The sequence below is a fragment of the Nannospalax galili genome, unplaced genomic scaffold (assembly GCF_000622305.1).
Source record: "Nannospalax galili isolate Female #2095 unplaced genomic scaffold, S.galili_v1.0 scaffold660, whole genome shotgun sequence".
Classification (NCBI taxonomy): domain Eukaryota; kingdom Metazoa; phylum Chordata; class Mammalia; order Rodentia; family Spalacidae; genus Nannospalax; species Nannospalax galili.
In genome coordinates, this window is record NW_008349073.1 from 1335822 (window position 1) to 1395583 (window position 59762).

The window sequence follows — 59762 nt, forward strand, 5'->3', positions numbered from 1 at the left end:
ATATATTTTATTATTTTTATTTCTTTTTTATATGTATGAGTGTTATTCCTGCATGTAGGTAAGTGCATCTGTGTCCTCCAATCAGCAGAGGACAGAAGAGGCTGTCCGATCTCCTGGAACTAGAGTTACAGACAGTTGTTAGCTGCCATGTGGGTGCTGGGATTCGAACCTGGGTCTTCTGCAAGAACAGTCAGTATTCTTAACTGCTAAGCCATCTCTCAGCCCCTGAGAACAACTTTAAAAAAAAATATTTTTATGAGCTGGGCGTGGTGGTGCACGCCTTTAATCCCAGCACTTGGGAGGCAGAAGCAGGTGGATCTCTGTGAGTTCACGGCCAACCTGGTCTACATACGAGTTCCAGGCCAGCTGGGGCTACAGGGAGACCCTGTCTCAAAAAGACAAAAAAAAATATTTTTATTTTATGTGTATGTGTATTGCCTGCATGTTTGTAAGTGCACCCGTGTTGTGCAATGCCCATGGAGGTCAGAAGAGGGTGTCAGATATCCTGGAACTGAAGTTACAGATGGTTGTTAGTCGCCATGTAGGTGCTGGGAATTGAAGCCAGATTCTCTGAAAGAGCAGTCAGTGTTCTTAGCCACTGAGTCATCTCTCCAACCCCTTATTTATGTTTTGTTTTGTTTTTTTTCCACGAGACAGGGGGAAAAAACATAAATAAACCAGTAAAAAAAAAAACATAAATAAACCAGTAAACAAACAAATGTAAAAACAATTAAAAAAGGTTCTTAAAAAATGTGTGTGTGTGCCAAACATGGTGGCATACATCTCTAAACCCAGCACTTGGAAACTTGGGAGGCAAAGGCAGGCAGATTTCTGTGAGATTGAGGCCAGTCTGGTTTACATAGTGAATTCCAGGCCAACTGGGGCTACAGGGAGACGCTATCTCAAAAGAAAAAAAAAGAGTGTGTGTGCGTGTGTGTGTGTGTGTGTGTGTGTGTGTGTGTGTGTATCAGCCAAGTGTGCTGGCTCATGTCAGTAATCCCAAAATCCAGAAGGATGAAATAGGAGAACTGCCAAGAGTTCAAGGTCAGCTTGGGCTACATAGTAAGTTCCAAGACAGTCTGGACTAATGAAATCCTGTCACACACACACACACACACACACACACACACACAATTAAGAATAGTCCAAACTGTCCTCTTGGTGCAGGTGTACTATAAAGTAGAGCTTCTTAGCTTGTGGGTTCCTTGAAAAGAATTCTTAAATCTATGAACCTGAGTGAGAAAAAGTTGCACCTAACTAAAGCTTCTCCCCTATGTAAGCAACAGTAGGTTAGCAGTGCTCGTGGCTTCATCACAGTGGAATCAGTTCTTTACTGCAGACACCTCAAAATACTGTCCATGTTCATCATAGAGCATCACAGTGGCTATCACACTGCAATGTGTCTTATTTAGAGTCGTACTAAAGTATACATGTTAGATCACAAACTTGTTTCTTTATATTTAATAATTATATTTCTTTTAATTTTTGGTGCTGGCAAATGAACTCCCACATGGGTCACACACTTCAACTGTTACATCTCCAAGCTGTATTTTACTACAATGAATTCTCTTTATGATCCTATATGCTTTACTGAACTTGTAAATTTTTAAAATTTTTATTATTTATCTGGATATATGGGTGGCTGTGTGCAGAGGTGTGGGCATGCATGTGCCACAGCACACATGTGGAGGCCAGAGGACAACTTGCGGGAATCGGTTCTCTTTTTCCACCATGTGTGTCCTAGGGATTGAACTCAGGTCATCAGGCTTGGCAGCAAGCACCTTTATCCACTAAGCCATCCTGCCGGCCCCTATTTTGTAAATTTTTAACTGGCACACAAAAACCATATTAACTAGGTACCATGTAATGTATGAGACATATATATTGTACAATGTTTAAATCAGGTTACACATATTTATCTCCATAAGCATTTGCTATTTCTTTGTGGTAAAAACTTTTAAAATCATTTCTTCAGTTTTTTTTTTTTTGAAATATACAGACATTATTGTTCTCTAGCATCACCAGAGCATCTTGTTCCTAACTATGACCTACTTAGCTCCCAGTGATCCACCAGTCCCATCCCTTCTACTCCTCTGGGAATCACCATTCTACTCTCAACTTCTACTAGATGACTTTCCATATTCTGCATATGAGTGAGACCACACAGTATTTATCTTTCTCTGACCTTTAATTTTATCCCCATTGTCACTTGATTTCATTTTTCAGGACTGAATAGCAGTCCATTCTGTATCTGCATCATGTTTCTTTTTCCACTCATCTGCTGATGGATACTTTGGTTGTTTCCATTTCTTGGCTATTGTGAATAATGCTGCAATGTACAGGGGAGTGAGGTATCTCCACTGCCTACTGATTTCACTCCGTTTGGATATATATCTGGTAGTGGAACAGCTGGATCAAATAGTGCTTCTGTATTTCTTTTTCTTTCTTCCTTTCTTTTCTTTGAGGAGCATTCATAGTGATTTCCATAAAGGGTGTACTAATTTACCTACACACATCATGTGTGTCCCAGGGATTGAACTCAGGTCATCAGGTACAGGCACAGGTCACATACACACACACACACACACACACACACACACACACACACAGTGTGTAAGGGTTCCTTTTTTTTACATCCTCACCAGCAAGTTGTTGTCTTTAATCTTTTTTTTTTTATTAGCCATTCTTACAGGGGTAAAGTAAAATTTCACTGTGGTTTTGATTTGCATTTCCCTGGTGATGAGTGATTTAAGCATTCTGTTATGTACTTAAGGATACATGTCTTCTTTTACTTCTTTTTAAAAATGTCTATTTAGATCTACTGCCCAGTTTCTAACCAAGCTGTTTACTTTGGTTTGGACTTGCTACTGAGTTTTTGGAGTTCTTTTACATATTCTGAATATTTGATCCTATACACTGTTTTCAATCCCATGTGTTTTACTTTATGAATTTAGAAAAACTGTATTGAGAAATGCTTAGGCGTCACCAGCTGCCGAAAAAGGCAAACACCATGCTGTAAAGACATGGTAACTAAGACAATGTGGGGCTGGAGAGATGGCTCACTGGTTAAGAGCACTGGCTGCTCTTACAGAGGACCCAGGTTCAATTCCCAGCACCCACATGGTGGCTAAGAACTATCTGTATTTCCAGTTCCAGGGCTATCCAACACTTCTCTTCTGATCTCTGCAGGCAACTGCATAACACAGGCGCACTTATATACATGCAAGTAATACATTCATACACATAAAATATAAATAATAAATATTTTTAAAACTAAGACAATGTGATATTGCAAAGCAACAGACAAACAGACACATGGAAGAGAATTAAGGTCCCAGAAATACACATATATATTTGATTTATGGCAGAGTGGTAGAGAACAGAAATTCTTTTTAACAACACCAGGTGAATTATGCCTAAAGTGACTGGGAAATCTATAGTTTTCTCATAAAAGGGTGAATTCATAACTTTGAAGGAGGAAGAGATTTTTCTAAAGAAGACATAAACAAGCACTAATCATAAAACATTTGATAAATGACTATATTAAAGTTCAGATATTGTGTTCAACAGGAGACAGAAAGAGAGTGGGAAAGTAAAGCCACAAATATATTTTTAACACAACCAATAAAGGTTTTGCATCTGGCATATATGGATAATTCCTATAAATCTTACAAAAATGACAGGTAGCCCTACAGAAAAATGGGCCACGTTTTGAACAGATACTTCACAAAAGAAATCCAAATAGTTGGGGCTGGAGAGATGGCTCAGCGGTTAAGAGCACTAACTGCTCTTGCAGAGGACCCAGGTTCGATTCCCAGCACCCACATGGTGGCTGTGAACCATCCTTAACTCCCAATTCCAGGAGAATCCGAAGCCCTCTTCTGACCTTTGCGGCACTGCACGACACGGGTGCACTCACATACATGCAGGCAATACACTCATACACATAAAAATAATTTTAAAAATAAAAAAAGTCCAAATAGTCAATAAACATTTGCAAAGATCCTTAACCTTACTAGCAATCATAGAAATATGAAATAAAATAACAACGACTAGAGCTGTATCTTAGGTGAAGTGATTGTTTCACAAGTATGAGACGCTGGATTCAATCCCCAACATGGCCTCCCCCCAAAAAATTAAAAAGCAGATTTGAAAAAAAATTTAAAGACTGACAATGCCAAGTTTTAGGAATCATTATGACCAACAATGATTTTCTAGTGGGATTGTAAATTGGCACAATGGCTTTGAAAAACAGTTTGGTCTAAGATGAAGTTATAAATTCAAAGTACTATTATCTATCAACTCTGCTCTTTAAGTATATACTGAGAAAACCTGTACCAGATATATCAGGATATACACAAAGGGATATTCACAGCAATTTTATTCACAGTAGGCAAAAACCAGCAACCATTTAAGTATTTAACAATAGAATGGATATACCAAGTGTAGTATGCTCATACAATGAAATGCTATTTAGTAATGAGAAAGAGCTATCAAAAAACGAATGAATCTTATTCAGTAAAGAAGCAAGAGAGCTGGGCATGGTAGCTGACATCTATAATCCTAGCACTTGGGAGACTGAGGCAGCAGTTTGAGACCAGCCTAGGCTACATAGTAAGTTACAGGCCAGTCTGAGTTATAGAATGAGACTCCCCATCCCCAAAAGAAAACAACAAATAAGGAAGTAAGACATAGGAATTAGAGGCATCTCAGTGGTAGAGCACTTGTCTAGCACACATGAGGCCCTAAGTGTGATTCCTGGCATTGAAGTGTGGGGGTGGGGATGCAAAACAAAGGATATGGCTCAGTTATAGAGTGCTTGCTTAGCAGTTGTGAGGCCTTCAGTTCAATCCTGAGATGTTACTTTATAATTATTTGTTATCAGGCTGAAGAGATGGCTCAGAGAGTAAGAGCACTTACTGCTCTTCCAGAGGATCCCGGGTTCAGTTCCCAGCAGCCACATGATAGCTCATAGATGTCTAAAACTCCAGTTCTAAGATCTGACATCTCTGGCCTCCTCAGGCATCAGGCACACACGTGATGCACAAATATAAGCAGGGACATCACTCATCTACATAAAATGAATGTTTAAAAAATAATGATGTTATCTAGTATCTTTGTGTTTTATGTGCTTTTTTGTATATCTAGCATACTTCATAATTAAAAGATTAAACATGTGAAGCAGCCCAGTGGCGGCACACACCTTTAATCCCAGCACTCTAGAGCAGAGACAGACAGATCACTATGCATTTGGGGCCAGATTGGTTTGCATAAAGAATTCCAGGCCAGTCAGGGATACATAGCGAAACCTTGTTTTAAAAAAAAAAATGAAGCAAAAATGAAAACTTAGGTCTATGCGTGTTTTCTGCATTTTCATAAATTTCCATATTTGTTTTGTTGTTTATTTTGAGATAGAGTCTTGCTATGTAGCCCAGGCTGACTTTGAACTTACAGCAATCTTTCTGCCTTAGCCTCCTAAGTGCTGGGACTCAGGCATGTGGCACAACGCCTAGCCACATAGCTATATAGCTAAATAGGTTTTTTGGGGTTTTTTTTGTTGTTTTTTTTTAATTGAGTCTGATGATCAGCCTGTTTTGGAAACAGCCAGAAGGAAATTCTTCCTGACCTGTCCCTGCAAATCACCCACCATCATCAATAACAACCCACCTCTCACCTTGAGGTCTGAGAGACCAGTGAGAAATTTCTCCCAGCTTTTCTCTCTTCCCTGCTGGCTGGACCCTGGCTAGGCGACAGAGCCACACACCCATGTATATACACACAGCATAGCAGTGGTCGAGGAGGCTACGTGCTGGCTCTCAGGGACCTATTTTCTCACTAGCTGCAGGCTTCTCTTTCTTGCTTTTTTCCCTACTTATTAAACCAGATTTGGCATAAGGTGGATCATGGCCTGGACATTATGTTTGTCTGGTCAGTTTGGAATGCTTGGGAGGAAACATTTCCAGCTGTAATGGGGAAAGACGCTAAGTAAGTAAAGAAGCCCAAGTCCAAAGAGATGAAAAACACAGGATAGACCTGAGTTCTACACACCTAGAAATTGGACCTACCTAGTTATAAACTTCCTCACTTGGCCTCAGTGATCTGAGTGAAGGAAGCATCTAGTGGCCAGCTCGCTACAGCAACTCCTATTTCAAAATCTGCTGGGAATCTCCAGGTAGATATCCAATGAGCAGGCTAACTCACATAGCCAAGCCAAACCCACGCTGTCTTCCTCATCCTGCCCCTTCAGTACCACTCTCCATCCCAGTGGAAAGGAATGACACCACCTTCCATAGAAGCCCATGCTTCCTCCTGTTTAGTCAGCCCCTCATCCGACTCATCAGCAAGTCTATGATCTATCCATCCAGCACCTTTTCTTTCTTTGCCCAGACCAACCCAGAACTCACAGTGATCCTCCTGTCTCAGGCTCCCTAAACCAGAATTACAGGAATGCATTACCACCCAGCCCAAACACATCTTCCAAACATGCAGACATGATTACATCTCTCCCTTGCTTAAAAACCTTTATCAGAGGATGGCTCCTTGTCATCTTCTGAACATCCCAACTTCTGTGTGGTATGAACCCTTTACTTTCTAATTCTCTAGGTCTTCTCTCACAATTCTACTCCTCAGTGCCTTGGTCCAGTTCTACTTTCATGATTGTATTTCTTTCTAAGTACCAAGCCCTCTGCTACTAAAGCTTTGTACATGCTATTTCCTTTTCCTATTCCTCCCTGTCTCAACCCTTCCTTAGTCATTCCTGCCTCTTTCTATAGTCATAGGTTAGATATCAGTTTCCCTGGGAATCTTCCCTTGCTTCCCAAAGCTCTTTCTGTACCTTCAGGACCTACAAGGGTACACAATACTTATCACAGGTGCTGCTAAAGCCTCCTTGTCTATCCTCCTCTTGAAATCAGGGATCACTTCTGTAGTTTTCATCTTGATATGCCTCTGGATCTGTCCCAGTATGTGATGGACTGAATACAGAATCGAATGAATGTGTGGATGGCTGTATACTCAGCACTCAAAGGTTCTGGGGAAAATGAAGATCAAGTGGAAAAATGAAGATCAAGTCTCTATCCTCAAAAGTTTATAGATGAAGACAAGCTAGATTATCTTTATCCTTCATCCACAAAAACATGCACGAGTTAGACCATATCTAGCACCAAATCAAGACCTCTAATTCCAGAAAGGCCAGAAGTAGCTTCCAGCTGAAGACCTGGATGTGATTCTTACACGTGCCTCACTTTCACTCTCTCTACCTACTGATCCAGTTTGAGTCAACACTTCCTTCTGGCCCACACACAAGCAAAGAAGTCTCAGCTGGGGACAATAGGCAGCAGCATTGACCTGCTCAGAGTGTCCTAGCAACCCTGGGATCAAAGTTTGCATCTCTGAAGGACCCTGCTCAGGCATCTAGTGAGACAGGGACATGCACAACCAGCAGATGGTTCTAACTTATGCACACTTCTACCCAAACTTCTTCTGTCAGCTCAGCAGCTGCTCTCTGGCATACATACCACTTGGAAGAATTCAACTATGGGCCCCACAAAAATTAATATTATATATATTATATATACACATACATAGAGACACATATATATATAATATAGATTATTGTACACACAGAACAAGAGAGAGAGAGAGAGCACAAGAGAGAATCCTTTCAACAATACAAACATAGAACTGGGTGAAGGTCCAGTGTTTAGAGATCTTACTTCACGTAGTACTCAGAAGCACCTTGCTTTATCTTTATTTTATTTTTATTTATTATTATTATGGGGGTGCACATATGGAGGGCCGACAACTTTTGAGACTCAGTTCTTTCCTCTCACCATAGGTTCTGGTGATGGAACTCAGTAAGCATATCTACTTGCTGAGCCATCTCACTGGCCCTCAATCTTTCATTCATGTTCCTTTCACATTCTTTCAGTCTTTTACATGTATGTAACTTTAAAGACTACAATTAGATTTCCTCTGTATACCATTCTTACATCTTCTATATTACTATATGTTACACATTTATGCAAACATATTATCATAACTGTATATGCACAGAATCATGAAGACCTTATATTACAGTAATTTATGGACTTTTCAAAGCTACTGTTGGCTACATATACACAGCCTCTGACTTTAGAACCTGATCTCCAGATAGAATGCACCTCTACCTCATGGGTACCAACCATCCTCCAAGCTCCTCCTCCAGCATCTGCATCAAGCCAAGAACCTTATGGCCTCTTACAACATTCACCAAAGTCTGAGAATTCTAGTGGTCAATGACAGGCAACCTTCCTAACACTACCCCCACTAGGATCCTCACCAGCCTCAGGTGAAGAGCTAAGGTAAGGTCAGGACACCCTCTGGTTTGCTCCAAGTCAATTGCCTTTTCTTTTTCAATCAAAGACAGCTTTTAAATCACTGCGGGTGGGGGAAAGGGGGCAAAGGATGATAAGACCAGTTCCCTTCCCCAACACCCTTCAGGCTCCTGGCCCAAAAGGGTGACTGGTGAGGATACAAACCACTCTATATGACCTAGAAAGGAGTTGTTTGGGTGCAGTCTGCAGTTTTCAGGCTCTGCCCACAATCCTACTCTAAGTACCAGGCTCTAGGACTTTCAGCCACCCAGGATGGATAGCCATAGGCGCTCAACATCCCAGACAGTGTTCTTCCACAGCTCTCACTGGCCTGAGGAGCCACATTTCCAAAGAGTCACAAACAATTGCTAAAACTGTCTCCTTCCTTCGTGACCCGAGTGGGTCAGAGTTCCCATTTTTCAGGAAACTGAAATCTGTGAAAGCAAGACCAAAATAAATAAATAAATAAATAAATAAATAAATAAATAAATAAATAAATCACGGTTCTCTAGGCTTATCTCCCCAGATCAAGATTACCAGATAGTTCGGTTAGTTTTTAGCTATTCATTACCAGGGGGCTTCTTTTCCTTCACAAATTTCACAAGTTTGCGCTCACCTTGAAGTCCCTTTCACGTTCACCCTTTCCTTTTTTTCTCTCCAACTCAGATTTCTCCAAGGTCTGAACACTGCCCGGAATCCCCTCTGACCCAATTCCAGAAGAGAAGCATCTCCTCTCCCAGAGCTGTGGGTGAGGGCTCCCTCCTACACCCGCCCCGCATCTCCCGATCCCATTCTTTGCTCAGGCCCTTTGTGACCGACCGGCTTCCTCCGTGCTTCGCCCCCACCTCTCCAGTACCGAGGGTCCTTTCCTGCACCTAACCTGCACTTAAAGTTCCAGACCAGTTTCCCGGTGCAACTCTCCAGCTCTCCCCGCCTGCTCGGGAGCTCAGGCCTGAGCCTTTTCTTTCCAACAGTGTCCGGGTCCAATCCCCTCTGCATCTCAGTCCCGGCTCCCGCGCGCTTACCCGACCAGAGCACAAGCTTGCCGTGCGCTTCCTCCTGAGAGTTTGAGTCCCCAGCCAGCAGCGTGGAGGTGGCCCCGTAGGGCAGTGCGGAGCCCAGGCACACGTTGTAGCGCAGAGGCTCGCAGTGGGCGGCCCGGCCGCAGTGGCTCAGCAGCGGTGGCGGAGGGCTGGTCATCGCCGCGTTCCTCCTCGCGCTCCCGCCGGCGCTGCGAGGCCCAGACCCAGTCGCGTTCCCGCTCGAGGCCGCCCCCCGGCCCGGGCCCCCCAGCAGCACCAGCAGCAGCAATCGCAGCAGCCTCGGGAGCGCCAGCTCGGGCCCCCGCGCGGGGTGGGCAGCGGCCATGGCGAACCCGCCAACTCAGCAGAAGCCGGGGCGCCCCCGCGCGCTCCCGGGAGCCACCGGACCACGCACACGACCCTGGGGGGCAGCGGAGGAGACTCAGACGACGCGGGCGCTTGGCGAGTCTGGGGCCGGCTTTCCCCAGGCGCTGCGCGGGTCCCGGCCCCTCGGCGCCCAACTTCGCAAACTTTGGAACCAGGGGCCCATGTTGGGCGACGCAGGCCCGGGCCAGGATGCGCGGACTCCCGACTCCCTCGCTCGGCGGTCGGAGTTGTCTTCAGCCCTGGGAGCCCCGTGGGCCCCCGATCTCCAGCCCCATTCTGTCTCCCGCCATTAAAGCCCACTCCCGGCCCCGCGATGGAGGCCAGGCGAGGGCTGGGGGTGGTGCGGGAGTCAGTCCCCGGCTCCGCCCCCGCGCCTGGCCGAGGCCCAGCAGCCACCTCCGCGCGAGCCCTCTGCGCGAGCCCCCCGCGCTCTCCCCGCCGCCGACCGGGCTCCTTTGTTGCTCTAGCTGGCCCTGCTCTCAGGAATGCACGGGCCTCGCGGAGCCAAGCCCGGCCCCCCTCCGCCGAGGCTGGGGGAGGGCCTGTGCGAGGAAGAGATGGAGAGAAGCTGGAGAGGAGCGTGAGCTGCGGCGGCCTGGGAGCTGGAGTCGGGGCTGGGGGGCCCTGGGACCCCCAAATCCCTTTGCTGCTCCGCGCCATCGGGAAAGAGGTGCGTGAAGAAGCTGCGGCCCAGAGCTGCCACGAGAAACCCCGCGGGCTGTGTAGTTGATCCGAGGCTCGTTCAACGTGATCTCGTACAGGAGAGGACTTTACGGATTTAGGGTGGAAGAAACTAGAAGTGGGCCAGAGCTTTCACTCCATCCCAGCCCAGTTCCCCAGCCCCGCAGATCTTTCAGGCTTTGGATTAGACCTTTCAACTTAACCCTGGTGGGAAGAAAACGGGGGTTAGGGTTCCTGCTTCTCCAAATCTTTCCATCTCGGCTTCTAAGTAGGGAAAAGACCTCAGAGTCACCCACGGTAGCTGCTCCGGCTGCTGTTACCTATGGGAACAGGTGTCTGGCATCGGAACGTGGCAACATCAAGCCTTTATTACTCAAAAATGCAAAGTTTGCGCTGTGATTTCCACGACGGTCCCTGGCGTGTTTTTTAGTTTAGTCCGAAGGAAGCCAGTTCATCTTTGATGGCCCTCGCTGCTCATCCGCTCCCACTGGTCTCTCTCCCCCCACTCAGCTCCGTTTGTTTTCCCCACTATTTCATCCGCAGTTCCTTAAAATCATGGCTGGCATAAGAAAGGGTGAGCCCTGAAGAATGGACCTGCCTTAAATAACTCTGTTACTGACTGGACGGCTCACTAGGGCGGCTTTTCTTATCTCTAGTATAATAACTCATCGCCTAGCCAAAATGGACAGTTCTGTTACCCTTGCTGTTTAAGAGCAAATAGCTATTAAATCAGATATGATCCTTAATTGGTACCCGAGTCCCCAGGAGTGAGAGGTGTGAACAGGGGATAATTCAATTTAGAGGTTTGTTTTAGTTTCGTTCCTGTTGTTGAGATAAAATATCCTGACAAGAGCAGCTTTGAAAGTAGAAAGGGTTTATTTGGGGCTTACAACTCCAGGTTACAGCCCATCATTGTGGGGAAATTCAGTCAGGAACTTGAAGCAACTAGTCAGTCACATCTACAGTCAAGAGCAGAGAAATGAACGTTTGCTGGTGCTGGGCACCTTCTCTACACTTTACACAGTCCAGGATCTGTCTAGGGAATGGTGCTGCCCACAGCCTACAGTCTTCCAGTATCAGTTAATGTGATTGCAACAATTCCTCCACAGGCCAACCTAGTCCAGAGATCTGTCTCCAAAACTCAGGTGAGTCTATATTGTGTCAGGATGACAACTGAAACTAACCATCACAGGGGTCTTTCTGAAGTCTTAGGATGTACTCAAGTGGTGACGTCGTTTAAATTTTTGAGAATTCTTATTTTACTGTGCTGACAAGGCTTGTTCTTTTTAAAAATTTTTTTAATTTTTAAAAATAATTTTTATGCCAAGTGTGGTGGCGCACGCCTTTAATCCCAGCACTCAGGAGGCAGAGGCAGACTGATCTCTGTGAATTCGAGGCCAGCCTGGTCTACATAGTGAGTTCCAGGACAACTGGGGCTACAGGGAGACCCTGTCTCAAAAAGATCAAAAAAATAATAATAATAATTTTTACGTGTATGAGTAGTATTGCTTGTATGCGAGTGCACCCGTGTTGTGCAATGCAGCGGATTCCCTGGAACTGGAATTAAGGACAGTTCATAGCTGCCATGTATGTGCTGGGAATCAAACCCAGGTCCTCTGCAAGAGCAGTCAGTGCGCTTAACCGCTGAGCCATCTCTCCAGCCCCACAAGGCTTGTTCTTAAGAAACATACACACTGTTATGGCGAAGCGTTGAAGTTTTCTCCTCCAGGACAGGGACCTTCTGTTCTTATATTCTTTGTATCTACACAGTACCCAGCTCAACTGGATGTACATATTAATCACTTGATTTGTTACTAAAAATGTATATTTGAGTGTGCCGTGAGAACTTACAGCAAAGAGTGGAAAAATGTGGAAGAGGTGAGATTTAACTCAGTACTGATGTGTAACTAGAAGGGGCCAGAAAAGAACAGAAAATAGGGGCTGGAGAGATGGCTCAGCAATTAAGAACACTAGCTGCTTTGCAGAGGACCCGGGTTCAATTCCCAGCACCTACATGGCAGGTAAAAAAATGTCCGTAACTCCAGTTCCAGGAGTTCTTCTGACCTCTGGAGACACTGCCCAACATGGGTGCACCTACCTACATGCAGGCAATACACTCATACACATAAAATAAAAATAAAAATAAGCCCTTTAAGCCAGGCGTGGTGGCGCGCGCCTTTAATCCAGCATTCGGAAGGCAGAGGCAGGCGGATTTCTGTTAGTTCAAGGCCAGCCTGGTCTACATAGTGAGTTCAAGGACAGCTGGGGCTACAGGGAGACCTTGTCTCAAAAAGACAAAAAAAAACCCCTTTAAAATATTTTATTTATTGTTTTTATTTTATGTGTATGAGTGTATTGCCTGCATGTATCTGAGTGCGCCCGTGTCGTGCAATGCCGCGGAGGTCAGAAGACAGCTTTGGATTCCCCTGGAACTGGAGTTAAGGATAGTTCGTATCCGCCATGAGAGTGCTGGGAATCGAACCCGGATCCTCTGCAAGAGCAGTCAGTGCTCTTAACCGCTGAGCCATCTCTCCAGGCCCAAATAAAATATTTTAAAAAGAACAGAGAAATGGACAAAGGGCATTACATGGGGGAACCATGAGCATAGTTGGGCTGGTAATAAGATGTAGTTGGGGCTAAATAGAGAAAGTGAGAAGCCTCAAATGACAGAGATACTAACACTTACTCCTACTGGCCATAAAGAAATAGTGTAAATGATCCGGGGAGGGGGGTGATATTAATCATTCATAACTAACAAGGTGACATGAAGATAGCCTGAAGAGACTGGAGGCAACAGACCATATGGAGGGCAGTCATTGAGATTTATGGACAAAGTGGAATAGATTGTGTCTATTCCCACTGAAAAAAAGAATTTAAAACATAATGGTCTTCCTCAAGCTTTTTTTTTTTTTTTTTTCTGTGATAGAAATGAAATGGCTCTTAAAACCTGTCCCCATCTGAGCCATACAGAAAGTTACCTCTGAGCCTAAATCACACTGGTACTTTACTTTGTGAACTTCCCCCATTTATTTTCTGTCTGGTTGTTACCATGGCAGCTTTGAAGACCTGTGACATTTTCTCATCGAATATGCAATACTCTATGTATTAAGGAGGAACCTCCACGTGTGTGCTCTGACAGCCACTTGTCTCTGCTTAAGAATGTCAGCTGGTACAAGGGATCCAGTGCCCTCTTCTGGCCTCTGCAGGCACCTGTGTGTGTGCACACATACGTGAGACAGAGAGAGCGAGAGAGCGAGCGAGTGAGAGAGAGAGGGAGGGAGGGAGGGAGGGAGAGGATGTCATCAGGTAATCCTTCAAGTTATGAAAGAAAGCTCTAACATTTCTTACTTGGAATTATTATTATTATTATTATTTTATTTTGAGACAAGGTCTCCCTGTAGCCCTGGAACTCACTTTGTAGATCCATCCCATGCTGGCCTCAATCAAAGATCTGTCTGCCTCTGCCTTTTGAGTGCTGGAATTAAAGGTGTGTGCCATCACACCAGACTACCTTGCTTGGGATTCTTGGCAGGTTTAAGAAAGATTAATTGGAATATAGGTGAGGCATGGTAGCACATACCTCTAAGGCTAGAATTTTGGAGATGCAGATGGTATGACTGTAAGTTCAAAGTCATCCTCAGCTACATAATAAGTTAGAGGCCAGCCTGAGCTACATGAGACCCTGTCGAGAGGGGGCGGGGAGGGAGGAAGGGAGGGAGGAAGTAAAGAAAGAAGGAAGGAAGGGGAGGGGAAGAAAAGGAACGGAAAAGTGAGCAAGGAGCAGGCCCAAAGCATTAGAATATAATATAGTACTTTTTACACTGTAAGTAGAAGAGGGAAATTTTGTTGGCTTGTTTGTGACAGAATCTTACTATATGGCCCTGGCTGGCCTTGGACTCATGGTAATCCTCTTGTCTCCACTTCCTAAGTGCTGAGATTGAAGGCATAAACCACAGCACCTTGCTAGAAGGAAGTAGGATGTTTCTTTCAGCTAGAATGTTTTCTCTAAAGAGAAAGGGAAAACATTCTGTAATTTTTCAGTTTTTTTTTTTTTGTGTGTGTGTGTGTGTGCATGTGTGCATGCACATGTGACACATGATTCTGTTCACCAGACTTCAGCATTCCTTTTTGGGGATTCTGACCTAACAAAAGGAAGCAGGAAGGCAGACAGAAAATGCCAACGGTGCTATACACAGCTGCTAAACCAGTTCTCATCCATGGTGATGCACCAATGCATATTTCCTAGACACAGAAGGAAGTAGAAAAAGTTCTAGAATTCTGTCAGACATCAGATTTGGGGGAAATGAGGGTGTTCAGCAAGAACTGAGGAAAAGAGGATTTTATGATAATTCCTGCATGGCACTCAAGAGTCTGGGACAAACTGGTCCATCCTTTCCTGCAGACCAAGATTGCCAGTCTATTACAGACTCCTCAACATGACTTGACATACTCCTGATCTGCAACATGGTGGTAAATTGCAAAGTGGCAATTCAAGAGTCTTAGGCCTACCTACATGTCCTAACACAGTTCTGTTGTCAGGGCCATGAGAGCTGCCCTCAGTTAACAAGGCATTACAGTACTTGATTTGCTACAAGTAGCTTCTTGATTTCTGAGTCATTCTCTTCCAATATCTTGGCATTCTGAGGTCACACGGTCACTATTGATTTTTTGTTATTTGCCTTGGGCCTTTCACTCAAGGAGGATTGACATGAAAGTATCCATGGGTTGTCCAGGGGTATCCTTGAGACTTCAGTGCTTCCTTATGATTGAGTGTTCATGCTGGCTAGGATTCGGAGCATAACTGTTGCAGTATTCCAGTTCTTTCCTTTTCCTCCATTTCTTATTTTTCAACTAACAGTACTGAGCAAAGGGAAGGGACAAAATGGGAAACAGGTTAGAGAGCAGCCTCACAAGAACATAAATGTGAAGTTTGCAACCTGCACTAGCCCTTACTAGCTAGCACCTTTGGACAACTTCTGAGCCCCTCTTTTTTTTTTTCAAAAATAGACATCATCAGTTGTGTTCTTTTTTTTTTTTTTTTTTTTTTTTTTTTTTTTTTTTTACATCCTGTAGCCCCCTGCTGGCCTAGAACTCACTATGTAGAACTAGGCTGGCTTTGAACTCACAGAGATCCACCTGCCTCTGCCTCCCAAGTGCTGGGACTAAAGGCATGTGCCCCCACACCCAGCATAGTTGTATTCTTAAAAAGAAGCAATGAGGGGCTAGAGAGATGGTCAGAGGTTAAGAGCACTAACTGCTCTTGCAGAGGATCCAAGTTCAATTCCCTGCACCCACATGATGGCTAACACCCATCCCTAACTCCAGTTCCATGGGATCTGACATTCTCTTCTGACCTCTATGGGCATTGCACAACATGGGTGCACTTACATACATGTAGGCAATACACTCATATACATAACAATAATAAATAAAAAATAAAGCAGCAATAAACAATTCAAAAAGGATATTAAGACAGTAACTCCATTTACAATAGCATCTAAAAGAATTAAATACTAGGCCACATATGGTGGCATCTACCTTTAATCCCAGCACTCTAGAGGCAAAAGCAGGTGGATCTCTGTGAGTTCAAGGCCAGCCTGGTCTACATAGTGAGTTTCAGGTCAGCTGGGGCTACAGGGAGACCCTGTCTCAGATAATAATAATAATAATAATAATAATAATAATAATAAGGCTGGAGATATGGCTCAACAGTTAAAAATACTGACTACTTTTGCAGAGGGCTCAGGTTTTAATCCCAGCACCCACATGGCAGGAAACAACCACCCATAACTCCAGTTCCAAGGGATCCAATGCCCACTTCTGACCTCCTCAGGCATTACATAACATGGATACACTTATGTACATGCAGACAATACACTCATATGCATAAAATATAAATAAAAATAAATTTTTTTGGTCTTTTTATGACAGGGTCTCCCTGTAGACCCAGCTGGCCTGGAACTCACAGAGATCCACCTGCTCTAAAAATAATTTTTTTTAAAGAGAAAGAAAGGATACTCATGAGTAATTCTGATCAAGGAGAGTGAAAGATTTGTACCCTCAAAAGCACAAAATGGGGGCTGAAGAGATAGCTTAGGGCTTAAGAACACTGGTTGTTCTTGCAGAAGACCTGGGTTCGAATCCCAGTACCCACATGGCAGCTAACAAATGTCCATAACTCCAGTCCCAGGGGATCCAACAGCCTCTTCTGACCACGACATGGGTGTAGTTACCTACATGCAGGCAATACATGCATACACATTTAAAAAAAAAAGTTTAGGGGGCTGGAGAGATGGCTTAGCGGTTGAGAACACTGGTTGTTCTTGCAGAAGACCCATGTTCGAATCCTCGCACCCACATGACAGCTAACAACTGTCCATAAGTCCAGTTCCAAGGGATCTGACAGCCTGTCCTGTCCTCCCCGGGCACTGCATGACATGGGCGCACTTACCTATATGCAGGCAATACACACATACACATTAAAAAAAAAAAAAAAGTTTAAAAGCACAAAATGTTACTGAAAGAAATTAAAGGAAATTTAAATCAATGTTCAAAGATAGGAAAATTCAACATGGTTAAGATGTCAGTAGTACACAAATTGAACTAAAGGCCTGATATATTCCCTATCAAAATTCCAACAGAATACCAACAAAATACCAGGCCTGGTAGCCCAGGACGATAATGTCAATTCGTTAGGGAGTTGAGGTTGGAGGATCACGTACAAGATCTGCCTGGGCTATGGAGTGACTTTAAGGAAAACCTAAGCAAGACTGTATCTTAGAAAAATACATTTTAAATTAAAAAATTTAATTAAAATGAGGGCTAGGAATGTAGTTCAGAAGTAAAGAGCTTGCCTAGCATATGCAAGACCCTGGGTCCAACCCCAGCACTGAAAATAGATAAATAAATAAACAAATAAATATCCAGCAACTTCTTTTTCAGAAATTGAAAAGCCAATCTTCAAATCCATATGGGATTATGAGGGATTCTGAGTAGCCAAACTGGAAGTCTCACTCTCAAACTTCAAAACATACTGCCAAAAATGTACTACAAATTCCAGTAATTAAGACACCATGAGCTGTCCTCCAAGGGCACTTCATGGCATGGGTGCACTTACACACATGCAGGCAATACACGCATACACATAAATTAATTAATTAATTAATTAATTAAAACCACCACAACCAACATAAGACATATAACCGATTGATAGAAAGTGTAAGCCAGGCATTGTGGTGCACACCTTTAATTCCAGCACTTGGGAGGCAGAGGCAGGTGGCTCTCTGTGAGATCAAGGCCAGACTGGGCTACATAGCAAGTTCCAGGTCATCAGCTGGGGCTGCAGGGAGACCTTGTCTCAATTAAAAAAAAAAAACAGGGGGGGTGAGGGAAGTTTTTTCTAAAAAAAAAAAAAAAAAAAAAAGAGGAGGAGGAAGAAGAAGAGGAGAAAGTGTAGAAATAAACACCTTTATGGGCAGTTTGCTTTCAATAGTTACCAGTACCATTTAATGAGAAAAGACAGTCTTTCTCAGCCAATAGAGCTGGGAAAATTGAATAGCCATATGCAAAAGAATGAAGTTGACCCATTACCTGACATGATGCTATGGTTTAAACATGGTTTGTTCCTGCCAAAATTCACAATGAAGATTAAGTCCTCAATGTAATGGTGATGAGGTGATGGGACCATTAAGAGGCATTTAAGAGGACTCCACTGTCATGGGTGGATCCATATGTTCCTTGAGAGCTGGTTCATTTTCTGAAGCTAGGTTAGGTCTGGTAGTACTGGACTGAGCAGGTTGTTCTAAAGCGAGTTCAGCTTCCCCAGCCTGCTCCTTTCCTCCTCCTCATGTTACCTCCCCTACTCTCCATCTACCCTGTGCTCCTACCATGTGATAACAGCATACGCTGAGTGCATGATGAGCCAAAATAGAACCTTTTCTGTATGATTTACGCAGCCCAAGTATTTATTTTATTTTATTTATTATTTTATTTTTATGTGTATGAGTGTATTGTCTGCACCTGTGTCATGCAATGCCTGTGGAGGTCAGGAGAGGGCATCAGATCCTCTGGAACTGGAGTTGCAGATGGTTTTCAGTTGCCATGTGGGTGCTGGGAATCGAACCTGGGTCTTCTGCAAGAGCAGTCAGTGCTCTTAACCACTGAGCCATCTCTTCAGCAGCCCCCCACCCCACCCGACCCAAGTATTTTCTTATAGCAGCACGTAGCAAGTTCCAGGCCAGCTGGGACTACAGGGGAACCCTGTCTCAAAAAGACCAAAAAGAAAAAGGAAAAAGAAAAAGGGGGCCGGGCGTGGTGGCGCACACCTTTAATTCCAGCACTCATGAGGCAGCTGCAGGCAGATCTCTGTGAGTTCAAGGCCAGTCTGGTCTACATAGTTCCAGGACAGCTGGGGCTACAGGAGACCCTGTCTCATAAAGAAGCCCTCCCCACAAAAAAGAAAAAAAGGGGGGCTGGAAAGATGGTTCAGCCCTTAAGAGAACTTGCTGTTCTTGAAGATGACCCAGGTTACCCAGTTCAGTTCCTAACACCCACCTACATGGCAGCTCACAACCACCTGTAATTTCAGCTCCAGGGGATCAGACACACTCTTCTGGCCCCAGGCACTTCGTGCAAGCGCTGTACTTTCTTGAAGACAAAATACTCATACACATACAATAAAAATTAATTTTCTCAAAAAAAGAATGAAATTACATTCTGAGAGGCGATAGTTGTGAACTGCATGATCAACAAAACCTTGTGTCTGAAATGTACATAAGGAGCTTGCAAAACAGCATTTAAAAACCCAAACAATTCTAAAATGGCGTGGTGGCACACATATGTAATTCCAGCACTCAGGAGGTACAGGCATGAGGATCAGGAGTTCAAGGTTACCTCTTGCAGAGGACCCAAGTTAGATTCCGAGCACCCACATGGCAGCTAACAATTAACTGGCCATAACTCCAGTTCCAAGGGATCCGACACCCTCTTCTGACCTCTGCAGACATTGCACAACACGGATGTACTCACATGTATGTAGGCAATACACTCATACACATAAAATAATAATAATTTAAAAAAGAGAATATGTAACAATAAAAGAAAAAACAAAAAGAGAATAGACTATACAAGAGCCTGGTATGGAGGTGAGCTCTTGTATCCTGATTACTTGGGAGGCTGAGGAGGAATACTTTAGCCCCCAAATTCAAGAGCAGCGTACATAGCAAAACAAGGTTCTAATGTGGGGGCAGGAGAGAAGGCAGATGGAGAAAAGAGGGCAAAGAAGAGAGAGAACATTTAGATGGCAGATAAAGATACACACAAATTTAGCATCAGTAGTCATTAGAGAAATGCAAATTAAGCCATAATGAGACATCATCACACACTTATCAAAATGTGCAAAGTGCCTGTTTTGCATACATGAGGTCCTAGGTTTCTCAGAAACACACAGACACACACACCACACATCATTAATACAAATTCTAGCAAAGCTATAGAGAAATTGGGTCACTCATGTTGTTGGGGAATATAAAATGATACACTCTGGAAAACAATCTGTCAATTCTTGAAAACAACAACAAAAATGCAAATAAACAATAAAAATGACATATACACACTCCTGGGCATTTATCCAAGAGATAGGAAGATTTATTTTTATGCAAGAACTTGGATACAAATGCTTACGGCAATTTTACTTGTAATAGCTCCAAACTGGAAGCCAGCCAAATATCCTGTAATGGGTGAGTGGTTAAATGAACTGTGGTTAGTCCACACCATGGTATAGTACTCAGAATTAAAAAGGACAACACTAGGGATACAAGCAACAGCTTGGACAGATGGAAAAAGAATTACATAGGGTGGAAAAAAAGCAAATTTCAAAAGGATACCTACTACCCAGCTCTGTTCTGCATCATTCTTGGAGTAACATAATTATAAAGATGAGAACAGATTAGTGGTTACCAGTGATGGTAGGGAGGGATGGGTGTGGCCATAAAGAGTATCACCAGTGTGTCTTGTACGATGGCACATTTGAGGATTCTTTTTTCCTCCTGGAGATCACACCCAGGGATTGTGAATTCTATGCAAGTACTGTACTACTGAGCTAAAATGCCAATCTCTTGAACATTTGTGTGTCTGTGTGCATAATGTGTGTGTGCAGGTGCTCATGGAAGTCAGAAGGGGGTGTTAGATCTCTTGGAGCTGGAGTAATAGGCATTTGTGACACCCTTCCCCACTAGGTGAGTGCGAGGACTCTCTGGTCCTCTGATAGGGCAGTAAGCACTCTTAACCACTGAGACATATCTCCAACCCCTCCATCCCCCCTTAAGTACTTTTATAACAGTTTTGCAGAGATATAATTCACTAAGTTGAGTACCTTGATTGTAGAGGTGATTATGCAAGGCTACACATGTGATAAAATTATATAGAGTTGGGGGCTGGACAGATGGCTCAGCGGTTAAGAGCACTGACTGCTCTTGCAAAGGACCCGGGTTCGATTCCCAGCACCGGCTACGAACAGTCCTTAACTCCAGTTCCAGGGGAATCCAAAGCCCTCTTCTGACCTCCGAAGCATTGCACAACACGGTGCACTCACATACATGCAGGCGATACAGTCATACACATAAAATAAAAATAATAAAATATTTAAAAAATTAATTTTAAAAATTATATAGTTATGTACACATATGCAAATAAGTGAATATATAATTGGTACATTTTGAACAAGCTCTGTGGTAACAGGTGAATTCTTTGATTCTGATAGCGTTTTTGTTTTTATTTTTTTAATTATTTTTATTTTATGTGTATGCATGTATTGCCTGTGTGTAGGTAAGTGCATCCATGTTGTGCAATGCCTGCAGAGGACAGAAGAGGCTGTCGGATCCCTTGGAACTGGAGTTACTGACAGTTGTTAGCTGCCATGTGGGTGCTAGGATTCGAACTTGGGTCTTCTGCAAGAACAACCAGTGTTCTTAACATCTGAGCCATCTCTCCAGCCCCCCATAGCGTATTTGTAAGAGTTTGCTAAAGGAATAAACAAATAGAATAAATATGTTAAAAGATTTATTAGATGAGTATACGATTATTTCTAAATTAAAAAATTTTAGCCGAGTATACTGGTGCTGACCTTTAATCCCACCCTCAAGAGGCAGAGTTCAAGGCCAGCCTGGTCTACACAGAGAGGTGTGAGTAGTTAGTTAGTTAGTTTTAGCTTTGTTTTGAAACAAGGACTTGTTATGTACCCTTGGTTATGTTGATACTTGCTAACATTGGCTAGGTTGACCTCAAACTCACAGTTACCCTCCTGCCTCAGCCTCCCAACTACTAGGATTATAAGTGCATATCACCACAAGATCTAGCTAAAAAAAAATAAAGCAAAATAAAATTTCCCAAATGTCTCATCTAGAAAAGTACCCCCAGCACCTTTTTAGCCTTTTTGTTCAAAGCCTCTATCTCTAGCTGACTTTATGAGATATATAAGGAAGGCAGAAACTTGTTCTGTTCTCTCCCAGGTACTTGGACAGCACCCAGCACACCATATTTGCTGAGTTAATATATGTGTTATAGCACATATATTCCTGTAGCAGTCCATTTCACATAGACAAAATTGTTACCAAGATATTTGGTCCAGGGGGCTGGGGAGATGGCTCAGCAGTTAAAAGAGCGCTGGCTACTCTTGCAGAGGACCCAGGTTCAGGTCCCAACACCTACATGATGGCTAACAACCATCTGAAACTCCAGTTCCAGGGGATCCAGCACTCTCTTCTGACTTCCTTGGGCATTGCATGACATGGGTGCACTTACATACATGTAGACAATACACTCATATACACATACACACACAATAAATAAATAAATAAATAAATAAATAAATAAATAAAATAAAATAAATAAATCCAATCCAGGCTTAGTTCAGAGATTTCAATTTCTTTTCACATTTTTTTGAGGCAGGGTCTTGTGTAGCCCAGGCTAGCCTCAAACTCACTATGTCGCTGAAGATGACTTTGCATTCCTGATCTCCCAAGTGTTAAGATTCGCTGGAATTATAGGCATGTGCTACCATGTCTAGTCAGATTTCAATTTATTTTCAAACTGTCTCTCTTCAGTAGTTTCATTTTAACAAATCAATTTGTTAGTGGACTTCATTTCCTTTCCTGCTGCTGTGATAAAATACCATGACAAAAAGTAATGTAGGGTTTATGTGGTTCACAGTTCCAGGTTACAGTCCATTATTGTGAGAAGTCAAGGCGGCAGGCACTTGAAGCAACTGGCCATGTCACATCCACAGTCAAGAGCAGACAGCTGTGAATTAATGCATGCATTGCCAGTGCTCAGCTTGCTTTCTCTTAGTCCAGGGCCCACCAGGAGATGGTGCTGCTGACAACAGGATGGATTCTCTCACCTCAGTTAACACAACATCCTTCAAGCCAGGGCCAGGGGCCAACTTAACCTAGACAATTCCTCAGGGAGACTCCCTTCCCAGATGATTCTACATTTTTTCAAGTCAACATTCAAAACTAACCATCACAGTAAGGTTACAAATTTCATTCCACTTTGTGCATTTTTTCCTGGCTCCAGTCAGGCCTTCTGGGAGTATATCCTCATTTAACGTCTTTATAGGACAGTTGAAATGTCAGCTATGAGAAGGCAGCTGAAATCTGACAAAGTTCATCCTGTATTCCTCAAAAATAACTTCAAACTGAGCTGTTTAAATGGACTGGAGTGATTTTGTAAGGAAAAGAAATAGTTCAAACAAAGACCATTAAATGGTCAGTCTTCTCTCTTTTGACAAACAGTCATGATATGTTTTATTGTATATCTGTAGTTGACAAAATAATAAATCCTAAAAATGTCCACATCCTAATACCCAGAACATGTAACTTAACTGTGTTACCTCACCTGGCAGAAGGGGGCTTGTCAATGGACATGATTAAGGCTGAGATCCTTTGAGGGCAGGAGAGGGGATAGTAGTCTGGATTATGTAGATAGACCCAAGCTCATCACAGGAGTCTTTAAAAATGGAGAACTTTTCCCAGCTTCAGAGAACCCTAGAGAGGAATATGAGAAGGACTCAACCTGCCATTGCTGACTCTGAGGATGGAGGATGGGGCTACCAACCAAGGAATGCAGGTGGTCTGAACTGAAAAGGCAAAGAAACAGGTTCTGCCCTGGAGTCCAAATTCCAGAAAGGAATGTAGCTCTGTTGACACCTTGATTTTTGTGTAGTGAAACCCATGTCAGACTCTGACCTGCAGAACTGCAAGGCAATAAATTTGATTGTCCTTTGCATGAAGTTTGTGAAAAGCTGTTAGAGCAGCCACAGAAAGTAAATCCAGCCTTTTACTGTTTCTAACTTGTTTTATTATTTTTGTTTATAGAGCAAGAGGAACCAAGTTGTCATTAAGCAAAGGACACAGGCCTTCTGTGAGCACACAGGGCATCTCAGGGAACCCAAGGCAGGACTGCAGATCTGCAGAGAGGCAGCTTGGCAATTTCCGGCCCTTTGAGCTCCGCCTCCCTGCCCCACTTCACTGTTGCATCCTTGTTCACCTTCTGTCAGTAAATACACTTTCTCTACTATTCCGTGAATGAATGTAAGGGGGCTGAGCTTCAGCTAGCTTCCCTTTGGGACTAGAATCTCATCCTCAATGCCAAAATCCCAGATGAAGAAACTCTGGGACCATTTGCTCTAGGTACCTGTTATAGGTTAAACTGTCCTCCCTAAAAAGACACTCTACCCAACCCAACTCAGAATGTAACCTTTTTTTGGAGAGGGTCATTGCAGATGTAACTAGCTAAGATTAGGGCATACTACAGTAGGGTGGGACCTTAGTGTCCATGTAAGAGGGAAACTGGGGCACAGATGCAGATGAGGAAAGATGGCCATGTAAGGATGGGAAGAGTTTGGTGATGCTACCTTGAGTCAAGGAATGCCCAGAGCTACCAGGGGCTGGAAGAGGCAAAGAAGCTGCTTACTTTACTTAGAAGCTTTGGGAGGATCATGGCCCAGCCAACACATCACTTTCAGACTTTGGGCCTCCAAAGTTGTGAGGCAATACTTTCTGTGCTTAAAGCTAGATGGGATTGGGGACTGGCTCCCCACCCCCACAAGGTCTTAACTGTGTAGCCTTGGATGGCCTGGAACTCACGAAGGTCAACTTATCTCTCTTTTCCAAGTCCTGGGATAAGAGGCATGAACCACCACCACTCATAGCATGTATACATATTTTTAAAATATTTTTTTTTATTTTATTTTTTAATTATTTTATGTGTATGAGTGTATTGCCTGCATGTATGTAAATGCACCTGTGTCATACAATGCCCTTGGGGGTCAGAAGAAGGCATCAGATCCCCTGGAACTGGAGTTAAGGATCATTGGTAGCCACCATGTGGGAACTGGGAATTGAACTCAGGTCCTCTGCAAGAGCAGCCTGTGCTCTTAACCACTGAGCCATCTCTCCAGCCCGATTTATTTATTTTTTATGTGTATAAGTGGTCTGCCTGCATGAATGTAGGTGTACCACATGTGTGTAATGTCCAGAAGAGGGCATCAGATCCCCTGGAACTGGAGTTACAGACTGTTGTTACCTGCCAAGTGGGTGCTGGGAACCGGACCCAGGCCCTCTGCAAGAACAGCCAGTGCCCTTAAGCATAAAGCCATCTCTTCAGCTCCAGGTTTGGCATTTTGTTATGGCAAACCTAGAACACCAATACAGTGCCCAAGCACCACCTAGTTCTTTTAGGCCTAGGGGACCAAATCTTAGAGTGCAAATGTAGCACCTCAAGACTTACCCCTATGGAAGGATGAATCACTGTACATGAAGTAGATACCCTGAGCAGTTGTCCAGTGAAGCAGATACCCTGAGAAGCTATCCATCTCGTTTCCTACAGCTAGGACAAAATCGTCCCTCCCCTCCACCTCCTTCTCTTCCTTCTCCTCTTGTGGTTTTTAAAATATTTAGCTCTTTGGAGCTGGGGAGATCTTACAGAGCACTGGGGTTTGGTTCCCAGCACCCGTATCAGCTGGTTTACAATTACCTGTAACTCCAGCTTCAGAAGATTCGATGCCTTCTGACCTCCATGAGTACCTGCACACTCATGGTATACATAAATTTCTGGAGGCACACATACATACACATAATAAATTTTTAAAAAATATATATTTAGCTCTTTTGCCCTGCTACAGTGTATTATAATGTATAAGATTTTTAAAAATCAGCTGTTTTCAGGGCTGGAGAGATGGCTCAATGCTTAAGAGCACTGGCTGCTCTTGCTGGGTTCAAATCCCAGCACCCACATGGCCGCTAACAACTCCGTATTAGCTCCATGGTGTCCTTAACTCCAGTTCCAGGTATCCAACACCCTCTTCTGGCCTCCAAGGGCATTTCACTACACAGGTGAACTTACAGCATGCAGGCAATACACTCATACACATAAAATAATAAAAATAAATAAAACATTTTTAAAAATCAGCTGTTTTCCACACTGCAATCCACTTGTCTAAAGACTTTGATTAGTCTTCCTCTTATCACTGTGTTGCTTTTCATTTACTGGACTGAGCACTGATTTTGAAAATTATTTCTGAAATCTTCATACTCTGTTTCTTTGATTGGCTTACCAGGTTCCTGGTATAAAGTAAGAAGATACTGTGTGCTGAGTGTGGTGGGCCCATACCTTTAATCCTAGCACTCAGGAGTCAAAAAGCCTGGTGTACATAGTGAGTACCAGGCCACCTGGAGCTATAGGGAGACCCTGTCTCAAAAAGACCAAAAAAAAATCATCATTCATTTTCAGTAGATTCCCACTAAAAGAAAAAAAAGAGAGAGACTCTAGGCTTAACCACCAACTCAAGTTCTAGAATAGGGTTACCTCTTCATGCCCTCTAAATCCTTTATCTCTAGTAACCTGAAATTTCCACTTGCTATAAACTTATTTTGGAGAAAATGGGAGTGTTTATAAAATGCTCATCTTTTCAGAGTAACAGACTAGAACTCTTCTGGTGGAGGCAGCAGTGCTGTACCTGTTGCTGTGATGGGTTTTCATTATGTTGCCTGGGCTGGTCTTGATCTTCTGGGTACAAGTGCTCTGCCTGCCTCTGCTTCCCAGCTAGCCAGGACCACAGACTTACCACCTACCTAGCCTATTCCTCTTTTTGTAACTGGTCCTGGTCCTGTGACCACATCTGGTCTTCAGATGATGATGAGTTAAAAAGTAACAACGCCTGCATACTAACCTTCATAATTAAATATCTCTACAATAAGCACTGGACAATGTCAGGTGATTATTGAGATGATCAAAGAAGACCTATCATTCTTGCCAGTATCCAACTCTATTCTCAATGTCCCTCATCTTAAGTCATGCAGGAGACTAGAAAGGGGGTGCAACTGGCTAAACGATGATCACCCACAAAACGTCAATGTTGTAGTTCCTACAGCACAGATGTATCTCACCTTACAAGGTAAGAGGAACTCTGGAGATGTGGTTAAACTAAGTATTTAAGTTTTTGTTTTTACATTTATTTATCAGGGGGAAGCATGTAGGCTCTGGTCTACCAGTGGAGATCACAGAACATCCATTCTTCCACTGTTTGACTTCCCAGGATCCAACTCAGGGTGGTCAGCAAGAGCCTTTACTTTTAAAGAATTTACCTTTAAAAAGAATTTTAAAGTGGGTTAATCATCCTGGCTATCACAAGGTGCAGGAGTCAGGCCTGGTGGCGCATGCCTTTAGTCCCAGCACTCTGGAGGCAGAGGCAGGCGGATCTCTGTAAGATTGAGTCCAGCCTGGTCTGCATAGTGAGTTCCAGGCCAGCTGGGACTACAGGAAGACCCTGTCTCAAGGGGAAAAAAGGTGGCAGGGAGAAGCTGGGATGATATATTCTGAAGATAAAGATGTATATACCAAGGAATCCAAGTGGCCTCTGGGATCTGATTCTTGTCTGGAGTCCCCAAACGGAATAGAGCCTTTATCTGTTGTTCTGAATGGTAAGATAAAGTTTGTTGTTTTAAACCACTAAATTTCTGGTAATTTGCTACAATAGAAAAAAGACATCAGACTTTCCACCACCTCTGCCCACACAGCTAGAAGGGAGCAGTTGGTGAAGAGCCTTCTTCAGGTCTTGTCACCTTTGGGGCCTTTATTTGATCAACTGTTCCAAGATACTGCTACATAGTGAGTTCCAGGCCAGCTGGGACTACAGGAAGACCCTGTCTCAAGGGGAAAAAAGGTGGCAGGGAGAAGCTGGGATGATATATTCTGAAGATAAAGATGTATATACCAAGGAATCCAAGTGGCCTCTGGGATCTGATTCTTGTCTGGAGTCCCCAAACGGAATAGAGCCTTTATCTGTTGTTCTGAATGGTAAGATAAAGTTTGTTGTTTTAAACCACTAAATTTCTGGTAATTTGCTACAATAGAAAAAAGACATCAGACTTTCCACCACCTCTGCCCACACAGCTAGAAGGGAGCAGTTGGTGAAGAGCCTTCTTCAGGTCTTGTCACCTTTGGGGCCTTTATTTGATCAACTGTTCCAAGATACTGGGGTTAACCCTCCAGCTTGTGACTGGAGTCACTAGAAATAAGTAGAAACTGCACTGAACCATGAAACAAGGAGAAGCCTTTAAAACATTGGAACACTTTCTCCCCTAGCAGAGAGAGAGAGAGAGAGAGAGAGAGAGAGAGAGAGAGAGAGAAACCAGAGACACCACAAACTTGAATTAGCTTGAAACATTGAGCTGTTTCAGAACGTTTATTCAATGAGTTTTAAAGCATGGGGCCTGGGGCATAGGCAGAAATCTGGGACCTTTAGTTCAGGCCCAGAAAGCTAGGTACCCAGAACAAGAGACGCCTGTAAAAAGAAATAAGGAGTTTAAAAAATTTGCATTTGATGGCGTTTCCAAGGACCACAATTCTAGGCCTCTTTCAAGAGCCGATAAACGAAACCCATTGAGCTTCTCAAAGCCGAAGTACAGGGAAACGTGCGCCATCCCAACCCCTAACTCAAGATTGATATTCTGAGTCCTTGTTCACCGAAAGAAGGAAAAGGATAAACTACATGTTTTTGGCACTACGAAAGAATGGCACCTTACCAAGAAACTGCTTTTTTTCCTCACCCTTCTCTCCCGGAATAAAAAGCCTTTGCTCTTAATTTTATATTCGTGATGATTTTATTTCTTTTTTCCGTTGTTAAGAGCTGGAGCTAAACATTGGCGGAGGCCCCAGGCGCCTGCTGGAAAGGCGCCCTTGCAGGAGCAGAAGGCCAGCAGACTAAACCCTGGGGGCGGGAGGCACCCGCCTCGCTTGTTTCCTAGAACTGAAGGGATTCTCTTCAAATTTCCCGGGCCAGGTCAAAGCCCCCCAATCCGAGCCCCAGGATGTGGGGGTCTGCGAGAAGACCGCAGGGGACACTCGATGGGTCGCCAGCCAGGCTGCAGAGCAGGGGGACCACCCACGAAGCCGGGCGGCCCGCCCAGCGCCCTGCCCTTGCACTCTACTCCCACGCACTGCTCCCAGGGTTTGCTGTCCTCCCTTAGGCAAGGCTGGGCGGTGGTACCCAGCCCCACAAGATAAAGATGGAGGATGGTCCAAGGACTGGCAGGAAGAGAGGGCCTTCTTCTTCATCTCCCTCCCTACCCATTGGACAAGTGCTCTAGCCTTTCCTCCCCACCCCATCCCAAAAATTTCAGTCTATTGTAATTCAACTGAAAACAAAAACAAACACTAATGTCAGGATTTTGGATAAAATGACACCAGTTCCAGATCAGCACCTGAAATCTTTCTATCCAATTTAGACCCAACTCTGAGGTAGGTGGGGCATGTGGGCCCAGGGCGGTATTGTGGGTTTCAAGTCTCCTCTTGGAGGCAGGGCCCCACAGGCTGGAGCCTTCAACGCTTCCTGTTGCCGGAATGGAAAATTGATGGAGGACAGCTTAGCCCAGGTCAACACACTTTTTATTGCCACTTCTAGCTACCCCGATCCCCAGCCAGATTCCTGATTCTTATACTGTAGAAACACTGGCTTCTGGTGCAGGAGGATGGGGGTGGGGAGTGTTGCCACTTCTCAGCACATTGCTAAGCAAGTTAAAGAAAACCCCATTTGCTGGAGGAGGAGGGCCAGAGGGCATGTATGGCTCAGTCCTGCTTCTGCTGATTGCAGAATATAGGGACATGGCTCCAAACCTTTCTTTGAAAGGGGTGGGAATGAATTTGGCTGCTCTTGCCCTTGCTGCCATGTTTCCATGGAAATGAAGGAGGAGCAGGCTGTAGCTCAGGGGTGACTACCTGGGAGGATGGCAAAGGCAAGCATTTGGTAAACATATCCCCTTCTACTCCTATCCCAGCTGTCCCCAGATGATCCCCACCCCCACCCCAGACTCACTCCCCTCAGCCTGCTCCACTCTATTCTCTCCTGGGGCTGGTATAACACCAACTGGACTCCAGGCAGAGCTGCTAGTGTCTGCTTTCCACAGCCAGGTCTCCCTGGCAGCAGACTCTTAAGTATGTCTACCAAGGTCAGTAACAGTCCCAACAGAGCTGTCGTATCTCCATGAAAAAGCTTCAGCTAGTCTCCCCACAGCCCTCTGTACCACTGCTGTTTCCCAAACATTCCTGCCCAAACAAAGCTTAAAAACAGAAAGCCAAATGCTTAAGGTTAGAAACAGTACAAAAGAATTCTCTAACAATGCTGAGGGCTAGGATGGGGGAGATGAGGCACATCCTTCTGAGAGCCGGGCCACCAGTGTGCCCTGTCTTCTGGAGGTTGCTTCTTTCCACTGGGCCCTCATTGCTGGGGGGCTGGAATCCAAATCTCCGTTTGATGCTGTTCTCAGCACCCTCTGTTGTTGGTTCATGAAGTCTGCCTGTCACCATGATCAGGAGGTGCAGGAAGGATTCTCAGTACCATGGGTCAGCCCGGTGCTGCTGATTGTAGAGCTGTAGCTTGATCTGATCTTTTATTTGGTTCACAAGGACCTGGGACAGCAGGATTCCCACCAGCTGTGAGAGGTAAAAAGGAATTGGGCCCTCAGCAAAGAGTATTTACCCCTATTTTTTCCATCGGGTCCCTAATGCACCCATCCCTTCCCCTGTCCCTCTGAATGTCAGTACTTGACACCCCAGCTGATCCCCAGGTACCCTCCAAAAACAAAAGAGTTTTTGCAGAGTTTATGAGACCTACCAGTCTTTGAGGGTAAGTTACCTGGGGGATGGCCAGGCCTAGTGCCACACCACCAAGTAGGAATAGGTTGCTGTGTATCCAGTTGACCAACTTGTCAATACAGCCGTTAGTGTAGATGACTTTACTAGCTTCCAAGTAGTCAAGAGCCTGCATACCTTGGCCACACATAGTGTTGATCACGGCCTGAGAAAAAGTTGAAAAGCCAAATGGGACTCCCATACTAAATGTTAGCTAATGGGTTTGCCACCTTTCCCAAATCTTTAAATTGTTACAGAATATCTATGAGGGATACTGGGTTAGAAATGGCTAAATGCAGAATTCCTTCCCTTTGAGAAGTCTGGGTCCAATAGTCCTTGTTTTAGATCAGCCTCTTCTGAGCCCCATGAGGGTCACCAGAGTCAAAGGTTAACAAAATGTCACACTGGGGTGAAGAAAAATACCTGACAGTTATCCTCTACAATCAACTGGTTACACTAGAAAATAGGTTGTCAGCATAACAGCTTCTCTGATCAGAAAGTTACGTGGAGCACTACCCAGGTGGGCAATGAGGAGGGATGTTTGCTCACCTGGTTGGGGGTAGGCAAGCAACAGGAATAAGGCACAGAACATCGCTCGCGGCTAGGGTTGTCTTCCGAGCAGTTGAAGTACATATTCTGAGACCAGTCTTTGTAGGAAATCCCTCCACAACAGCTGAACTGCAACACAGCCCACTAGAGAGGTTAAGAATCATCCATTTCTCACACCAACGGGGGGCAAAGGAATTCTTGAAGCCTATAGCAAGCTTCTGTTTGTAACTTCAAGGTTATTTCAATACAACTTTGAACCATGAGCTCAAATCCCCAGTTGCTTTCACCTGGAGCAAATATCTCTTTGATTTCTATTACTTTATGTATCTTATTATAACTCACTCCAGTGCTTGATATTCCATTGCTATATATATATGTATTTATATGTATATATAATTTTACATATTCAGGTGTGACCTCTTGAGAGAAGATTCTGGTTTTATACTTTTATAAGCATAATTGGCAAAAGGAGGTGTTCAAAATTACTGGCTAGGGCTGGGGGTGTTCATTGATAGAGCATATGCTTAGAATATGTGACCCCTGGATTCATTCCAGCACTGCCAAGAAAAAGTAAAAAACAAACAAAAAATAAAAACTAAACTAAACTAAAAAGCTTGTCATAAGAGAAAATACAAGAAGGGAATCTTCAAGATTATGAGTCCATAATTACTCCATGAAAGCAAACTGGATCCCAAAGTCAAGTGTCTCTTGCACCAGAGGAAGAGGAACTCAGCACTGGTCTCAAAGACACCTGATTCAAAATTTAATTGCATGACCCATAATAGCCAAAAGGGAGAAGCAACTCAAAGTGTTCATCCATGGCTAAATAAAATGTGGTATTCACACATGAGAGAGTACTATTCAGCCTTTAAAAAGGGAGGAAATTCTGACTCATGCTACAATATGGATGAAACTTGAAGACATGCCTTGTGAAAAAAAGTCAGTCACCAAAGGCCATAGATTGTATATGAGGTACCTGGAGTAGTTACATCACAAAAGTTGTATGGTGGTTGCCTTTATGAGAGAGAAATGGAAAGTTTAGTGGGCACAGAGTTTCATCAAGGAAAGATTAAAATTTTTAATTATCATTAAATTATGTATTATTATTGTATGTGTGTGCATGTGCATGCACATGTTCCATAGTTCACATCATGGTCCATATGTGGAGGTAGATGACAACTTTTGGGAGTTGGTTCTCTCCTTCCACCATGGGTTCCTGGGGTCAAACTCAGATTGTCAGGCTTGTACAGAAAGCACTTTTACCTACTGAGTCATCTCACTGTCCTGCCAAAAAGAGTTTTTGTCTTATTTTGTTGTTGCAAAAGGGTCTCTTATAGCCAGGCTGGCCCGGAACTCAATATGTAGCCAAGGCTGGCCTGGAACTCAATATGTAGCCAGGCTAGCCTGAAACTCAATATGTAGCCAAGGCTGGCCTTGAATTCCCAACCCTCTTGCTTTCACATCCCAAATACTGAGATTGTAGACATGTACCACCATGCCAAGGGAGATGAAAAAGTTCTGTTGATGAATGGTAGTGATGATTACACACAATGTGATTTCGTTTTCCCCTCCATACTGGGGATTGAACCTAGACCCTCATGTACACTAGGTAAGTCCTCTACCATTGAACTATACCCCCACCTCCCTTTTCATCTTTTGAGACAGGATCTTATAAGCTACTCAGGCTGGCCTTGAACTCTTAATTCTCCTGACTTAGCCTCCTGAGCAGGTGAGATTACAGGCCTGTGCCAATATGTCCAGTTAATTTTTTTTTTTTGTCTTTTTTTTGAAGCAGGGTCTCCCTGTAGCCCCAGCTGTCCTGGAACTCAATATGTAGACCAGGCTGGCCCTGAACTCACAGAGATCTGCCTGCCTCTGCCTCTCAAGTGCTGGGACTACAGGCATGAGCCACTATGCCCGGCATGTCCAGTTAATTTTTAAAAAATATTTATTTTTATTTTATGTGTGTATTGCCTGCATGTAGGTAAGTGCACCCATGTTGGGCAATGCCCACGGAGGACAGAAGAGGCTGTCAGGTCCCCTGGAACTGGAGTTACAGACAGTTGTTAGCTGCCATGTGGGTGCTGGGATTCGAACCCAGGTCTTCTGCAAGAACAACCAGTGTTCTTAACCACTGAGCCATCTCTCCAGCCCTCAGTTAATATTTTTAATATCTAAAATGGTAAATCCTGGGCTAGGGGTATATAGGTCAGTGTTACGCTGCTTGCCCATGATGTTCTAGGCCCTGAATTCTACCCCTAGTTTCACTAAAACAAGCAAAACCAAACAAAATGGTTTTCTTTTTTTTGGGAATTATGTGTATTTGGTCATAATTTTTAATGTAATATATAATAAAAATATAATAATGATGATGATGCCTGTAGTGGTGGTGTACACCTTTAAACCCAAGCACTCAGAAGGCAGAAACAGGCAAGTTTCTGTGAGTTCAAGGTCAGTCTGGTCTACATAGGGAGATCCAAGTCAGCCAGGGCTAGATACTGAGACCCTGTTTCAAACAACAAAAACAAAAACATGTAGCCAGGCATGGTGGCGCATACCTTTATGCCCAGCACTCAGGAGGCAAAGGCAGGTGGATCTCTGTGAGTTCAAGGTCAGCCTGGTCTACATAGTGAGCTCCAGCCAGCTGGGGCTACAGGGAGACCCTGTCTCAAAAAGACAAAAAAGAAAAAAGAATCTATAAATATACATGTTAAATATCTGCCCAGGCTGGCCTTGAACTCACAGAGATCCGCCTGCCTCTCCCTCCTCTGCTGGGATTAAAGGCGAGCACCACAACACCTGGCCTACATTCTATACTCTTAAAAGTAATTTTTTTTCCCAAAGTCCTTCCCAGAATCCATTACCTAGCAGGTAAAAGAGGTCCACAGGCCTAGGGAGTGAGGCATCTCTTGGGATGACCTTAACTTTTACTTCTAGTCCTCACAACACAGTCTGACCACACCCCACTTGAGCCATACCTTTTTCTGGCCAAAGTCAATGAGGTTCTGCAGATCCAAGTCATCCCGATAGTGTACAATAGCATTGTTGATGATTTCACTCACTTTCCCCCGAGCCTGCCAGAGACATGGATAGGCAATCAAGGCATAGGATTAATTCCTAAAGTTTATTAATCCTTGCAGAAATAACAATAAACACAGATCACTGTTGTTTTGTTTTTTGTTCTCCTTTTCAGATTTCTCTATGGTTTACTGTCACAGCACAATTTGTAGAAGGCAGGAGGGTACCTCTGTACATATTACTCTGTGGTCAAAGCCCAAGGCTAGCTCTCCCCACTCTTACGCCAAGCCCCAGCAGCCCAGCACAGGCCTGGTGCTCTCACATCCCACTCTGGGTGTATGCCAATAACAACTCAAGTTAGTGCAGCCAAATGGCCCCAAGTCCCTTCTTAACACCCCAGCTTCAATCTTTCCACCATGCCTATTCATTACCACCACCTCCCATTATAACTTCCTTTTTTTACACACTGGGTGTTTCTATCACATCCTGTGGACCACTGAAATCACTAGCACATCTCACTCTGCAACAAATTCATTTAGGACTTTACCCTTCACAGGCCTAAGAGTTAATGACAAGTCCTGTTGGCTTTGGTGAATGAGGCCACTTAAGCTCCCCATCCTTGCTTAGGTCAGCTCAAGAGATGCCTTAGTCTCTAGGCCTGTGAACTTTTTTTTTTTTTTTTTTTTTGTCTTTTTGACACAGGGTCTCCCTGTAACCCCAGGTGGCCTGGTACTTGCTATGTAGAACAGGCTGGCCTTAATCTTACAGAGATCTGCCTGCCTCTGTCTCCTGAGTGTTGGGACTAAAATATGTGCCACCACACCTGGCTCCTGTGGACCCCTTTTATCCCCCAATCCTATGGAATAAGGAGGGAGGGACTGATGGCTATATCAGAGAGATAAGATGAATGTTTTCTCCTTAACACCAAATAGAAAATGATAATTAAGTGGCCCAAGTCCTTAAAGGAATTAGCAAATCTTTCCCAGAAGTGTGGGGGGGGGGGGATCACAGGTTACAGTTCAAAGTTAGAGCAGCAACCAAAGATTAAGGTCATTTCTCCTCACATCATCCTTAATCTAAATTAGCTTGAAATCAGAACCAAGTTCTACCAAGGGGAGACAGTTGAAAGCCCATCCAATCGTAGGCCTCAGGTACCAATGGACAAGAGAAATGCTGAACCCACCAGCACTGCTTCTCAGAACTATATTTCAAAATGATGCCACATGTACATATTATTACCACAAAATATGTGTTGACTGATGCAGTGAAGAAACTGTCTTGTTTTGTGTTAGTAGAAGGGTGTTTACTTTGTGTCGGCACTGACCCCTAGTGGACATAAGAAAATTGCATCTGTAGATTCACTAGATATGTACCATTTTAGGATTTTATTAAGCCAAAAGGACTCAGCAACTTGGAATCAGCTCGGCAGCGCTGTTTCCTATTCCTACCATGGTCTCTTTCTGTCCCACTACTCTTCCTGTAATTTTCTTCCATAGTCCTGTACTTTATTCCTAGAAACCACTTGCCATTTGAGAAAAGAATTCTGGTTCTTTTGGGAGTTTTTTGTTTGCTTTTGTTTTGTTTTGTTTTGTTTGAGACAGCATCTCACTGTATAGCCCTGGCTGGCCTGGAACTTGCTAGGTAGATCAGGCTGGCCTCGAACTCACAGAGATCCAACTGCCTCTGCCCCCACAAGTGCTGGGATCAAAGGTGTGTGCCACCATGGGAATTCTGGTTCTTAAGTAAAAAGACTGTGGCTGCATGGCAGACCGCCTCCAGATGTGGTAAACATGGTTCAGAACTGTGTTTGCTTTCCCATTGTCTTCTTTAGTTCAATGAACAGGTTTTGAAAAAGAGACTTTAAGCTGTCTGTGGTCTTGATCACTGAGTTCTTCTTAGTCATTTACCATTAAAGTTTGCAGGTGATTTTAATGTTTTTCATGTTTTGAGAATTTTCTTCCTTGTTGGCCTATCAGGTTGTCAAAGGAAAACACCTTACAGTTATAAAATTCTCTTTAAATATGGTGACACTAAAGGCCACCTATTCATTCCCAAGGGGAACCTTTCAAAGGCTGATGCCTCTCAGGGGAAAGAGTGCTGTGGTTAATTAATCATGCTAAAAGGGAGTAGGAACTTTCCCTTCCTCCCTCTGGTTTACACAGAAGAGGCCTCCAGGCTCCCAGTGTTACCTTGTCTGAGAAGACAAAGCCCAGGACACCAGCCGCCAGCTGCAGCAGAAACACGATGGTGAGGCAGAGGGAGAACTGTGGCAACAAAGCAAGAAAAGGAGAGTCTGTTACTACTCTGGGCAGTAGCCCCTCCCAGGGCCACGGAGAGCACTGAGAGGTCACTAGGCCCTTCTCCCATATGCCCCCAACATGGCAAAGATTACTGCTTCCAAGAGTTTCCCGGAGGAGGCCACCCTGTGCTGGGTCACCCAGGGCAGAGCTCTACAGTGTGCGGTGGACAGCACAGATGTAAGGGTTGGATGGGGCAGAAGAAACAGAATGGAGAGGCTATAATATGGCACAAGGGACCAAGAAAGACATGGAAGAGGAGAGACCTAAGTCTTTCCATGGAGTCATTGACCACTCACTGTCTGTAGAAGGCAGATGTTCTCTCGGAGGGATCCAATGCAGCCGCAAAAGGTGAGGAGGAACATGAGAACACCCACCACGATGAGCAGGATGGCAGGGTCCACTGCCAGGCAGGCTAAGGCTGCTTCTGGGGGGGAGACTGACCTTCAGTTGGAGCCCAGTGCCCTCTGAGGGGCCTCCCAGGGATGGATGAGAGGGTGCACCTAAACTGTTCTTCCTCTACTGAGGGAATCTCCTTGCCTGGTGAGGATTATGGGGAAACAATACCTTCCTCACAGGGGACAACAAAGTATCCAGGAGGAATCCTGGCTTGAACCTAGGAACTAGGGAAAAGGCTTTATTCCTGGGTTCATGAGAGAAGGGGCTGCTCCAGAGAAGAATTCAAATGGCATTAGGCTCACTAGTAGGCCAGATCTTTGTAGACTTTGCAGAGGTCAAGGAATGGAGGTTGAGTTACTTTAGGACAAGCTAGGAAGGGCAACAGCCCTTGGTTGCTCTCTGTTCCCACAGGCCTAGGTCTCTCTGGGACGATTTATTCCTAAGTCTCAGATGTAGGCAGATCTTGGGAGAGGGATAGGGGCTCAGTGAACTGCCAGTCTGAAGTGGCCCAGTAAGATCTGGCTACAGGGAGCTACTTCCTGCAGCCTCAGCTCACACAAAAAGGGGTAGGGCCAAAGCTGGAGTAAACAGAGGGAGAGGAAGCGTAGCAAGAGTGCCAGGAAGCAGACGGAGAACTACAACCCACCTGCATGTTTCATCAGGCGGGCATAGACACCCACAGCCACCATTACCATGGAAATCACCTGTGGAAACAGAGAAGGAGCCAGACTGAGATTGTGGAAACCAGAGGGCTCTGAACACAGTAAGTTACCTAGAAGAAGAAAAGAGGGTGAGTTTCCCAGGGCCAGGCGAGAGTATTCCCCCACCTCCACCCCAGCGATGCTGCTGACAGGATCTGCCAGTGCTTCACCTCCATGAGATTCTTTTTCTGACATTATCTCCTTCAGTCTTTATAACACAGTTATCTTGTGAGATATTATCCCCATTTCACAGATGGAGAAAATAAGATAATGTAAGTTTAATATAGAACAGAACAGATCAAGAACACAGTGTGGGACTGGAGAAATGGCTCAATGGTTAGGAGCACTGACTGCTCTTCCAGAGGACCCAGGCTTGGTTCCCAGCACCCACATGGAGGTTTAAAAATGTCAGTGACTCCAGTTCTAGGAGATCGGATGCCCTCTTCTAGCTCTGGGGAACTGCATGCGTGTGGTGCACTTACACACATGCACTAAAAATATTCATACACATAAAATATAAATAAAATATTTTTTGTTTGCTTGGTTTTCATTTTTTGAGATAGGGTCTCACTATGTAGTACTGGCTGGCCTAGAATTTGTTGTGTCGACCAGGCTGGCCTAGAACTCGTGGAGATCTGCTTGCTTCTGTCTCCTGAGCGCTGGGTAGCACATGGTACCACACCTAGCCTTATAAGTAAAATCTTTAAAAATAAAAAATAAGGGGCTGGAGAGATGACTCAGTGGTTAAGAACACTGGCTGTTCTTGCGGAAGACATGGGTTCGAATCCCAGCACCCATACGGCAGTTAACTGTCCACAACTCTAGTTCTAGGAGATCCGACAGTGTCTTCTGTCCTCCACAGGCACTGCATGACATGGGTGCACTTACCTACATGCAGGCATAACACTCATACATATAAAATAAAAATAATAAATAAAATATTTTTTAAAAATAAAAAACATGGGCATTCAGAGACATCTGGGGGTGTAACTCAGTGGTACAGCGTACAGCACATGTTAGGCATGCATAGGCCTTGGTTTCAACCACCAACACTAAAACGTACCCTAAACACACACACACACACACACACACACACACACAAATAAACAAAAAACACATGTACTTCTGAGCAACTCAAATTTAGTCCCATTTAGGATAGATTTCTGAGTCTGGTTGGTTTCTGTTTCTGAAGATGAAAATGAAGGACAAAGAGCTAGGTGTAACGGCACATGCAAGTAATCCCAGCACTTAGGAAGTTGAGCTGAGAGGATCATAAGTTTGAGGCCAGCCAGTGCTGTTACAGAGCAAGACCCTGTCTCATGAAAGGAAACAATTTTTAATAAATTTGTTCTTATAGCTTTAAAATTTTTTACATTTTATTTACTTAGTGTATATGGGGGAGGGGCATGCACATGCCATGGTGTACATGTGGAGGTAAAAGGGCAGCTTGCAGGAGTTCTTTCCTTCCATCATGTGGGTCCTGGGTATTGAACTCAAGTTGTCAAGTTTGGTAGCAAGCACCTTTGCCTGCAGAGCCCTGTTGTTGGCCCAGAAAAAGAAATAATTTTGTGAAAGTTAAAACAATGTATGGAAAGTGCCTAGTGCAGTGTCTGACAGTAAATAATATCCACCTCCATCAGTAGTTTACTTGCCCAAGGTCACATGGGAACTGTGAAATTCTGAATTCTAATCTACCTGCATCAAAAGGGGGGTCTCACAGCAGCCCAGGTTGAATTGGACTGCAGCTCTCTAACTCCCTTGGAAGTCAATCTAGTGTCAAGTATAAGGAAAGTGCACACAAGTGTGAGAGAGTATTCGTGGGTATGTGTGTATAAGTACTGAGACTGCCTTAGAAAGGAACCTTTATAAACTCTGATTCGGGTGTGGAAGAATAGAATGATTTAGGCCTTACAGATTTCATGACTCCTCTGAGAGAGAGCAAACCCACTAGAGGCTACCAGGGGTCCCCAGAGGGGTCTTCTCTGCCCCCTAGGCCTCCAGGAGTGCCCAGTAGCCCCAGCGTGAACTCCTCTTGGCTACCCTTTCTTCAAGCCCAGTTTCCAGGCTGGTGCTAAGCAGCACTGGTTGTCACCATGGCAATAGATGAGGCCAAGCTCTGGTAAGAGAGAGTTCTCAGCAGCAGGGACTTGACAGGCTCAGTGGGGAAGAGGATGGCTGGCTAGACCCCACTGTCCTATAAGACAAGAATCAGCTGGAAAGAGCCACCTGGGGGTCTTTAGTGGGAGAAGGGACCTGGGCCCCTAGAAAAGGTAATAGGATAAGACTAGTCACCTGGGAGGATGACATTTTTCCATTGTAACTAACTTATTTATGAAAATCTGTTGCTATTTAGCATGGGAAGACAGGAACATTCACTAATTAATGGCAAATTCTGATTTAAAAGTAAGTCTTGAGCCGGGCATGGTGGTGCATACCTTTAGTCCCAGCACTCAGGACTAAAGGCAGGTGGATCTCTGGGAGTTCAAGGTCAGCCTGGTCTACATAGTGAGTTCCAGGCTAACTGGAGCTGCAGGGAGACCCTGTCTCAAAAAGACCAAAATAAAATAAAAAAAATTAAAAATAAATAAAATAAAATAAAATAATAAAAGTCTTCAGGACCCTTTTCTGGGAATCCACAGCCCTCATTCCCCACCCCTTCATGGCTCTTCCTATAACTGTGGTCCACATACCATCAGATAGCCTTCATAGTTTGCCCAGGAGAAACAGAGCAGCTCAGTGTGGAGCTGGAGGTGCTAGCTGACTGTCCCATAGCATGACCAGTCTTGGGAAGCATGGGGGAGGCAGAGAAACCCCAAGACGGGGATATTAGTCACCTCCAACTCTGGAGGCACCCTTCGACACTGTGAACAAGTGACTTTAAAACACATCACATGAAGACCAGCAAGATGGTTCAATAGGTAAAGGCAGGTGCTATGCAAGTCTGGCAACCTGAGTTGGATCCCTGGAACACACAAAAAGGTGGAAGGAAAGAACCCACTTCACAGAGTTGTCCTCTGACTTCCACACTGAGGTCACGGCACACTGAGGTCATGGCACATGTATCCCCCGTCATGTGAATACACATACACAATGATAATAAATAAAATTCAAAACAAAACAAAACTCATCTGACTATAGCTCTAAATACCATTTTAACTATTTTTTTTATTATTTATTATTTTTATTTTATTTTATTTTGAGACAGGGTCTCCCTGTAGCCCCAGCTGTCCTGGAATTCACTATGTAGACCAGGCTGGCCTTGAACTTACAGAGATCTGCCTGCTTCTGCCTTCTGAGTGCTGAGATTAAAAGCGTGCGCTACCATGCCCGGCTGTTTTTATTTTATGTGTATTCGTTTATTACCTGCATGTAGGTAAGTGCACCTGTGTCATGCAATGCCCACGAGGACAGAAAAGGCCTTCAGATCCCCTGGAACTGGAGTTACGGACAGTTGTTAGCTGCCATGTGGATGCTGGGATTCAAACCCAGGTCTTCTGCAAGAACAGTCAGTGTTCTTAACTACTGAGCCATCTCTCCAGCCCCCAAATTTTAACTATATTTATTTATTTTTATGTGTATGAGTATTATGCCTGCATGTGTGTAAGTGTACCCATGTCATACAGTGGCCCGAGGAGGACAAAAGATGGATTGGATCCCTTGGAACTGGAGTTAGAGATAGTTGTTAGCTGTCATGTGGGTGCTGGGCATCAAACCCAGGTCCTCTGCCATCTCTCTAGCCCCCAATTTAACTATTGATTTTTTTTCTTTTGTCAATTTTTTTTTTTTTTTGAGACAGGATCTCCCTGTAGCCCCAATTGACCTGGAATTCGCTGTGTAGACCAGCTTGGCCCTGAACTCACAGAGATCTGCCAGCCTCTGCCTCCTGAATGCTGGAATTAAAGGCATGTGCCACCACGCCCAACTAACTATTGAATTATTTAAACATCTCCTCTTTATTTCTGCTGCTGCAAGGTTCCTCACTGTTTTCTTTAAAAAAAAAATAGTTTATTTTAAGCTGGGTGTGGTGGTGCACGCCTTTAATCCCAGCACTTGGGAGGCAGATCTCTGTGAGTTCAAAGCCAGCCTGGTCTACATAGTGAGTTCCAGGACAGCTGGGGCTACAGGGGGACCTTATTTTATTTTATTTTATTTTATTTTATTTTATTTTATTTTATGTGTACAAGTGTTTTGTCTACGTTGTAGGCATGCAATGCCCCTGGAGGCTGGAAGAGGGCATTGGAGTCCCTGTAACTGGAGTTGCATATTCTTAGCTGCCATGTAGGTGCTAGGAACTGAATCCAGGTCTTCTTTAAGATCAGCAAGTGCTCTTAACTGCTGAGCCATCTTTCCAGCTCCGCTCAGTGTTTTCTTACATGCTCACCACATATGGTGGTGCACACCCACTTACAATCTTAGTACCTGGCAGGTAGAAATAGGAGAATGGGTAGTTCAAGGCCAGCCTTAGCTACATAGTAAATTCAAGGACAGAGTAAGCTATGTGAGACCCTATTTCAGCAAAACAGAAAGGAAGGGAGGAAGGGAGAGAGGAGAGGGAAAGGCAGGGAAGGAAGGAAACCAACCTCATCACAGGTCAACTTACTTCTAGTCATGGCCTGTAATAACAACACTTGCTCTGTGTCTATTGGAGCCAGGTCCCTCAAAGACAATAATGTCCTGATTCCTGGAACCTGTGATGCATTATCTTACATGGCCAAAGAGACTTGCAAATGTGAATGTGATTCAGGATTTGGAGGCAGAGAGGTTACCCCCTAGGGTGCAATACAGTCATAAGCAGACCTTAGAAGAAGAAAGCAAGAAGGTCAGAGTCACAGAAGAAGCAGAACAGTAAAAACACAGTTGGATTGTTGTGGTTCCCTGAACCAGGGAATGTAGACCAGAAGGAACCCAACACAGATGACACCTTGATGCTAACCCAGGGAAACCTGTTTTAGATTGCAGACCTCTAGAAATGTGAAAGATTAAATTTGTGTTGTTTTAAGCCATTGAGTTTAGGTGAACAGCAACAAGTGACTATTAATAAACTATTCAAATTCAATCAGCTGCTAAAACAAGATATTGTGAGGATCTATATTCTATGTTATCCTGGGGAGAGAATAAGAGCATTCATAGCTTAAAGCAGTACTCAGTCGTGGCTGCCATTACAGTCATAGGGGGACTTGGAGGTAGAAGAGACACTTAAACTCTTTTTTAACTTTCAAAAAGATTATGTGGGCTGGAGAGATGGCTCAGTGGTTAAGAACACTGGCTGTTCTTGCAGAAGACCCGGGTTCGAATTCTAACACCCACATGGTAGCTAACAACTGTCCAAAACTCCAGTTCCAGGGCATCCGACAGCCTCTTCTGTCCTTCAAGGGTGTTGCACAACATGGGTGCACTTATCTACATGCAGGCAATACACACATACACATAAAATAAAAATAAAATAAAAAATTATGTGAGCTAGTGTGATGGTGCATGCCTTTAATCTCAGCATTTGGAAAGTAGAGGCAGGTTGATCTCTATGAGATCAAGGCCAGCCTGATCTGCATAGCGACTTCTAGGCCAGCTGGGGCTACAGGGAGACCCTGTCTCAAACAAAAACAAAAACAAAGAACAATAGCAAAATTTATGTGTAGGAGTATTTGCTTGCATTTATGTATATACACCATGTGTATCCAGTGCCTGCAGAGGCCAGAAGAGGGCATCTGATCCCACAGAATTGGAGTTACAGCCTGTTGTGAGTTTGCTATGTGGGTGCTGGGAACCAAACTTGGGTCTTCTGCAAGTGTAGCAAGTGCTCTTAACAGCCATCTCTCCAGCCCCACACTTAAACTCTTAATGCCTTAGCTACCCTGCAAACCAAGTAGTTCAGAATCTCAGGCACGAGGACACAGCCAACAGCAGTTCTAAAATCCTTCCACATAATTCTACAGTGCAGCCAGTTTGAGAACCTCTAAGCACAACCAGGAATGGAAAGCAACAAATAAGTTACATTAAAATCAAGATCGAAACCTTAATTTTATTTAACATGATCATTAAGGATGTCTCTCTCTGAGGTCTCCATCCTTTTCACAGCTTGGTCCTTCACACTTCCATTCCTGCCCTCACATCCCACCCTGGACTCCTCAAAGCTGCCACCGTAACAAAGTTAGAGTGGCTGCCATTAACAGTATCAAATTTTAGTGATGAATAGAACTTTAGAACTGGGCTCAGACACTCATCTCTTCACACAGATGAGGCCAGAAAAGTAGAAGGGACACTTGACCAAGTGCATATGCATGCTGTGGCAACATACAGGCTCAATAGAATTTTCCCATCTCATTTTGGTAATCTTCCCACGGTATCAGTCTTTGATACAAAATCCTCATCCTAACCACAATATTACCATGACTTCCTTTCATGAGAATAAAATCACTTCTCTTCTTGGGATGGCTTTTCATATAATGGACAGAAGGAAGCCTGGCTAGAAACTTGTAAAAGCTAGATACTATTTTCAAAATAGCTGAGTCTAGCTTTTAGAAAAATTTATGTTCTGAAAAGCTGTAAAAATATAAATAATTTGCATGCATCTGTGGCTTGATTCTTATGTAAGGTGAGTAATCACCTTGTAATGAAAATGGCCATCCCCTGAGCTCCAGGGAGAAATAGCTACTCTAGGACTGAAGTAGAAATGCATTAAGGTAGCCTGTTTCAAGCTGGGCCAGAAAGTAAGAAAGTACGCACAAATAAACAAAACTGGGGATAGGGAGATGGTTTAGTGAGTACGAGCACTTGCTGTGTGAGCATGAGGACAAGAGTTCAAATCCCCAGTACCCATGTAAAAGTCGGGCCTGGCTGAGCATGCCTGTAACCCCGAGGTTGGGTAGCAGAGATAGGCCAATCTCAAGAGCTCGATGCCAGCCAGCCAGCCAAAACAGCAAGCTTCAGATTCACTGAGACTTTGTCTCAAGGGAATAAATAAGGTAGTGATAGAAGTAGAGGAAGACACCCACTGTCTACATTTGGCCTCTACTCCGGTGTACACACACAAATGAATGAGCTTCCAATGGCCAAAGCTAGAGAAACTTGAGCATCAAAATAAAAATGGAGGCCAAAGAAATGACTCTGTAGTTAAGACTATTTTTATTTGTTTTTTGTCTTTTTGAGGCAGGGTCTCCCTGTAGCCCCAGCTGTCCTGGAACTCACTATAGAGACCAGACTGGCCTTGAACTTACAGAGATCTGCCTGGAACTCACTATAGAGACCAGACTGGCCTTGAATTTACAGAGATCCGCCTGCCTCTGCCTCCCAAGTGCTGGGATTAAAGGCGTGCACCACCACACCCGGAATACTGCTCTTTTTTATTATTTTTATTTTATGAGTATGAGTGTTATACCTGCCTGTATGTTAAGTGTATCCGTGTTGTGTAATGCCCATGGAGGTCAGAAGAGGGTGTCAGAGCCTCTGGAACTGGAGTTATGGAAGGTTTTTAGCTGCCGTGTGGATGTTGGGATTAGAACCTAGGACTTTTGGGAGGACAGCCAGTTCTCTTAACCACTGAGTCATAACTTCAACCCCAATATTGCAATTTTATAAGCTTACTTTTCAGGGGAAAGGTTTAAAACGGGGACTCATGTAGCCAAGGCTGGCCTTAAACTCAGCTGAGGATGCGATAACTGTTGTATTCTGAAGAAACACAGATACTAATTTCTACTATAGAAATAAACAATTTTCTAATATGATATGGCTATCATAAAACAATATGGGCAAGACTCTAAGTAGTTTTCCATAATACTTTGTTGTTACAGTCTCTTCTTTGCTTCTTGCTAGCACTTGCTGGCAGATAAATAGCCACAGGCACTAATAATGCTCATGGGAGAAAATAGGAAAGGGAGAAAATTCTCTTCATTATTTGTCTTTTCTTGTAAATTGGGAAAAGACAGCCATGATGTGATGTCTGTAAGGAAAAACTCTTGTTCTAGCCCTTAAGGTAATATTTTAGAGCCCCAAGTTGAAGCACTGAATATGGCTTTCCAACCTCAATGCTAATAACTACAGGCAAACTGGTTCCTGGTGGTGTGCCAAACCCTGAGAAGTGAACCTAGGGAAGGCCTCGGGAGATAAAAATAGGGTTCTGTTCCTAGTAGATATATGATATATGTATGTGAAACTTGTAAAATAGAAAACATAAAGGCATTATTAATTATCATCTCTCTATGGCTAATGGTGGAAATGTGAGCAGAGGAGGTTCAAGTTCAAGGCTGGCCTTTACTTAGACTCATCCCCATCTATACAGCCTTTCCTCCTCTCTGAAGGCCTCTCCCTAGATCCCCAGCACATGATTTCTAGAAGCTATTTCCAAGTAACTTCTCTCTGTGGAGTGCTAAAAGCCAGACCAAACAAAACATTATTGATTTATTTCATTACATTTATTTATTTGTGTGTGTGTGTGTGTGTGTGTGTGTGTGTGTGCGCACACATGCACACTTGGCTGCCACAGTGCACCTGTGGAGGTCGGAGGACAACTTTTAGCAGTCAGTTTTCTCCTTCCACTCTGTGGATCCCAGGGATTGAACTCAGCTATTGGACTTGGCGGTAGGCAACTTTACTGAGCCGTCTCACTGGCCTCTCACAGACAAAACTTTATATATGCAATCTCATTCCAACCCCAACCTGAAAAGGGCATCAGTGTTAAGGTTTTTACAAAGTTCAAGGAAAACCTGAGTTTACTCAGTTGATGAGTGGCTGAAAGGGGACTGGAATCTAATTCTGGCCTTAGGACCTCTGCCACATGGCTGCCTTCCTATCTCTGCCTTGAAGCCACCCCAGTCTCATGTGTTCCCCTGGGGGTATCATATGAGGCAGGAACAAACAGCTGCCCTCTGTTCTCTTGAGCAGTAGCTGGCAATCTGCAAACTAGGTGGAGCTCAGACTGGGGAAGGAAGATAGCATGGGGTACCTGCAGGGCCTAGGAGACAGCTCAGAGGAGTATCTCTAAGTGATACTCTGAAAGGGGGAGACATGGCATGAACAAGCAGGGCCCACCAGCCAGAGAAACCTCCAAGAGAAAGTACTGGTCTTATCTGGCTCCACATTTCACAGTCTAGTCTACAGAAGGCTGGAGAACTTTTTATCCTATTTCTGGGTGAAGCCAAGGAAGCCGCAGCCTTCTAGACCAAAAGCAGGACTTTCCTCTCATTTCCCAAGACCCGCACATGCTGATCCTCTGTGTCATCCCAGTACTGCTGTTCCTGGGAGCCTGAAGTGGCAACTGTGTGTGACATTGGCTCTTGGCTTGCTCCCTCTGAATTGGATGGTGTTATCTTACTGAAGGATCTTTCCTCACTATGTCTGTGGTAGACCCTTGACATCTTTCTCAGGCCATGGCTGGTTTTGCTCTTTGGAGGTTATGCACGAGTGAGGAAGGAAAATCCACAAGGGCTTTAGTACAACTGATCCAACTCAACGGCTGCTGGGCATAGTGAGGCACTCCTGAAATTCCAAAACTCAGATGGCTGAGGCAGGAGGACTGTTGTAAGTTCCAAGACTTGCATAGACTACAGAGTGAGCCCTCCCACCCCACCCCCAAATCTAAATTTGTGGTCCTAGAAGGACTAGACTAACACATAGCCTCATAGCCTGCTACCAAGACTATGGGAAGAGCTTTGTGGGTTAAAAAAAATTCTTTTTCAAAGTTGCTTAAAATTTAACTTTCTACTGATTATAAGATAAGCAGAGTTGCTAGGGGAGATAAAAAGGCATGCATGTATGTGACCTGCACAGCAAAAGGTAAGGCTCTTATCTCCATTTATTGTGGTTTGATGGTGTTTTATTTGTTTTAAGACAGTCTTACTATGTAACCAAGGCTGCCTGAAACTTGCCACATAGCAGTGTAGGCTGACCTGGAACTCACTATAGAGTCCATTTATTTACAGATGCACTACCCACCTGGCACTTTCATTGTTTATTTTTATTTTTATTTTATGAATGTATTTTGCCTACATGTATGTAAGTGTACCACATGCATACAATGCACATGGAGGCCAGAAGAGAGCACAAGGGCTCCTGGAACTGGACTTATAGATAGCTGTTACCTGTTATGTGGATGCTGGAAACTAAACCTGGGTTCTCCGCAAGAACAGCCAGTGCTTTTAACTGCTGAGCCATTTATCCAGCCCTCATTTTTTTGTTTTTATAAAAGAATCTGGAGATGGACATGGTGGCTCATGCCTGTAATTCCAGCATTCAGGAGGCAGAAGCAAGAAGGATCTCTATGAGTTTGAGGCCTGCCTGGGTCAAGTAGCTAGATCCTGTTTCAATCAGAAAGAAGAGAAACTTGAGGCCCAGTTGAGGCCCAGTCAGCCTGACATGTGCAGCACTAAACAAGAGACCCTGTCTCAAACATGGTGGAAGGTGAGGGCAGACACCCAAGGCTGTTCTCTGCCCTCCCCACATGCATGCCAGGACTCAAACACACAAGCAAGCACACACAAACATATATACAAACACATCAAACACATACACACAAAGAAAAATATCAGTAAGACGCTATAGATGTGATGGTATAAGCATGCCTATAATCTTAGCACTCAGGAGGTGGAGGTAGGAGGATCAGAAGTTCAAGGTCGGCCTCGGATGCATAATGAGTTTGAAGCCAACCTAGCCTAAATGAGAGCCTATCTTCAAAGCAAAACAAGAATATGATTGCTTAATTTACTGAAGGCCACCTAACCTATTATAGGAAGATAGGGAAGAAAAGGAGGTGGGCACCTCAGGTATTTGGCAGTATATATAGCAGGAGAGGGATTTTATCAGTTTTGATGCCTGGTCACTTCCTTCTGGCTTTGGACTAAAGTTACAAGAGATGGGGCTGCAGTTGATGTGGGATGATTCTGAGTCCCTGGGAACTCTAATACAATGGTCCTGGGTGAGAAGTTGAACCACAATAGTTCTACTTCTTCTAAATTATCACACATATTTCAAAAGGTTTCTGAACCAATATGCAGTATCACATAACTAAAAGTCCAAAAGTAAACAGGTGTCCAGATGTCTTAAGGCTTCTATAGGCTGCATAATGGCCATGCTGTCCCACAGTAAAGTACAAAAGGGCATTTTGATAACAAAGCAGTATTAAGTCAGCACTCACAACACAGTTACAATTCTATCAACTATGAGTCTGAAATATAAAATAATAGGCAGGTTGACCTTCTCTCTACTGTCTCTGTTCTAGAGCAGGAGACTACAATGCCTACTTTTCAAAGCTTAAGATTCTAGAACGCCTTCAACTGGTCCAGGAAAGACTGGATGGGGTCCATATGGGCTGCAGAGGAAGAGAAGAAATCTAGACACTGTGGACAGCAATCATGTATGGCTCCAGGGAGCTACTAGAGTGGATGTCTGCCAGGCTGAGTTGGACACAGATAGCTCACCACCAAGAATGCTCTAACACCTAAGGCTGTGCTGCATCTTCATGGATCAAGTCTATGAGAGAGGGAGAGGAAGAGACTGCCTCCGCCCAGGAAGCTTTGCTCTCTCATTCACCATTCAACAAACATTCACTCAACATCCATTTTCTGCCTCACAGAGCTGGGTAGTGGGAATTCCAAAGCAAATAAGACCATCTCCACCCTCAAGAGCCTGGGGTGAGACAGATAAATAAGCACATGACTGCAGCACAGAAAAGGGGCGGCAAGGTACCATGGCAGCCAAAAATGCCTGGGATGAGACACAAAGGCTGAAAGGTCTGAGCTTCTGGCATTTGCTTGACCCTAAAGCCACTCCAATTGCTGCCTTGAGTAGAGAAAAAGGGTCAGCAAGGGAGAAATGGGGCAGCATGGATAACATTCCTGACAACAGACACCTGGGGCTAATATACCTGTATGCTACGGCAATGTCTTAACTCTGTATAGAGGTGTTCAACATGGGGGAGGTGGGGAAAGGCAGCTATTGTTCAAGAGTTTAAACACAACTTCTAGGATCTTGGAGCAGTAACTTCAGGCCATGGAAACATAACAATCAGTCACCCGGCAACCTGAATCTGGGGAGAAAAATCAGAACTCCCAGGCCAAAGAGGAAGTATGATTTGAAACATAAAGAGGGATTGAGTCAGCTCCAAATGCCCTAAGAGTCAGGGTTCCTGCAGCAGCCAAGGTGGCTGCTGCCATCATCCCTGCATGTGAGCCTAGATGATGCTGGCCACCTTCCTAACATGGCTCAGGCACAGACCACCACCCACTCACGGCTCCCCAAGAGCTGGCCAGACATGCACTCTGTGTGCAAAGTGGGCTCACTGTCCCAGCCATGGGTACTTCCAGGCAGAAGAGGGGAATTTGAATAGAATAGTGGGAACTTGTGAGGGAGAATTTGAATAGAATAGTGGAAACTTGTGAGGGAGAAAGCATCCTCAGTAGTCCCTGAAGTAGGATGGGAACAAAGATGAGCTCTGAGCTGAGGAAGTAGCACTTCATGGCCAGCTCATGAGCATACAATGTAACTGGGGCTCTAGGTCTGGAAGAGAAGTGACAATCAGTAAGCCCTGAAAAGTACCTTAGGAAGGACAACATCCCAGGGATACCAAGATATAGAGAGTCATGTTTAGAACCAGCCCCAGGTCTTAAAGGCAGAAAACAGTCCCTAAAGTGATTCATTCATCTTTAAATAGTTCAGAAACAGACAAATTTCTCCTTTAGAGGAGAAAGATTAAGGACAGAGAGACAGATACATTGGCTTAGTGTCACACAGTTAAGTAGGTGCCAGAAAGAAACTGGGCCTTTTGTCCTTCCATGTGCTATTTGTAGAGCCACCAACTTTTTGTATCTACAGCAGGTCCAAAAAGGGGTTCTGCTCTAATTTGGGGTTGTGTCATCCTGCTTTCTGATCTTGAATGAAACCAAGACCAAGGGAAATGGGTCGATGAGCCTAGTTCTCTCCCTGGCTATAATCTCCCAACATTATCTGATACAAGTGGTATGGGGTAGGGCAGAAAAGGTCACGAAAATGATTGTGAACACAAGAGGAACAGATGTACACAGCTGCTATCGCTGGGGAGGACAGATAAGAGTGAGGCTCCAACACATACAGAGCCTTGGCTGTAAGAAGCCCAAATGAGAACCTGAGGTCCTGAGGATGCCAGTGTCCACTCTGAAGACAGCATGTACTGGCCTGGCACACTTTGCGAGCATTCACCAGTATTTGCCATTGGGGGTGGGTTCCCCCTAGCAAATTCCCCCAGCCCTGCCGAGTGGGTGAGGGAATCTTCTGTTTTCTAACCTCAGGGAAAGCAGAACCTAGATCTGAGAGAACTTGGGTTGATTGGTTACCCCAGCTACAATAGCAGCCACTTGGATCAAGGACTTCCCCTAGAAGCACCCCAGTTAAGCAGAAAAATCAACCTGAGCCTGCTAACCAGCTGTTGGACCTTGGTCAATACATTTAACATCGTTGTGATTTCACTTCCCCCTATGAAAAATATGGAAGCTAAACAAGAGGCCTGTTAATTTTTTTCCCCCTAGTTCTAAAACTGAGGATTTGATAAAAGCTCAAACTTCAATCTTCCCAAGAGGAAGATGGCAGAGAGTGAGCTATCATCACCACCCTCTGGGATTTCTCTCATTTGTCCCAACAGGCTAGCACTTATGTACTTTGTGACTGTACCTCACACCATGGCCCCTGTGAAACCTTTCTAGCAGCTGCTTTAGATGTCTGGTCTGCTCCCTTTCCTAGGAAACAGTTTAGACCCTCCATTCCTCCCTCCTCCTGCAAATCTGAACTACTGGTCTCAGGCTGGGGTAGGCCAGGATGACAGGCTCCCAGGGCAGCAGCTCTGGTGTGGCAAGAGCTGGGAGAGAAATAGGGAGACGGGATAGGGCTGCCTATGTTTGCAAATCCCAAGGGACCCAGGTTCTTTCTCTCTCTCTCTCTCTCTCTCTCTCTCTCTCTCTCGTTTCTCTCTCCCTCTCTCTCTCCATGAAACAATTCATGATGGGCTCCAGCTGAATTCTCAGCTCCGGCAGGGTATTTCTATTTCCTGGGTTTTGCTGGGAGGAAAGGAAGGCCTGTAGACTTGAACATCTTTACCCAGGTCAGTTAAGTCGAAAACGATGGTAGAGCAAGGCTAGAAATCCAGATGCCTGGAGCTCTGGGTCAATATTTTTCACACTTTTCCACCCCCAAACAGAAGACTCTGAAAGGACCGCTCTGGCTGTTCAGCCCAACACAGGGTCTTGTTTACATTATCTGAAGACTGTGACCCGAAGGGGAGGCAGGGGAGGAAGCTAGTCTTGAGAGAGGTAGGGCAAAGTTTAGGGCAGTGCTAGCATGGGCAGGATACACATCGGACCTGGAGGCCATTCTAAACCCATCTCAGCTTTGCCAGAGGGGTAAGCGCTGAGGCCTGCAAAAGGGAGAGCTGAAGCCCCTTGACCCATCCCCCTGAAGAAACAGAGAGGGGAGGCTTGGGGGTTTCCCTTCCTTCCTTTTTTTCTTTTTTGGCAGGCGGGCCTTTCAGCCCCCAGGCCTGAAAGTCCCTAACCAGGAGTGTGCGCGTGGAGCTGCCGGGCCACCTCTTTCCCCAAATCCACCTTTTTGGCCTGACACAGACCCTCATCCCTGCTAAACCCTCAACCCTGGCAGTAAGGATGCCCATTCTTAACACCCCTCCGGATGCGGCGCCACTGTGCCGTATATCCCGGGGAGAAATCCTCCCCTCCAAGCGTCGCCAGCCGAGAAAACTAGGCAACACTGCTCACCACGCTGGTGGGCACGGGGCAACCCAGGTCGGCCCTCCCCCGCCGCTGGCAGCCCCCTGGACGCTCCCGCGCCCCCTGACCGCCGAGCCTCACCCAGAAGAGCATGTTGAAGAAGAAGAGCAGATATTTCACTAGCGGGCTGACGAAGGAGAACTCCTCCCCGTAGGCGGCCGGCGCGCCGGGTCTCCGCGCCATGGTGCACCGCTGCCCCCGGGGGCCTATCTCCCAGCGGCCGCCGGCCCACCTGCGCGCCCCGCAGCCCCGCGCATGAGCCGCTAGCCCGCGGGAGCTCGAGCGGCTGGGTAGCCGCGCCGCGCCCGGAGCCGCCCGAGACGTGCGTTGCGGGGCAGCGCGGCCGGGGAACGGAGCAGCGGCGGGCAGCGTGAGCGGCGGAGACTCCACCGCGGCCGCAGGACCAGCCTGGCAAGCCTGGCTCCCAGGAAACCCGCCCGCCCCCGGGCCGGCCATTGGCACGGCTGCCGAAGCCTGACTTCTCATTGGTCCGCGGCTGATGTCACTAAGTAGCCAGCCATCCCTCTCCTCCGAGAGGCGGGGGAGACACCTGTTCTGCGAGGGACAACTTGTTAAAGGGTCAGTGGTTCTGCCTCCTCCACCCACTAGACGGAAAGCCTCCGGGCTGCAGCTGCTTAAGAGAAAAAGAATGAAGAAAAGGAATGCACCCTGCACCCCACACCCACGTCCTCTGCCCAGTTGCTGTGCACACATGCAAACACACGTACGTTAAAATCAACAAGTACGCTCTCCTGTGTTGAGCAATTCGCCGAAAGCACTGGGAACAGAAAAGACGGAAGATGATTGCCCGAGGGAATGGCAAAATCAGACAGAAACGACAGATAACAGTTGGAGACTAAAGAGTAGGTACAATCCTGTTGAGTAACTATATATTTTACATGCTCATTTTAAAAGCCCCGTAACCCAATGGAGGAAATTTCTGACCATCCCCATCAATCTTGACATCCCTGTCATTGCTGCCCCAGTCCCTCCATCCAAGCCTTCCTAGAACCTTGGCCCACATGCTGCACGGTTTTCAGCATGCTTATGGATAGGACCTGCACAGATTGAGCGCAGTGCATATTATACTGGCTACAATACGTAACATAAACACAGACTTGGGAGAGGAACCTGATTTCGTCATCATCAGCATGAGTTCCCCAAACCTCAGTTTGTGTAATGTTAAATGAGAGCGCCACCTCCTAACAATGTTGATGTAAGGATCAAGTGAGATAGCGCATGTGAATAATTTACTCACAGATGGCTTGTAAAATGGCTCACTCAATGTGGTATTTTGTTTAATTTTTATTTATTTTTTATTTTATGTGTCCGGACCTGGGTATATGTATGTGCACCATGTTTATGCAGGTGTTGGTGGAGGCCAGACGAGGCCGTTGGATCCCTTGGAGCTGGAGTTACAGCCGGTTATGAGTCACCTGGTGTGGGTGCTAGGAACTGAACTCAGGTCCTCTGCAAGAGCACCAAGTTCTCTTAATCACTGAGCCATCTCTCTTCCAGCCCTGGTATTTGGTTTTTACAATGTGAAAATATGGTAACTGCACAAATAACTATCACACATTTAGTGGAAATTGAGTACTGGAAGAATATCATGGCAGGAGAAACTAAGGGAGGATGAGATTTAGAATAACAGAGGTGGTTGGATGTGTGATCAAGAACAAGGAAGGATGAGTCAAAGCTTGATGGTGTTGTGAGAAAAATAGATCGCATTGGGTGGCTCAGTACAGCAGTACAAGACACCATTGACTGATGCAAGTATATGTTGAACTCAGTTAAATTGTAGGACTTGAATATCAGATTGAAGAGTAAGGGTTGAGTTGATTTGAAAATAAGAGTTTTATAGAACGAAACCAAGTAGGATCTTCTGGTTTTGATTAGAATGAGAAAGAGGTTGGAGAAAGTTTGATTAGGACTTGACAATTAATGTGTTAATTCTGCTAAATGGACATAGTAATAAGCTGCCCCTTAGGTTCCTATCTTTATACCTATATGTTAAATTATCTCTCAGCCCTCATCAGAGATGCTTCTTTTTGCAGTAAATGGCAATTAATACAGAGACCCACAACTGGTCAATGTACAGAGAATAAGAGACTATGGAGTTCTCAGCTCTAAATGGGACACCAATATCAATCACACCCTCTCCTCCCAAGGTTTAGGGATCATTTTGGAAGAGGGAGGGTAGAAAGATTGCAAGAGTCAGAGGTGGTGGATGTCTGCAGCAAAACAGTATTTGACAAACATAACAGGGCTGTTGCACACATGAACTCACAGCATCTGTGACTATATGCACAAAAGCTGCACAAGACCAAGCCAGTCAAAAATCCCAGCATGGCTAGGAGAGGGGCTCATGAAGTCTCACTCCTAGCTGAGGATCTATTGGTAGTTGATGGCTGCTGGGGAAGGGGGAGTCAGTTTTCTTCAGGGATACAGGCCCTGAGAGGCTACCCATGTTTCAGTAGATGGTCCCACACTCATGCACATACAGGCTGAGGAGACTCAGTGGGTTTTTAAAAAAGAGCACATGAAGTTGAGGAGGAAAATTGGTAGGGACAATAGGGGAGGAATTTGAGAGGAGGGAATGGGGATGTTGATTTGCTCAAAATATATTATATACATGTATGAAATTCTCAAACAATAAAAAATAGTCCAAATAATCAGAAATTAGGATATGATATAGGGATAATAGAATAATAGATTGGTAGGAGTTTATAGGAATGAGGCCTTGGGAAGACAGACTCTCTAGGGCTGGGCTGTGACTGAGGATAGGAGTCATAGGATGGGGAGGGAGTCCAAGAAGTGAGCCAGGGTCCTAAGAGAGTTGACAGGTTAGGTGATCATTTGGAGACTAGTTTTAGTATGAAAATGACAATTGTTTTGTTTTGTCTTGTGCTGTGCTATGCTAGGGATCAAACCCAGGGCCTCCTGAATTCAAGACAAGAGCACTACCATTAGGCTATGTCCCCAGCACTGCCTCTCCTTTTGAGATGAAATCTACCTGTTGCTCAGGCTGATCTCAAGCATCTAGGCTCAAGTAATCTACCTACCTCAGCCTCCCAAACAGCTGCACCCAAGTGAGGCTGAAGAAGTTTGAGGTTAAGGAATGCATGGATGTACAAAGGGTAGGTTCCCATTATCAGATGTTAGAAGGTGAGAACAAAGCAAAAGTTCTGAATGCTTCTATTAGAATCAGTCCTAAAAGTGGGCATGATGGCTCATGTCTGTAATCCTAGTAGTCAGGAGACTGAGGCAGGAGGATCAACAAAAGTTTGAGGGCAGCCTGAGCTACATAGTGAGTTCCAAGCCAGCCTGGGCCATAGAGTGAGTTGTCTCAAAAATATGCCAAGCCAGACATGAAGAAAATATAAAAATAAAGTCAATTGTATGGATGTAGTGAGTTATGTAACAATTTACATCTAAATTAAATTTTTTATAATTTTTGGAGGCAGGGTCTCTTATAGCCCAGGCTGGCCTCAAACTTGTGATGTAGTTGAGAATGACCTTGAACTTTTGATCCTGATCCTCCTGCCTCCAACTCTCAATAAAATTATTTTTTAAATAATATTGTATGTGACTATAAAAAGAATTTAAATATTTAAATAAGACCCACAATGCCATATTATTGAAACCAATATTGTCCAGAAGAAAAGTGTGTAGAAAACAAAACAACACCAAAAACTTAAGGTGTAGAATGCAAACTTTAGGACAGAGGAATTTAAGTTAGAACAGGGCAGACGACTGACGTCTACCTGGGTGGCTGATGACTACAGTGATTTAAGTTAGCCAGAGTGGTGATTTCCTTCAAAATACAGAGTAGGGAGCTCGAGAGATGGCTCATAAGTTAACAACACTTGCTGCTTTTCCAGAGGAGCCAAATTCAGTTCCCAGCACCCACAATAGGTGGCTTGTAACTGCCTATAACTCTATGGGATCCAATGCCCGTTTCTGGCCTCCATGGGCACCCACATACACATGAAATATATTCACACATACACATACACATACATATAAAAAACACACAGTATGGAGAACCCACAGTTGTGGGCACCCACATGCACATGGACTATATTCACACAAACACATAAAAAAAATACACAGTATCAAGATCCCACAGTTGGAACCACAAATATTAGGAACTACAGTGAGGCAAGTCATTTTGGGATGCTTTAGAATGCATCAGTGAAAAGCCATCTTAGGCTATAGGATGCTAAGTTAGCATCTCATAGATATGTGAGGATTACAGTCTTGTCTGCATCATTATTTCTGTTTAGTGATGGCTCAGTCCATTTTTTTCGTTGCAGTAACAAAATACCTTAGGATCAGTACTTTATAAAGAAAAAAGGTTTTTTAGCTCATAGTTCTAGAAGTCTACAAGTATAGTGCTATCATCTGCTCTGCTTTGGTGAGAGGCTGATGGCAGATGGCATCATGAGGGACAGTGGCACATGAGGATGGGATTCAGCAGAGGTATGACAATACCTCATAATAATCTATTCTCAGAGGAATTAATCCAGTCCCAGGATACCTACATTAATCCCATCTGACATGGTGCCCTCTGATCTAATTGCCTTCTACTGGCCCCACCTCTTACAGGTTCACCATCTCAGTACCACCACACTGAGGACCAAGCTTCTAGCACATGAACCCTTAGGGAACAGACCATATTAAATCATAGCAACTTTCTTTTCTGTCTTTCTTTTCTGTCTTTTGTAACTAAAAAACGTTTATTTTTATTTTATGGGTATGAGTATTTTGCCTACATATGTGTAAGTGCACCACATGTGTGCAGTACCCATGTAGGCCAGAGGGGGGCACCAAATCCTCTAGAACTAGAGTTACAGATGGTTGTCAGCCACCTTATGGGTGATGGGACCCAAACTTGGGTCCTGTGGAAGAGCTGGAAGTGCTCTTAACTGCTGAGCCATCTCTCCAGCTCCGTTTTGTAATTTTTTTATTGACATAAAATACACCTGCTTTTTAACACCTCTTTATGTGCAAGAGCACATAAAGTTTGAAATGAATGCAAAACTATATTGTCCAGGTTAGCCTTGAACTCATGGGTTTGAGTGACCTTCCTGCCTCATCCTCCCTAGTACATAGGATTAAGGATTCAATGCCACCATGCCCAGCTCTAAAAATATTTCAAATACATAGAAAAGTAGAAAAAAATAATGCAAAATATCTATATATCCAATATCAAATTTTATTTTGCCATGTTTTCTTCATTCATTTTTTTTCTGCTATGATCAAATTTAACTTCAGTTAATTCTGTTTTCCCATCTAAAAATAATGCCTTTTACAGAATTATAGTAACATAAATCCTTATGTTTATCAATAATTCCCTATCAATACTTTTGAACTTTTTATTTATTTATTTATTTATTTATTTAGTTAGTTAGTTAGTTAGTTAGTTAGTTAGTTATAGACAGTGTCTCCTATATCCCAGCCTGGCCTTGAACTTCTGATCCTCTTGCCTCCACCTTCTTAGTCCTAGGATTACAGATGTATGCCACCATGCCCAGTTTATGTAGTGCTGGGGTTTGAACCCAGGACTTTATGCATGCTAAGTAAATATTCTACCAACTATGCTATGCCCTCAGTGCTACATACTTGGTTACCCCTTCTTTTCTTTTGAGATGGAGGTCTCACTATGTAGCCCAGTGTCCTATCTCACCCTCCCAAGTCCCTAGGATTACAAGTACATGCCACTGTGCCAGGCTTTGTATCCAGTTCATACTCAAATTTCCCTAAGTGTCCCCCCTAACCCCAATATCTCTTACCCCTGTGTTTTTTGAACTAAGATTCAATCAAGAACTAGTCTTTGGGGGCTGGAGAGATGGTTCGGTGGTTAAGAGCACTGGTTGCTCTTGTAGAAGATCCAGGTTCAGTTTGCAGCTAACAACCATCTGTAACTCTAGTTCCCAGAGGATCTGATGCTCTCTTCTGGCCTCTGCTGTCATTGTACAATGTGGGGGGAATTTGCATACATGTAGGTATAATACTCATACACCTAAAATATAAAAATATATACAAAAATTGAGCCGGGCGTGGTGGCACACACCTGTAGTCCCAGCACTCGGGAGGCAGAGGCAGGCGGATCTCTGTGAGTTCAAGGCCAGCCTGGTCTACATAGTGAGTTCCAGGACAGCTGGGGCTACAGGGAGACCCTGTTTCAAAAAGACAAGGGGCTGGAGAGATGGCTCAGTGTTTAAGAATATACACAAATTGAAAAATAACTAGTCTTTGTAGTTGGTTACTTTTTGAGAAACCTGAGTTCACAGGAACTTCATGAGCACCCATGTTTCATGAAGATGACATTTGAAACCTAGATCCTCAAGGACAGGCTATAATTGACGTAGATAGAGAAATGAGGAGTATTTAGGAGCAGAGGTCAAAGTGAGCAAATGTAAGTGAGACCAAGACAGAGAGACACAAAAAGCCATTTATTTAGATTAAAGGGAGGGAATAGGGAGAGCTAAAATGAGCTAAATAAATTGGAGACTGATCACTGAGGGTCTTGAAGTGATTTCTGCTTTATGCTGTAGACAATTTGAGAATCCCAGATATCCCTAGATATGAGCAGCTGTCAGTCTATCATGTCTACAGGACAGTGTCTTTTATTCCCTATGTACCTCTGACACTTAATAGAATGTAGCTCAAGATGTTTGGAACACATTCATTGTTGAAAATAGAGTATTGTTGTCTAAGAGTCTTTTCTTTTTTTGTGGTACAGGGGTGTCCTAGTTTGTTTCTTCATTGCTGTGACAAAATACTCTGACCAATACCAACTTGGGGAGGAAAGGGTTTATTCAGCTTACAACTCCCAGGTCGCAGTTCATCAGGGAGCCCAAGGTAGGAACTCAGGGAAGGAACCTGGAGGCAGGAGCTGAAGCACAGGCCATGGAGGAACGCTGCTTACCGGCTTGCTCCCCTGGCCCCTGCTCAGCCTGCTTTCTTACGCAACACAGGCCCACCTGCCCAGGGGTGGCACCACCCACAGTGGGCTGGGCCCTCCCACATCACTCATCAAGAAGATGCCCTTCAAACATGGCCACAGGCCAGTCTAATAGAGGAAATGCCCCAATTGAGGCTCCCTCAATCTAGGGGTGTCAAGTTGATGCTAAAGCTATCCAGCACAGGTACCCTTAGCCAATGTTACTCACAAAGCCTGCACCTTAGTGCCCTTTTCAAGAGCAGGATTCAGACACCAATCAGCATGTCATTGTCTTTGGAACTCTTAAACTCTGCTAGTCTGATGAATGTTTAGGTATCCTGTAACTTTCACATAGACAATGGAGTCATGTCTGTGATTGCTTCAGCAATTCCTTACTTGAACTGCTGGGCTCCTTGGCTAGACTACATCACTGGATAGACATGATCTTCATATTTGTAGTAATGGTCTTTTTAGATCTAA

At 44.4% G+C, this 59762-nt stretch overlaps 2 protein-coding genes across 4 annotated transcripts in view; both read right to left on the reverse strand.

The window, feature by feature from the left end:
- Nucleotides 1-10250, reverse strand: part of Smo (smoothened, frizzled class receptor) — a 27579-nt gene extending 17329 nt beyond the window's left edge. The window contains exon 1 of the mRNA XM_008846366.3: nucleotides 9380-10250. Coding sequence (XP_008844588.1) covers nucleotides 9380-9722 — 343 coding nt within the window. The 5' untranslated portion in view covers nucleotides 9723-10250. The remainder of the gene's footprint in view (nucleotides 1-9379) is intronic.
- Nucleotides 10251-28155: 17905 nt separating this feature from the next.
- On the reverse strand, nucleotides 28156-52726 carry Tspan33 (tetraspanin 33). 3 transcript variants are annotated; one of them, XM_008846368.2, is made up of 8 exons: nucleotides 52415-52726; nucleotides 37541-37598; nucleotides 36795-36919; nucleotides 36388-36462; nucleotides 34159-34254; nucleotides 31181-31309; nucleotides 30636-30797; nucleotides 28156-30433 (listed from the first exon to the last, which is right to left on the reverse strand). In XM_008846368.2, exons 1-8 carry the CDS (start codon nucleotides 52514-52516, stop codon nucleotides 30332-30334), a joined length of 849 nt encoding a protein of 282 aa, XP_008844590.1. In that variant the 5' UTR covers nucleotides 52517-52726; the 3' UTR covers nucleotides 28156-30331. The 3 variants fall into 3 exon arrangements, with proteins under 3 accessions (XP_008844590.1, XP_008844589.1, XP_029425893.1); XM_008846367.2 differs by having other exon boundaries at nucleotides 36795-36922; XM_029570033.1 differs by having other exon boundaries at nucleotides 36795-36934; nucleotides 52415-52542.
- Nucleotides 52727-59762: the final 7036 nt, after the last annotated feature.

Bases quoted from the DNA above. Each gene is read 5' to 3' on its own strand.
- Tspan33 (XM_029570033.1), bottom strand. From the start codon at position 52,516: ATGGCGCGGAGACCCGGCGCGCCGGCCGCCTACGGGGAGGAGTTCTCC. The intron at 36,463-36,794 runs GTGAGTGGTCAA...TTGTTGCCACAG, and splicing joins ACATCTGCCTTCTACAGACA to TTCTCCCTCTGCCTCACCAT. The intron at 30,798-31,180 runs GTGAGCAAACAT...ACTTTTTCTCAG, and splicing joins GCTTGCCTACCCCCAACCAG to GCCGTGATCAACACTATGTG.